General features: G+C 43.3%; 1 long non-coding RNA gene across 1 annotated transcript; it reads right to left on the reverse strand.

The window, feature by feature from the left end:
* Positions 1 to 8177: 8177 nt before the first annotated feature.
* On the reverse strand, positions 8178 to 54623 carry LOC132691788 (uncharacterized). Its single transcript, XR_009615992.3, has 3 exons — positions 54568 to 54623; positions 15180 to 15515; positions 8178 to 8312 (listed from the first exon to the last, which is right to left on the reverse strand). It is a non-coding gene; the product is annotated as an uncharacterized LOC132691788 (long non-coding RNA).
* Between the last annotated feature and the right edge of the window lie 6325 nt (positions 54624 to 60948).

Consider the following 60948-nt stretch of genomic DNA (forward strand, 5'->3'; position numbering starts at 1 on the left):
ATCCTCTTGGGGTTGTACACAACCCATAGAGCCTCTGATGGTGAGAAAGAGGAAGAATGAAGGAACACAACTTTAAACAATTTACTAACAGCTTAAAAGCCGCTAACAGTTTGACTTAAAAACCACACAATCAATGTAGTATGTGTGAATTACATGACAGCAAACACACAAAAATACACAGAGCGTACAGGGGTTCATCTATAAAGTCAGCTTCATTTTGAATTCACTTAATCCCCAGGACAGATTCTAAACTTCGGAGTTTTCTTTTCTTTCTCTGTCTCTTACACACACACACACACACACACACACACACACACACACCTGTATTTGAATCAGATGTCAGTTGATTGTTTATGCCAGAAACTCTTCCTCAACCTACCAAAATTGAGTGTGACATGCTCCAGAGAATCTTAAACTTATTCTGAATTATAAATATTTGCGCCCCCACCCTGCACTGTTAGCTTCTTGAGAAAGGCAGCTAGGCTCCATTCTTCTTTGGTGCTAGTTTTATGCTCTACAATATTTGTAAAACTGATGAATCCACATGCACAGGCAGGGGTTGTGCAGGCACACACACAGGTGAGTGCACACACACACACACACACACACACACACACCTCGGCTTTTACAAATGCACCCTTTAACCTAAGAACTAGACTCTACAGGAATCTTCAGGAGAGCTGCCAGGGTCAGACGTTCTTTCCCAACACCCAAGGGATGCTTTTCCAAAAGCCAGGTTGTAGAGAAAGGAGCTTGTATAGACAAAAGTGGTCCAAACTGCCCAGTCTCATACTTGATACTTGCAGACTGCAGGCTGGAGGCTGGGAGAGGGATACAGACATCACCACATAACATCAAGTTGGTAGCAAACAGACTCAAATTAAGGCATATGTGAATCCTCTCTTCCTCTAGTGTTGACAACATTTTACTTGTGAAAATCTCTCAGGCGGACAAGTAGCCCAGCTTGTCAGGCGCCTCAGCCACACCCACTTCATCTCCCCATTGATTGTCTGCTCAGCCCCAGCTCGAGAACAACTTTAGTCCATCTCTCCCTCCAAGCCAGTCCAGAGCCAAAGCACAGAAACCCTTCTCCCTTTCGCTCTCTCTCTCTCTCTTTCCCAATCTCTCTATCTGTCTCCCTCAAATTTGGATCCATAACCTGCCCTTTGGGATTTTCCCCTCTCACAAAGTTTCTACATTTTCTAGGACTGAAAATAAATGCATAAAAATGTTTAAAATCAGAAGATTTATGATCATGCTCTCCCCCAATATTTTCTGTTGGCCAGAATGAGTAAGGGATTCTTGCTCTTTGCTCCTCTTGGCTTAAAAAGCAGATAGGGAAGCCAGCACTGCTCTTGGGGCATGTCCAGATCCTTCATAGAATCACAAGGCTCCACAGAAGTCAGGTCTTCCCTGTGGTCTCCACTCGATGGTCCCAAGTTCACTGTCTGAAATATTCCCCCCACCCACCTCACCCCAGGCTCCCTTTTGCCCTTCCTTGGCTTTCTGTTTCTTCAGAGCACTTACCTCTGCCTGAATTGTATCATACATTTGTTCATTTGCCTGTTCGTGGTCTGCCTTTTTTGCTAGAATTGAAGCTTCTGCAGGACAACAGCTCACCTCACTTAGTGCTGTAGCTGCAGAGTGTGGTCAAATGCCCACCACAGAAAGAGTCTGATAAATGTTTACTGACTCAGTGAATGAGTAAATGGTGATCTTTTCTGTGCCTCACCCTCTCCAGCTCAGTCTCCTGAGCTCTTTTCCTTGACCTCTGTGCCTGGGTGGCCTGGGTTTTAGTTCCCTTGCTCAACTTTCTGTTCTTGGGTTCGTGCACACCTAACTCTCCTCCACCACCTTACCCCCAGCACCACCCACTTACCCAAGCGATTTCAGGCTCCCACCACATGTTTCATACTTACCTGTACTTTTTCTTCACAGCATCTATCACGGGGTTGCAATGTTACATTGATTTGAGAGATTATTCACTCTGTGAGTGTCCCCTCTGCCGAGTAATTGCCTTTTTCTTACCATTATATTCCTTGTTCTTAGCACGTCTGCCACATAGCAAGTGCTTAATAAATATTTACATTTGATCATTTTTACTACTAAATGAACCAGTTTCCTTCAAACCTTTGAGTTTTGGGGTAAAGGGTACAATTTATAAAAAGGGAAGTCATGTCCCAGATTACCAAGAAGTTTTTTTAAGTCTTTTTGGGCAGACTTCCCTAAATTTTCCTGTTTTCACAAGCCAAACCACTAGGATTGGACCCATTATTTTTAGCTATATACTAACCATAATTTTTTAAAGTGACTACTCATAAGGATGAAGAGATGAATTCAGGGATGGGGATAATGGTGGCACAAAGGGTTTGCCCGAGAAAGAGGTAAAGGTTACTAGTTAATTCTGAGTTTTTGTCTTTCCTATCAGCTACTTCCCTACCCTCCTCCATCCTATTAGGAAAAGCCAAAAAAAAAAAAAACACAATCTGTTATCACAAAACACCTTGGCAATTAAGATTGTGACTATATCTACTTTTATTTACTGCTGTAAGATTAGCAAGACAACTTTTGATCCAATTTCATAGCATCTTGGAACAATTAAACAATTGGTGCAATCTGACCCTCTCATTTTAAAGATACAGGAACTAAGGTCCACAAGCTTTCCAAGTTCACAGAGTGCAGCCTTGTCTCCTAGAACCATACGCCACTCTCTCAGTTGTAAATTTTTTATTTTAACATTAGCTAAAACTTCCAACAATATCGTTTGCTGTCCAGAATACGGTAAGTAATGTAAGGCTCAAGACTGCTGACAAGGACAACATGTTGTGTTAACCACACAGCATGTCTTCGTTTGAGTTTTCCCCCAAACTAGCCTCTGAGACAAGGATTTAAGTGCAAGTAGTTGATTCCAGAAGGGATGGAATGGAAGGGACATCAGGAAACTGGGAGGGCGTGGGGAGGTGAGACAGTGATAGGAAGAAAGCCCATGAAGGTGGGGCAGTTTCTCATCTCACTGGAACACCCTAGATTGGACCCACTGGGAGCCAGGTAGCTGGGTTAATTACTCCTAGCTCCCACCCCTCCTCAAACATACTTGCTCAGGGGGCTGATGACTGAGCAGCATGTCCAAACTGCCAGCCAGGCTGCTAGCTGTGTTTCTTCAGACACAGCACCACGAGCAGAACATGGATAGGGGGAAGGTCTGGGCTGCAGGCAGCCTCTTTATCTCTAAGGTAGATGGAGGGGCATTCACAGACTCTCTCCCTAGCACTGTGTAGGCCATGAAATGCAAAGCTGTGTAAGGCATAATGCCTGATCTCAGGTCCCTGCAACAGGGAAGGACCTTTGCAATCATCTCACCAGAGGTTGGCAAGTATTTCCTGTAAAAGGCCAGATAGTAAATGTTTTGGTTTTGTGGGCAGTACGGTCTCTAGCAGGACTTCTCGGTTCTGCTGCTGTCATTGGAAAGCAGCTGTAGACAATATATTAAAAAATTGAGTGTGGCTGTGTTCCAAGGAAACTCTATTTACAAAAACAGGGTGGTGGGGGGGTTGGATTTGGCCCCAGGCCATAATTTGCTAACCCCTAATCTAAACAAATCTTTTTATTTTAGCATCAAGGAAACTGAGACCCACAAACCTGACAGCTGCTCAGGGTCACAGTTAGGGACTTGCTTTTGAGCAAGCTCAGGTTTTGAGAGAAGAAGCTTTCAGTCTAAAACAACCCAGGACTCTTTCAGGCCTCAAATTGCTTGTGTTTCAACCAACAGAGCCAATCAGAACTTAGTGTCATCGCTGGGGAGGAGTTGAGCTAAATGCACAAAACAAGACCTTTGACAATATGGGACAGTACAGAGAAGCCAATCACACTATGTAAGAAAGGTCTCTGAAAATCTCTGAGGTCTCCCCTAAAATGCAGTGCACATGGTTTCATGCACACATGATTTTGGATATCTTCTGCTTTTGCCTTTAGATCCAGTTTCCACTCATCTCCACCCTGCTCTAAGCCCCTGGAGAATGAACTATATGAACCACAACAGCAAGCTCCCATCCTCTGACTTCCTGTTGGGTTCACCAATGGCAGACACAGGGGGAAAAAGTAAGATCAGGAAATTTACTCTCTTATCTCCCTCCCTGTGGGGTCACCACCAACTGGCTGCCTCCCTCTACCAGCTTCCCACAAGCTGGTTCTGATACTGTTTCCTGCCCTTGTTCCTTCAAGCTTCAGGATGGTTAAGGCATCCCCTGATGCCAGTTCTGGGGTTCTACGTTATCTCTCATCCATTCCCTACTTTATTCCCACACCTTTGTAAGAGACCCTGTATTAAATATCCCTCAAATTACCCTATTTCAACGTGCCACCTGTTTACCATTGGGCTCCTGACTGCCAAGATATAACATGTGTCAAATGAATGTCAAAGGCAGTATGTGCTATGGAACTTCGGAGGGAAAGGAGAATCCTCTCCTAGTTGCTTGAACAGAGAATGCTGAATGGGGCCTTGAAGATGAGCTGAAAGACATGCATGGGGAGGCCATGTCTGGAGGCAGAGGAGTCTGGTGGTATGTGTGTGGCAGTGGTCAGCTTCAAATCCTTCCCTCGGCCTCAGCAAAAGCAGGAAGCCCAGGAAATTAGTCCAGATCCCTTGAAAAGGCAAAAAGAACCTGCACTCCAAATGGGGAAAGAGTCTACCTCACAACCTGCCAGCTTTTGCTGCAGAGCTGCATGAGGAAATTAATCAGAGTTGCTTCATAGAGTGGGAGAGAGCAGGCATGCTCCCAGTGGGCCCCCAGTGCTCACCACAGACTTCTAGTCAATTCCAACATCTGTGGAGCAGTCAGGGAAAGGTTTCAATTCTTCCCAGCAGGGTGTGGGGTCAGATTCAGGGCCTGGTGTCACTGACAAGTCCTGTCCTGCCTTTGGGGCCAGACCCAAGGTCCTAGGCAAAGAGCCAGAGGCTGGAGAAACCTGCAAGAAACAGTGGTTGCCAGGCCCCAGAAAGAAAGTCCTTCTCTCTTGGTGGACTATACTGGGAAGAAAGCTAACATGTTGGACACAAGAGAGCAAGGCATCAAAATCATGACCCCCATCCCTTCTCCCAGTACAAGCACAGAAACACTGAAAAGGAAAATACACACAGACACATAGACGCTTTCAAAAGCCAGGACTCGTCATTCCCAAATGGATTACATGGCCAATTTAGCAGCCTCATCATGGATTACTTAGGCCCTGTTAGAGTCAGAGCTCTATAAATTGGATGCAAAATTCATGCAGATTTCCTATAGTTTATCAAACTGCTAACTCCCTGAAACCAAAACACAGAGCAAGAATGTGCCAAAGAGCTAAGGAGGGAGGAGATGAAAACTTTCTGAAGTTAACAGTGGATTGAGAACACAAGATTTAGCGCACTGCTCACTCAGCCCAGGGGTATTTTGGGGATGATCTGGTTCTTCTACTTGACCTCAGCCTCCAAGGCAGGAGATGTTGCCCCTGGCTGTTTTTTATGGATTCATTATGCTCAAATGTATTTTTTTTTTCTCTGCAGAGATTGGTGTTTTGAATCCATGCTGACTCTTGAGCTCTCTAAATTTACTACCTATGAAAGAGCAGTACTTCCTTAATTTGTAATTCCTCCAAAATGTGCCTAAATTGGGTATTCTGGAAAGTCTCTCTTCTGTCTAATCCCACTCATCAGCTAATTAGACTTGGGTCGTTTTGCTTTAGAATCTCATCCGTCCAATTGACATATGTTTGCAGAGCATCTACCATGTGCCCAGAAGTAGATTCTCTGACTCCCTGCCACTCATTCCTTGGATTGTTTTGATTGTTCTTCCCTGTTTTTCCCCTTGACTTAACCATCTAAGTAGCTTCATTGGTCTGCAAAGGTGACATGAAAGCACCACCCTCCTTTTTTCACGTACAAACCATGGTGCAGAGGTATTTTACTCTCAAGGGACTGCTTCAGAGCCACAGTCTCACAGGGTGGAGGGGAGCATTGTGGTTCACAGACGTGGCCTGTGGTCGCCTAGCCTGGCAGTCTTGGGCACACAGATAAACTACTCTGAGCCTTCAGCTCTTAATCTGTAGAATGGGGAGGATATCACTTCACTCAAAACCTTGTTGGTAGGTTAAAGAAAGACTCTCACATGTGACATGGAGCAGTTCTCCACATACATCCAGATCACTTGTTTGCAGAAACACAGCCATTTTTTCTGAAGAAGACACAAAACTGCATAGGAGGCAGGCTGGGGTTAGGAAGGCAAGAGTCAGGGATTCTTTGTCCTTCTAACACAATGCGGGTCATGAGGAGAAGACAAAATTAACCTACTTCCAAGTGCAGATTGCCCCACCTAGTTGGAATAACAGTATCCTCTCCCCCTGGCCAGTCTTCCTTCAGAGAAACATCATGCTGATGTGCACAGAACAGACGTATTTCCAGAGCCACTGGAAGGATTAGAGCCTTGCACTCGAATATCAGGTTAACGTGCCACATTTAGCTGGTGTTATTTTATGGAATTATGGGAAGATGTGTCAGTTTTTTCAGTGTTTACCCTCCCTCTGGCCTAAGAAATAATTTCCTTCTAGACGTGGATGTGAATGTGGAGGCTGAGGGGTAAATGTGGTGTCCTACTGAGAATAAAACTCTTGTTAAGCTCAAGAGGCTCAAAACCTCTTGAGATTTTGAGATCCTTGAGAAGGATCCCTGGTTGGAAGCTGTGCAGAGGAGCCTGGATGTTTAAAGTCACACTCTAGATCTGGGAGGGTGTTAGGGAGGGGCCCCACAGGGGTAGACTCACAAGGGGGGAAGAGCACCCCACGATGCTGGGGAGAGCATTTGGTCCCTCTTGTGCCCCCATCAGTGGAATCTGCAGTGACCAACTTGGACCCCACACTTGTTCTCCACAAGTTTGCTGGCAAATGGCTTATGCTCTGTGCTCCCCTTGGGGCCATGCTTCTTTTTTAAGGAATCAAAAATTTGAAGCCTTCCAGAATCCCTGTGTGGCAGGTGGTGGCAGTTTGGTCAAGGATTCTACTGTGATCCAGTCTGGAACCCATGCTACTTGTCTGAAATTTAGTACATCCTGACTAAAACCTTAAACCTTCCTTCTGACAGAACTTGAACTAGAGACTGGCACTTGCCAAAGGCTTTTCTGCTCAAAAATAATTTTTGTACAAGGACAGAGCTGTGGTTCTGAGAAGCTCTGAGCAGGTCTGGAATCTTCTCTCTCACAGGCAGGTTCTGTGTAACCAGCCACTCCCCATCCTCAACCCTATCCATCTCTCTGCATCTCTGGGGGACACACTGGCCCCCTCAGACACTCCAACAGAAACCAGGAAAGAGTGGACAGGACCTTTGGGGCAGTGCTATGAATACCCTCTCTCAGAAAGGATCAGGACAGGCACCGAAGCTGTCTTATCCCATATTTAGTGCTGTTTTCACTTGCTCTTGGAAGCTATTTGGATGTCCCTCTGCATTCTTGGAGATCTTCAGAAGTTTTCCAAAGATCCACCTCCTTTTTCTTTATTTCACAAGGTATTCAGAACCCCCAACCTCCTCCCCCACCCCCATGAGCCCCTGTCCTCAGCACTTTCCCTTGCCATCCTCCTCCCCAGACACACTACCCATGCCCTTTGGGCACACTCGGCCCTTTCCCAGATCTGCTGGTGGTGTCCTGGCCCTTTGGAGAGATCCTCACAGCAATTCTCCCTCTGGATTCAGGACTACCTCAGCATCAGGACCATTCTGACAGGTGTGGTGCAAACACTGCTTAGCATTAGGTAAGAAATATTAGAGGTTGAGGGAGTATGTATCCAATCAGTAAGGTTCACTGAACATGAATTCCTTGCACAGTACATTGTGAGGTTCTGTGAAAGAACAGAAAATATGATCTTCAATTCCTGCTTTCAAGAAGCTCAGTCTGATCCTGCTGATTCTCTTTCACTCTGCAGACACTGGGAGCTGTTTCAGGTAGAAGGGCTCTGTGATTTAGGGATTCGGTCTTCACTACCCTTTTATCAAATAAGGACAGAGAGATTTCCACAGGTGACAGCTTATTCAGGGTCCCACTGGGGGAACATGGTAGGCTGTGATGCAAAGTCAGTGTGTCTGACCCAAAGCCCAGTGCCCTTCCCACCCAATCGGACTGGAACACCATTACCAGGATGGGATGTTTAGACCTGAGCTCACATTTGTTGGGACTTGCAAGTTGAGCGGTAATGTAATGAAAGTAGTTGTTCCTGGAAGAGCTTCTGGAATCCATGTATGAGATGGACTGGGAAGAGGAAGAGTAAAGATTGAGTCGCCATCTAAGGAACTGTTAAAAGACTCAATATGATTAGGTGACTTAGTGCTATAAATCCTCTTCCAGGACTGTGATACTGTGATTTATAACAATAATTATATATTTGGTCTTCCTTCTGATACAGGCACAGAGCTCCTAACACCCAAATTTCCTAAGTGCTGAAGGCCATAAAGTGTCTTTTGTTATGTTAATACAGTGACTTTTGGACTGTCCCCAGGTTCCCTTAGGTTGGAGCTGATTGCTGGGGAACCAACCATGTGATTGGAGGGTTGCCTCTTTCAGTCCTACCCCTTGACCTCCTGGGAGGGGAGACAGGCTGGAAGTTGAACGTAGCATCAATGGCCAATGATTTAATCAATCATGCCCCTGTAAAGAAGTCTCCATAAAAACCCAAAGATCTGGGTTTGGAGAGCATATGATTTTGTGAACTTGTGGAGATCTGGGGAGTATAGCACACCCAGAGAGGGCGTGGAAGTTCTCTGCCCTTTCCCTATACCTTGCCCTATGTATCTCTTCCATCTGATTTTCCTATTAAAATGACTGGTAGTCTAGTAAATAGAATATTTCTTCTCTGAGTTCTGTGAGCCACTCTAGCAAATTAATCAAACCGGTGGAGGTCATTAGAACCTCTGGTCAATAGCCAGTTGGTCAGAGCACAGGTGACAACTTGGACTTGGGATTGGCATCTGAAGTGGAGTTGAAGGGAGGAAATTTTGTAGGACTGAACGTTGAACCTGTGGGATCTGACACTATGTCCAGGTAGATAGTGTCAGAATTGAGTTGAATTGTGGAATTCAACTTTTGTAGAAGCAAAAAGAATTGCTTGGTGGTGTGGGGAAACTCCCTTTTTTCTCACACTGGAATCGCTATGAAAACTTTTTAAGGGCAAAGCTAAAATCAGCCTTTTGTCAGAGGATGGAATTGACTTTTCCAGGTGAGCCCACTGAACATCTACTCTCACAGCCCCTAGGGTGAAACTCGATCTCAAGCAGCTCCTTTTGATGCTCTTCTGCCTGCAGACCCAGGTCTGCTGTCCTTATTTTAACAAGGCCACTGAGTTGGAATTTCACATTTACTTCTCCTTGCTATCACCCTGTATTCAGAATGAGAATCCTGAGAGGGGTTTCACAGTCAGCCCACACTGTCCACCACTCCGTGCTCTACTCTTTTGATAGCGGAGTTGTGATCTACTCTGTCAGTAGCCCATGATGCCCCTTGATGGCTCCTGCCTTCCTTTCCACACCCCAAGCTGAGCATACTGCTTCACTTCTAGGAACTCATTGCTCACCCAGTGTTTGTTGAGTGCCTGCTCTGTGCCAGGCACTGTTTGGGGCCCTGAGATACATTGATGGCACCAAACACCCTCTACTTCTGGGTTTACCATCTGTGGGAGAGTGACAGGCTGTACTCACTTCAAGTGAGTAAAAATGAAACTACCAGGGGCACCTGGATAGGTCAGTCAGTTAAGTGTTTGACTCTTGATTTCGTCTCAGGTCATGATTTCTCAGTTTGTGAGACTGAGCCCCACGTTGGACTCTGCACTGACAGTGCAGAGCCTGCCTGAAATTTTCTCTCTCTCTCTCTCTCTCTCTCTCTCTCTCTTTCTACTTCTCTCTCTTTCTCTCTCAAAATAAATAAATAAACTAAAAAAAAAAAAAAGAAGAAACTTCCGCGTAATTTATCACAGGACACTGTGAGGAGAGAACTTTGGCAAGAGGTGGGGAGTACTAGTGAAGGCCTTTTAAACTGGGGGCTGAGGCCTGAATGACAGGGAAGTTTAAGCCTTATGAGAAGCTGGAGGAGGAAACTGCCAGCCAGAGCGGACAGCTCCTGACAGCTCCTGCAAAAGCCCAAAGGCAATAATGACCTTCTGTGTTTGAGTAACATGGAGGCAGACATGTTGAGGCAGACTCAATAGCGTGAGCAGGCCTAATACTCAGCCAGTAGGTTCTACTGCCCAGGTGCTTGTTTTTTGATTAACATCTGTTCTGATTGGCCAATTGTCCATTCTAATTGGATAGGTGTATGAGAACCAGAAAGTGAAAATTTTCAGTATCATCATGTGACGTGACCTGAAGTCAGAGAGGTAAGGGGAGCCTGGGTGACAGTCAGCTTAAGCATCTGACTCTTGATACCGGCTCAGGTCCTATCTCATGGTCCTGAGATTGAGCCCCGAGCCCGGCCTGCACTGAACGTGGAGCCTGCTTGAGATTCTTTCTCTTCCTCCCTCTCTGCCCCTTCCATGCATTCTCTCTCTGTCTCTCTCTCGCTCTCGCTCTCTCTCTTTCTCTCAAAATAAAAAAAAAAGGGAGGGGTGAACAGGGTCTGGATCATGCAGGGTCTTGTGGGCCATGGGAAGGAATTTGGATTTTATTCTAAATTTAGTGGGGACTTCTAAGCAGATGAGTGAAGTAGACTACTCATATTTTTAAAAATAGTGTGAGCTGCTATTTGAAAATTGATTGGGGGACAATATCTCCTGTAGTTCTGATAGATGAAAATATTTTGAGTCATGGCAGTGGGTATGGGGAGATGGGGGCATTTAGGGTATGTCTTAGAGATAGACTTGGTTGTTCTTAATGACGTATGGGAGGTGGGGGGCAAAAGAATGAGAAATTAAGGACCCCCATGTTTTTGGCCTCAGGAACTACATGAACAGTAATTTCATTTGCTGAAATTGGGCAGAATATGGCAAGGGTAGGTCAATGAATGTTTTTAAATAAATAAAAATTATCATTGATTGGCCTCACAAGAAACTCTGTGGTTTGTGGAGCACAGCAAGCAGCCCATACTGTTATACTTTAAGCAGGTTAAAGTTGTATAATCCTAAACAGCAGGATTTCATCAGTCTCTTGGCTCCCGTGCCCACCCCACTGCAGATTTTCACCAGCAGGGTCTAACCTCAAGGATTTTCCATGGTGCACAGACTTGTCCAGATTTGTACTAATGGGGACAGTGTGTCCTAATGGTGGTAGTCAGGAGTGGGAACTGTTCTCTGCTCCCAGCCTGTAGCAATTACAAATGGCAGGGCCACCAGGGACCTAGGGTCTGCAGCTGGTTACAAAAGAACATCTCGGATGAGGTCTCAAAGTTCGGTTCTTTTCCCCTTCACTGTTTTTTTTCCAAAAGGACTAGATGAATTTAGTTCCAGGTCAACCTGTCCTTTTACCCTTTCAGCTTATCAACCTTCTGTTTCTCCCATCCCTTTTATCTCTGCTACAACAATAAGATCCTGCTTTGAGCTGTGCATTCCAATTTGCAAAGTTCCTTTCTGTACATCATCTCATTTGATCTTCCCAACAAGTAAAGATATTATTTCCATTTTACAGATAAAAACCTGAAGCTCAGGGGCTATCACTTGCCAAAGCCATAAAAATAGAACCCATAATTTTCCCTCAGATATCCCTTTCCTCCAATTTACTCCATACCAATAATTGGATCTACCAATTACTCAATGATCTGTGCCAGAAGCCTGGGTGATGCTTTTGACACTGCCTCTTCCCCAGCCTTTATCTCACCAATTGCCAAATCCTGTTATCTTTATCTCCTAAATATTCTTCTCCATCTCCACCATTGGGACTACCATCTAGGTCACATATCTTTTCCTGGAACTGATAAAAGAGTCTCCTATCTGCTCTCCCAACAACACTCTTTTTTTTTAATATTTATTTTATTTTTGAGAGAGAGAGAGAGAGACAGAGAGGTGGGGAGGGGCAACAAGACAGGGAGACACAGAATCCAAAGCAGACTCTGGGCTCTGAGCTATCAGCACAGAGCCTGACGTGGGGTTCAAACTCACAGACTGCAAGATCATGACCGGAGCTGAAGTCGGATGCTTAACCAACTGAGCCACCCAGGCACCCCTCCCAACACCACTCTTTCCCTACCTCTGTCCATCTTTCATACTACGTTGAAAATTGTTGCATAAGTACAAATCTGATCATGTCATTCCCTGATTTAAAACTACTTACAAAATCCCAATTATTAGTAGTAAAAAAAAAAAAAAGAAAGAAAAGAAGAAAATGCTTGACATTGCTCCCAAGCACTTCATGGTTGTGCACTGCCAACCATTTCATCATCAACTGCATCTTCATCCCCTAACTCTTAGTTTCCATCTCTTTCTCCACGTTCCAGCCACATTGACCTTCCTTCAGTTCTTCAAGTGTTCTAATCATTTCCAACCTCAGGACCTTATGCTTGCTGTTTCCTTGCCTGGAATGTTCCTCCATTCAGTCCAACATCACTTTGTTTACTTAATTTCTACTCACGCTTTGGGTGTCAGCTTAAATGTTCCTTCCTCAGAAAAACCTTCCTCAATCCTCCAGATGAGGTCAAGTTGTTCTCTTAAATATTTTCATATTTCTTCATATTTCTCCTTCATGACACATATCACACTTAGAATTCACTTATTATTTATGTAATTGTAAAAGTTACCCATTGCCACAAAAATAGTGCCTGGCAAAACTCAGTGACTTCAAACAGCAATCATATTCTCATGGATTTGCAAATCAGTTAGTTGTGGCAGAATTGTGTGTGTGTGTGTGTGTGTGTGTGTGTGTGTGTGTGTGTTGGGACAAAGAACAATACTAAGGATCTTAGTTCATATATGTTTGAAAATCCAGAGTTTTAGTTCTAGTTCCAGTTCTAGTTCTAGTTCTCTGAGTCTCTTGACTTGAAATCCTAATTTATGTTGTATGTTTTTGCACAAAAAGTATTTACTTTGCCACATTCACCTCTGCTACACCACATGCCATTCACTCCTATCCTTCCAATAGAGTGGCATTGCAATAGAGACTGTGATGGTTAATTTTATGTCAACTTGACTTGGCCATCTGGTGCCCACATACTTAGTCAAACATTATTCTTAGTGGGGGGGTGTTTTTGAGTGAGATTAGCATTTAAATTGGCAGATAGAGTAAAACAGATTGCCTTCTCTGATGTGGAGGCCTCATCCAATCCACTGAAGACCTGAATAGAACAAAGTTGCTGTTCCTCTCCGGAATAAGAGAGAATTCCTTCTGCCTAAGAGCCTTCAAACTGGGAAATCAGCTTTTTTCCTGCCATCAGAAACTGAAACATCAATTTTTCCTGGGTCTTGAGCCAGGTCTCGGACTGGAACTACACCATCAGCTCTCCTGGTTGTCAGGCATCTGGACTCAAGACTGGAATCACATTGTCAACTCTTCTGGGTGTCCAGCTTATAGATTCACCCTATAGATCTTAGGACATGTAGGCCAATTTACTAAAATAAGTCCCTCTCTCTCGCTATCTATAGACACACACACACACACACACACACACACACACACACACACATCTCCTATTGGTTCTGTTTTTCTGGAGATTCCTGACTAATATAATGACCATCTCAGTTTGTGGTGATTCAGAGTTTGGAATATGTGAAGTGTGTAGGATGGATGATGGGTTTTGTTAGTCACATCCTTGGTGAGGGACAGGGACCCAATACAGGTGGGCTGGCCATCATTGCTGCAAGTCTGGCCCTGTCTAGTCTGTTTGTGTTAATATCAGGCCTCACAAAAAGCAGGATGCCTGACACAGGGTTGGGCTAAGCACACTGGAAGTGGGTGAAGTTTATCTGGTGGCCTATCCTTCTGGATCTCCTCTCACCAATTTTTCTCTGCATGTGTATTGCCTGAAACACTTAAGAAGAGAGAGAGAGTTCTGGAAGACAGGAAATCCTTGAAAATCTCAGGAATAATCACTTAAAGTAGATTCTGGTACTGTGGCATGTTCATGGACAAAGGGCATGCTTTGGGAAGCAGGGTCTTCCTCCAGGCCACACAGAAGGCAGGCCTTGTGCTCCAGGTTGGTCATTGTGGATATGGATGACCTTGAGCCACACACGGTTCCCTCAACTTAGCTGTTCGTTTGAATGACCTGGTCCTATATAAAAATATACCAATGGTTTGAAAAAGAAGAAAGAACCTTCCTGAAGCTGCAGCTGTCAGGAAGGTCATGTTTTCTGTACCCTGGCAGGAGATTGATCTGGAACTCTTGAAAAACTCCCAATAATTTAGTCTTAAATTGCTCTGAAGTGGGAGTACCTGGGTGGCTCAGTCCATTAGGTGTCCAACTTTTGATTTCAGTTGGTGAGATTCAGTCCCCCATCAGGCTCTGTGCTGACAACATGGAGCCTGCTTGGGATTCTCTCTCTCCCTCTCTCTCTGCCCCTCCCCATGCTCTCTCAAAACAAATATAAATAAATAAATAAATAAATAAATAAATAAATAAATATTTTTAAAACATTGATCTAAAGTGAAATTCTATATTCCCTACCTTTGGCTTTACTTTCTTCTAGTCAATATTTATTCTACCATTTCCAGGATGAAGATTATTCTCTTTAGTGGAAAAGACATGGTAACTAAAACTAGTTCTGTGCTCTCATAAGGTAGAGTAGAAAAAGGAAGATTATACTAACAATAGTAGAGTTGGGTTCTGGTCCCACTTAACCACCAACTTCTCAGCTCTTTGACCTTCTTAAGGCACATAAACTCACTGCACACCATGCATAAACTGTGCACCAGCAAGGGAAGGGCAGAGCCAGAGAGAGAGAGAGAGAATCCCAAGCAGGCTCTGCACTGTCAGCACAGAGCCCGATGCCAGGCTGAAACTCACCAACCATTTGATCATGACCTGAGCCAAAGTCCAGAGTCAGATGCTTAACCAACTGATTCACCCAGACACCCCAACAGCTGAGGCTTTTATCTGGCAATGCCCAACATCCTCTTCCTTTCATTTCTCCCACAGTTCCCACAAGATAGTGTTCAGCCCTGGTAGAGAGAATTAAGGCCAGTGCAACCATTCCCACATGATCTATCCCATCTTTCAAAAGTTGAAAGAGATTGAGGCAAAACTCACACAGGTTGGATTTTCAGCAGTCTCCCCCATTGCTTCTTCGGTGTAGAGGGAAATTTCAACACTTTAATACTTCATGTGAACACAACCATGGCAAGATCCACATCCACATCCAGCTTTTTGTTGGGATTTCTCTGTGCTAATCGATGAACTCTGTGCACAATTTAGCGTTGTCCAGCCTCATTCAGCAAGGACAGTCAGCCTGGTGCTAATAACGCCCTTGACGGCACTTCTGTAGCATGCTTCCCTTGCCTCTTAAGCCGTTACCCCTCTTCTTCATTCTAGAGCCCCGGTTGCTTATGATTACTGTCATTGTCCAGAGAAGCACAAGAACTTTGCCTGGAGGGAAGAAAGAAAGAACAAAGTGTGCAGTGCTAAAGGAAAGGGAGGAGGGAGTGAATGAGAAAACTGAAAGAGAGCAGAGGTTTGGCTGGAGCTAATGCTCTGGGGGCGGTGACTAACAAACTCCCTGAGCCCGCGAGCAATGGCAACAAAGGAAGAAAGTGCAGCCAGCTGGCTAAGTGGCCCTAGAAATCAAGAAAACTCTGGACTCATTGGTACTCAAGAGTGACCTTTAGGGTAAAGAAAAGAGAAAGGACCTTCCATCAGCCAGGCCTAATGAAAGAGTAACAGCCTCTGTTCAACAGATGGAGGGAAGAAGAGAGTGAAGAACTCTGGACATCAATCTCCAGGGTGTGGATGAAGAAGACAGCCAATCCTAGAGGAGCAGAACTGGTCAGGAACCACACGGAAGTCCATGTGGACAGCTCAGAAATGTTGCCTTTGGGTGGAGAGGGGATTAAACAGACCCAGTAACTCTGAAGCTCTGTAGAGGTAGAAGTGATAAATCTTTGCTCTGCAGAGTTTGGTCGAGTCCATTCATGTTTTCCAGATAAGTGAGTAAGGGAGAGATTGGTGCTAAGACAGTACAGAATGGCCAAGGGGGTCTTCCATTTCTTTGTCTTAGAGGCTCAAAATAAATATTAATAACATTTGAAGTGAGCCTGAAGTTACCCTGGTTTGAGCTTTGTTTAGGCCAAGGACAAATATTTGAACGAGCTTACACCAGAACATTGAACTGGAAATACTTCTGTCTATTTCAGATTTAAAACCACCCTCAGAATTAGGTTCATGTTTAGCGGGAGAAGGAGGTGGTCAGGGGTAGTAACTCTTTTCTTTGGATCTGATGCAGCCTTCACCTCTGCAGAAAAAATAATTGCTTCCCTTACAACACCTCCCATTTAAAATCTAAAATCTGATGAGACTAGAGGCCATCTATAGCTTCCTCTACTACTCAAGAAAAAGAGAGGCAGAAACCCCTATCCCATAGTCAAGGTGTGAGGTTAGACAGAAGTCTTGGAAAACGGCCCAGATGGACTGTGGCATGATGAGAGAGACTTGCAGATAACGCGGGACATTTATAGGCATTCTTTCCAGAGGGGCTGCTTTCCCAGGCTCTGCCCCCTCTGACTTTGAGAGTGAGGTAAGTCCCATTCTCCACTCTAATCAAGTACTATAATCTTCCCATTAGTCTAGCACTTCTCAAAACTCTGGAGAAGCCTGTGACATGATATCTGTGTCTTGGGTGACCAGAAGTACCACCATTTTTCCCAGAAGCTGAATGGACCTAAGGAATAAAAGCAAATCCCTCTGTGAGCTCTCTCATAGCCACACAAATATTTTACATGTGAAATCAGATTAAAAATTTAAAAACATGGCTGCTTTGAAAAAAAATACTTTTCAAAAGGACAGTCTTTCTGTGTTATGCTGGGGAAGGTGCAAATGAAGGTAAGAGGCTGTCCTACATATATGAGTCTTGGTTGGAAGAGGTTAGGGGCCGATTGAAGGCAAAGCAAGCTTCTCTTGGGGTTTGTAAACAATATGAATTTACTCCACAAATCTTGGGTACAGCAACTACTCATTTCTTTATTTCTCTAAATGAACTTACATCTGACTCAGCCTCCTAAATCAGCTTAGCTTCAAATCCTTTTGGGTCATTAAAAAAACAAAAACCAGGATTTATATGATCCAAGAAACAGGAAATACCTCCTGCCTTCAGTACCTGCTGGTCATCAGGTTGATGCTCAGAGTCCAAGCCAGTGCGGTCCCTTCCAAGACTGCTCCAGTCCCCCTCCCCCAAGCCAAGAAGGAAGCCCCAGGAACCCTTCATAGCTCTGAAGTACATGAACTTCCTGTTCACCCCAGACATCTCCACATTCATTCTGTCCAAGGTCCTGCCACCACCTGCCACTGTGTATAGGCAGAGCACGGGTCTTCACTCCCAAGGATCCCAACACCCCTCCTTCTTCCACTCTAGGCATCTTTTCTTGGTTTAGGCCACCCCTCCCTTCAACCTGAGAGATCCCACTTGGGATAAGCCAACTCCTCCCCTGCACAAGCCCATGCTTGTTTCTCCCCTGGGGCAAGAGAAGTCCAGCTCTCTGGAGCACAGAGTCCTGACTGTCCTCAAAGGAGGTGGGAAATACCACTCATTCTTTCAGAAGGCTCCTCTAGGCTGGGAAACAACAGGGAATGAATTCCTCAGTCAGGCTGTACAGCCATGCACTGTATAAGGGAACTGCCTACTCCTGCCCCAGCAGTGATTTCCTGGCCTCCTTGTGCCTATAATTTGGGGAGGGAAGGAAGCCTGGGGTCTCAGCTCTATTCTCCTCATGTTCATTACACAAAGTCACTGACCCAAAGAAGCAGGGAAGGCTGGATGCAGTCAGGGCCCTTCACCCAAGCCCTGGGAGAATGCCTTTGCTGGGAGGAGGTGCCTTTTCCTAATTCACACAAAAGCACTGTGTAGGCATACAGGGAGCAGCCCTGGACCCATAAGTCTGTGTGGCCCTCAGGTGTCAGGGGCTGACTGCCCTGGACAATGTAGAAGAACTGCCCAGGGCTCTGTGAGATTTAGACTTAGCACAGGAATTTCACCAGGAAAGAAGAAATGGGAAGAGACCTGCCCAGCCCAGTAGTCTGACAGGATGGGAGAGAGCCAACATGCTTGAAGGATGTCATCCACCCCAGCCATCTCTGTGGTGGGTCAGGCCAGGCCAAAAGAGAACACTTCTCCCTTGGATTGTCTCTTCCTGGAAAGCTTTTCTCCAGCTGGGCCAGCGTGCTCAGCATGCTTGGAAAACCCTGAAATAAGAACTGAGAAACCTGGGTTGTTATCTCCTTCAACCAACTTTGGAAGACAATTTTTCTTCTCCAATCCTCAGTTTCCCCATCTCTAAAGTACCAAGTCACACATAGAGTAGTTGGACAATCACATGAAACAAGATGGATAAAATCGATATGAAAAATACAAAGAAGTACACAAACACAAAATAACAGAGTGGCGCTGTTATGTTTAAGGGTCCCGTCCTCTTCTTGCACTCTGATCTTTGCTCCTGTAATAGGTCCGACACAAAGAGAGAGTGAAGGCATCCATAAGGAAGCTATAGGAACTATTTGTTGATGCGAAACAAAAAGTCCCTCATTTCAGCTTGACAGGAGAATATAAATGAGTTCCTCCACTCTCTCAAAACTCCCAACCCCAGTTTCCAGGAGCTTCAGACAATTTGTCTATTTGGGCTGAGTCTTGTGGTGATCCTTTCCCCATCTGTCTGGAGCCACCCAGGGACAGCAGCCCATGGGGGCTGACCCTCCAGAAGCCTTCATCCTTCCCAGTCACATCTGGGCCATGTGCCCAGCTTGGGGGAGAAAAGGATCTGGGAGGAGGGGTGTTAGCACAGGGACCTGGAGGCAAGAAGGAAGGACAGCCAACCATTGGTGCCCCCTCCAGAGAAGACTTGGACTCTAAAAATAGTTTCATGATGTCAACCCCAGAACAAAGGCTTCTTTGGCTTCAGGAGTAAAAAATTTCACTTTGGAATTCGACTGAAGGCTTTGTTACAAATACTTCATATGACAGAACCTATTAATATCTCTACCTAATTGCTCCCAGTTTTGTAATCTCTGTGGCAGAAATTCCAGCCAGGTCAATTAGGGGGAGTGGATTTGCTCTATCGGGGGCCCCCCAGGTTCCTGTAAATCAAGTCATGTTGGCATTTTACCCAGCTCAGCAGCCTGTTGCTGTAACATGGTCTAAAGTCTCCTTTACCAGCCCAACCTATTGGCTTCTCATGTTGGGGAAGACAACAGGGAATTAGGGAGGGAGACAGAAAGAAATGCACTTCATGTTAAAATGAGGCAGAATCTCAGACAGCAAACATGTTTTAGTGAATTTGCTTCTGGCTGGATGCAAGGAGTTGCTAAAAGCTCTGGTCCTATGCTTTATAAAATGTATCAATCAAAATCTGCCCCCTGGCTTTTCTTAGTGAAGCTCCAGGCCTCAGGTGGGATTGTCAGCCTCTCTCTTCTCCCACAGGAAAACCCAAGATCATCATGAGCAGAAATGATGGAAATTGAGAATTCAGAAAATGGTGGCAGGAGCATTTGACCCATAGCTCTGGCCCAACAGTACACTTCCAGAGAGAAAATTCCTTTGAATTTATATCTGTAAGGGCCTCCGCAAATATAAAAGCTTTATTAAAATGAATATGAATCATTTCCTCCATGTACCACAGGTTAGGGCTAGGTGACTGAGGATCATCTAACACCTGTTGCCCCAGTAGTCATCTGAAACAGCTAATATCAGTGAATGTAAATGATATTAAAGTTTAAGAATATTCCCAGAGTTGAGGGGGAAACAGACTACCCCCACCCATACATAGATTCAATGGCAAGTTACACACGAGCAGAGCAGAATGCATGCTCAACCTGGCCAAGCACTGTTCTTTAAATGGAGATGGAAATTCTCTTTCAAGATCTTATTCTTCTGTTGGTTTTTGTGTATTTGCTTGCTGACTTAGTTTCTTCTCTAATTAATTATTTTTAATGCATTAACTGACTCATTCATCAAGAAGTTTTCGAGGGACTCTTCGATTCCAGCTTCTATACTAAGTGCTAAGAATTCAATGAAGAGCAAAACTGGCAAGAATTCCTATCCCTCTGGTACTTACAGTCCAATTGGTTGGGGGCTGGAGAGAGAGCAGAGATCTTCAGAGGATGTGATGAGGTGCTGCGTTGTATGTGATGGCTTTTTGCTGGGGTTTGACTTTTGTTGTTGCTGTTGATATTGTTGCTGCTGCTGTTGTTATTGCTGTTGCTGCTGCTGTTGTTGTTTGGAAGATGAGCATCTGAAAATGGTGGTTTGGGATATAGTTCTTTAAACTATAAGTTTTACTTGTTTCAATGACATCTCAGACTGTAACTAAAAGCTCCTCTTGGCTGAAACCACTCTAATGATCTATTCCAAATTGTTTGGAAACGTCAGGAAGATGAGTGCATAAGCTGCTGTCACCAATGTTAAGTCAGAGCTCACAAATAACCGGCCAATGACCTCTGATGTTGCACACCCATGTGCTATGGTGCTGTCTTCTTTGCCAGACTCTGCAATGGTCCCTGTGGATCGTTAGTCTGGTGATTGCCCCGAATAGATGTCTCTTCTTTTGAATAATGACATTTTCCTGGGGATTGAGCTGTATGTACTCTGGCACCTCACACCAAGAACTTAGGTCTAGAATGAAAGCCAATTAGAGGTGGGGTGGGGGTGGGGTTCTGCATGAGCCCCTTCTAAATGCATTAGTTGCTAAAGTGCAATGAAGCTCCTTATAATCAGGTATGGAAACTGAAGCCTAGTTGAACACTATCTATGGTGTTTTCTACCCAACCTGGGGAGCAGCTGCTTCAGAAACAGTCCTGACCTATGTGGACTTGCTTCTTGGGGCTACAACTAAGAAACCATCATTTAATTGGCCTTCCCAATTTAACCTGCCATTAACATCAGTCTTCCTTCTCTTCACCCGTCAGAAGCCTTTCCTTTGGGCCTCCCAATTGTCCATCCTCTTTGAGTCTCAGAGCCCAACTTCCAGGTAAGATGCTAGGTCTGGAAAAAGTGGCAGTGTAAGGGAGGGAGGCATGTTGGAACAGTGATTGTTGGGAAATCACTCAGGAATGTGGGGCAGCAGGGGACTGGGCCATCTCCTAAGTTTCTAGCCCAAGGCAACATTTACCCTTCCATCGTCTAGAAACTTGGAGGTGGTTTTCTATTTACCTTCTGGAGAAAATAAGTTCCAAGCCTAGAATTGGCAGGGTTCCTAAAAGCTGTTAATATTCTTCCTTCACCATTTCATAAATTTTCCTCTAATGCATCCCCTTACTAAAGCCAAACAGATGAATTTTATATTCCTCTCTCCTTCTCCTTCCTCTTTTTCTTCCTTTCTTCTCTTCTCTTTCTTCTCCTTTCTTCTCACCTCACTCTCCCCCCAGTAGGGGGAATGTGAAGGGCACATGGGCCTCAGACTTTCTGTTTATGCAAAGGAATTATTCTCAAGGCAACAATTTTCCCAACAACAATGTAATTATGAAATATTACCCAAACACATTGGGTATTATTGAATGTGCCATTTCTGGATCCTGGCCAAGGGCTTTGGCAGAAACAGGACTCAAAGGAGGAAAAGAGGGAGAAAAATTATGAACGTGTCTCCCCTTCAGTCCTGCTGTTGAATTAAACCACATGTAAGTTTTTCTAGAAGAGTACGCAGAAAGGAACAGCTCCAAAGCACATGTTTCAGAGGAGAGGTCTTGTCTCGGGGATTTTGAAAATTAGTGGCTGAAACAATATAACATGAAGTTCAGGAGCATGTGGAAGTTATTAAGTGCTATTGCCATGTACGGTAAGGGTTGTTAATCAGCACCTTACTACTGGCTACTTAGAGATAGGATTTGAGTAAACACGGAATTGTGCTCAATAACTATACCAGAGATTGTGAGGACCGTGGTCGACAGGGGTAACATTCATCTTCAGAAAAGAGTTGGGGTTAATGACGTGACAAATCCCTCAGTAAAATAAACCCTAGAGGGAGAGCAGAGCTGAAACCACATCGACAAGGTTGTAATTGTATATGCCTGGGGCTCAGAGGAGTCTCTGGCATTTCTTCCTGCCTCTAGTATCATGACATCACAAAGAAGCACCCGAAAAACTAGGGTGTGTTCAGCCCTCTTGTATTTCAGTCATTCATTCATTTGTTCATTTATAAATGTATTCATAAATTTATTTATAAATTTTTTAACGTTTATTTATTTTTGAGAAAGAGACAGAGAGAGACAGAGTGTGAGCAGGGGAGGGGCAGAGAGAGAGGGAGACACAGAATTGGAAGCAGGCTCCAGGCTCTGAGCTGTCAGCCCAGAGCCCGATGTGGGGCTCGAACCCACAAACTGTGAGATCATGGCCTGAACTAAAGTTGGACGCTTCACTGACTGAGCCACCCAGGTGCCTCATTCATAAATTTATTTAAATGATAGCTATTGAGTAACTACTATGAACACATACTATAGATTTTATAAAGATCTGGTCCCTACTCTGAAAAGAATTATTACTTAGTGAAAACAGAAAACTTATAACTACAACAAGCTAAATTAACAACACAAAACAAAACAAAAATGAATAAATATATATGTGTGTGTGTGTGTGTGTGTGTGTGTGTGTGTGTGTATAATGTATGTAAGTACATAATAATTCCATCCAGAAACTTCCAGGGACTTTAGAGGAGGAAGGCAAGAGCACTGTCATCCAGGTAAAATGAAAGGCATGGAATATTATTTGGGCTACTGATGGGCGGAAGAGAGGAGTCATTCCACAGCAGATAAACCAGTTTCATAGTGGTGGTGAAACCCTTCCTTTTTTGCTCCATTCATACGTAAAAGCCATGTAAGAGCTCTGCCATCAAGGACAGGACTGGCCGGATGACCTTGACATTGATGAGAGCTGCCAGAAAGAATGGCCAGAGAAAGTGTTAATCAGTCAGTTAAGTGTCCGACTTTGGCTTAGGTCATGATCTCATGGCTCGTGAGTTAGAGCCCCGCATCAGGCTCTGTGCTGTCAGCTCACAGCTCAGAACCTGGAGCCTGCTTCGAATTCTGTGTCTCCCTCTCTTTCTGCCCCTCCCCAGCTCGCTCTGTCTCTCTCTCTTTCTCTCTCTCTCAAAAATAAATAAAAGTGTTAGGGGTGCCTGGGTGGCTCAGTTGGTTAAGCGTCTGACTTCGGCTCAGGTCATGATCTCACTGTGAGTTCAAGCCCCGTGTCTTTGTCTGTGCTGACAGCTCAGAGCCTGGAGCCTGTTTCAGATTCTGTGTCTCCCTCTTTCTCTGACCCTCCCCCATTCATGCTCTGTCTCTCTCTGCCTCAAAAATAGACGTTAAAAAAAGTTTTTTAAATAAATAAATAAAAGTGCTAAAAAAATTAAAAAAAAAAAAAAAGAATGGCCAGAGATGGTTAAATTAAAATAAGGCCATTATGGATACCCTAATCTACTTTGGGTGGCGTCTTTATAAGAAGACATCAGAACACACAGAGACACACCAGAGGAGCACACACACAGAGATGACCATGTAAACAAGCAGCAAGAAGGAGGCCTTCTGTAGGCAAAGAGAAAGACCTCAGGAGAAACAAAATCTGCTGACACTTTGATCTTGGACTTCTGGTCTTCAGAACTGTGAGAAAATAAATTTCTGCTACATAAGCCACCTAGTCTACAGTATTCTTATGGCAACCCTAGCAGACCAAAACATATGACTTATCATTTCATCTGTTAATGTAAATAACATGAATAGATTTTAAAATGTTAATCCATGAGTGTATTCCTAGGATAGACTAAAGTTATTTAGAATATATTTTTAATAGATTTTACTTAGGATTTTTACACCTATATTCCCAAGTGAGATTGGTCACAATTTCCTTACTTATATGTTTATTATTTTGTTTTGTTGTTAAAGATAAAGGGATATTTACAAAATGAATTGAAGATCATTCTGCTTTTAGTAGCATTTAGTAGAATTTAGTAGAATAGCATTTAGTAGAATTCACCTAATCCTGTGGAGGGAAAGAATAGATTTTTTTTAAACACTGACTCAACTTTTATAAAGATTATAGGTGTATTCAGTTTCTATATTTCTTTTTGAGACAGTTTTATTAAATATATTTTCTGGGGATTTTTAAGTTTTGTCTAGGATCATTATACAAGAATCAATTGCATTCACAAATAGCAGAAATGTAATGTTGGAAGACTTTTAAAATATACCATAATAACATCACAAAATATTAAGTGCCTAGAAATAAATCTAACAAAATATATGTAAGATTTTAAATGACAGATGATAGATAGACAGATAGATAGATGACAGAGAGAGAGAAAGAAGGGGGGGGCAAGCTAGAAGCACTTTCAGGATGGTGGCAATAAGAACCTCTGAAATCTAGTCCATTGGAGAAAAAAAATCATAATTAACCTATTCAGAACTCTGGAAATCAACTAAACTTTGCACTAAATCAGAGGATCCTTTAATTCAAGAAAAACAATTGAATCTCAAGAACAATTTCCTGTTCCATGTCATTTTAAATTGCTCTAATCCTATCCATGTCTTCCAGCCCTCCTGTAGCTTTAAAGGCAATAGTCTCACAAGTATGCTGACTGTGAAAACCAGAAGCCTAGAAGTCACCAGAACTAATTTGGAGCTCCTCAAAAGCCCCATCCTCAGAGAATTGTCATCATTTGATATGTCTGGCAGTTTACTGAAAAGCTCTTTTTTCAGAAATTGTCTTTATTTGACTGCATCAGAGCTCTCTGTGTGCGAATAGCCTTATCCAGGACATTTGTCAAAAACAGTCAGTGACAATTGTTCAAAATTGCAGCTGCTTAAGGCAGTGTTACCAGTCGTGAGTAATAATAAGCAAATGAAAAAATTTTAAATAAATATTGAATAATTAGATGTCTACAGAGGGCTTTGAAAAGATCCAACAAATTCCTAGAGTTTAGAAAGCCACATGCATATATAGGACTGTACATAAGCCCAGGAAAGGCTGGAGAACGCCCTAATCTCTCACCTCTGGTTGACTTTGAAGTTCTGTGAAAGCAGGAAGAAAAAGCTAAGGCAAAGTTGTAAACTGCCCATGGGAGCATTGAAATTTGTCCCAAATACACACATAGAGTCCCACAACAAAGGTTGGAGACTAATTGATTTATGGCATTTAAGGAAATCTCTGTCCAATCATTAAATTCTCACTAAACTAACCCAGCCAAGAATTCAGTGGCCACATATGATAGAGGGTAAAAGGTTTACAGAATTAGTCCAGGCAAGTCACTAAACAAACAGAAACAACAAATATTAACAATAACCAAATGATAACCAAGCGTTGGAAGGGGAGTGAACTTGAATTCCAAAGTTACTACATTACTTTATTTAAAATACCCAGTTTTCAACAACAAAACACAAGATATGTAAATAAACAGAAAAGTATAGGCCATAAACAGGAGAGGCAGTCAATAGAAATTGTCCTTGATGCGCCCCAAACATGAGACTTAATAGACAAAGACTTTAAATCAGCTACTATAAATATGTTTAAAAAACTTCAAAAACCACATTTAAAGTAAAAAGAAAGTATGAGAATACTCTCATCAAATAGAAATTACCAATAAACAATTAGAAAATGTTTAAAAAACCAAATAGAAATTCCGGAGTTGAAAAGTAAAACAACTGAATAACAAAAATGGAAAAATTCATTAGAGGGACTCAGAGCAGATCTGAACTGGCAGATGAAAGAATCAGTAAACCTGAAGATAGATTAAGATTATCCAGTCTAAGGAAGAGGAGAAGAAGAAGAAGAAGAAGAAGAAGAAGAAGAAGAAGAAGGGGAGGGAGAGGGGGAGGGAGAGGGGGAGGGAGAGGGAGAGGGGGAGGGAGAGGGAGAGGGAGAGGGGGAGGGAGAGAGGGAGGGAGAGGGAGAGGGGGAGGGAGAGGGAGAGGGGGAGGGAGAGGGAGAGGGGGAGGGAGAGGGAGAGGGGAAGGGAGAGGGAGAGGGGAAGGGAGAGGGAGAAAGAGAAGAAGGAGAAGGAGAAGAAGGGGAAGGGGAAGGGGAAGAAGGAGAAGAAGGGGAAGAAAGAGAAGGAGAATGAGGAGGAGGAGGAAGAGGAGGAGGAAAAGGAGAAGAAGAAGATGATGATGATGATGGAGGAGAAGAAAAATGAACAGAATCTTACAAGCCTGTGGGACCCTCTCAAGTGTACCAACCTACATATTATGGGAATGCCATGAAAGAGACAATGATAGAAAAAAATAATTGAAGAAATAATAGTTTAAAATTTGCCAAATTCAATGAAAAGTATAAAACTGTGTACCCAAGAAGTTTGACAAACTCCAAATGGGATAAATTGTAAGACATCTATACATAGACACATCATAGTCAAATGATTGAAAGATGAACACAAAAAGAAAAGCTTGAAAACAGCAAGAAAAAACCTATTTGCCATATGTAAGGAATTACAAATAAGATTAATAGCTGACTTCTCCTCAGAAGCCATGTAGATTAGAGGCAGTAGGATAAAATATTCAAAGTGCTGAAAGAAGAATGCCAACCAAGAAATCCATATCCAGTAAAAGTATCCTTGAGAAGTTAAGATATTCTCAGATAAACAAAAACTGAGAGATTTTGCCACTAGCAGACCTGCCCTACAAGTATACTTATAGGACACCTTCAGGCTGAAATGAAAGGATATTAGACAATAACTCAAATCCACTTAAAGAAATAAAGAGCATTGGTAAAGGTAACTACATAGGCAAATAAACGTATTTCTTGCAATACTTTTCTTCTCATGGCAAATCTAAATGAAACTAGAAAAAAAAAGCAAACTATATCCAAAGCAAGCAGATGGAAGGAAATAATAAAGATAAGAGCAGAAATAAATACAGAATAGAAAAATAATAGAGAAAAATCAATAAAACCAAAGTTGGTTCTTTGAGAAGACCAACAAAATCAACTAATCTTTAGACTAACCAAGATCTTAAAAAAATAGAAAAAGACTCTAATTAGTAAAATGAGGGGGGAAAGAGGGGACACAACTACCAAATGAACAAATAAAAAGAACGATAAAGGTATATTATGAACAATTGTATACCATCAAATTACATAATCTATATGAAATAGACATAGTCCTAGGAAGACATAAACCACCAAAACTGACTCAAAAGGAATAGAAAATCTGAATCTGAACAAAATGATAGCAAGAAAGGAGATTGAACTACTAATCAAAAACTCCCCACAAAGAAAATCCTAGACCCAGGGGGCTCCATTGGTGAATCCATCAAATATTTAAATAGACCAATTTTTTTTATGTTTATTGACCTTGTATTGGGTACAGTTTCTTAGATATGACACCAATAGCACAAGTGACAAAAGAAAAAATAGATAAATTAGGCTTTACAAAAGTAAATATATTTGTGCTTCAAAGAAAACTTGAACTAGTAAACCAGCATTCATAGCAGCATTATTCATAACAATAAAAATAGTAACAACGTAAGTGTCCATCAATTGATGAATTGATAAACAAAATGTGGTATATTCATACAATGGAATATTATTCGTCCATAAAAAAGAATGAAGGACTAATACATCATGGATGAACCTTAAAAACATTATTCTAAAGTAAAAGATGCCAGACACGAAAGGCCACATAGTGAAAAACTCCATTGATATAACATGTCCAGAATAAGCAAATCTATACAGACAGCAAATAAATCGGAAGTTGCCGGGGGCTGGAAACAGGGTAGGGAGAGGGAGAGTTGGGGAGTGACCACTTATGTGTATGGGATTTCTTTTGGGGGTGATGTGAATGTTCTAGAATTAGTAGTGATGGCCGCACAGCTCTGGGAACATAAACTACTGAATTGCACACGTTAAAAGGATGAGTTACATGGTATGTGAATTATATGTCTAATGTTTTAAAAAACAAGAAAAACATTAAAGACATGGGTATATGAAGAGAAACATAATGACCATGGCTTATAAAATCAGTATGTGAAACATAATAATTTCGCCCAAATTATTTTATAGAGTCAATAAAATACCAGCCTAAATCTTAATGTTTTTTTAAAAATTTTTAATGTCTATTTCTTTTTTATAAAGAGAGATAGAGAAAGAGAGCGACAGTGTGCAAGCAGGGGAGGAGCAGAGAGAGGGAGACACAGAATCTGAGGCAGGCTCAGGCTCTGAGCTGTCAGCACAAAGCCCGATGTGGGGCTTGAACCCGTGAACTGTGAGATCATGACCTGAGCTAATTGAGCCACCCAGGCACTCCTCAATGTTGTTGTTTTTTTAATGGACTTAAAAATCTAATTCTAAATATTATATGGAAGAACTTGCAGTCAAGAATAGTCAAGGGTATTTTAAAGAATGAAGTGAAGATGGAGGATTGCTCTACAGCTGTGAAAACTTATTTTCAACTATATAGCCCTCAGAAGCTAGGAAAAGATAAATAAAGTGGGTCAAATTCCTGAAGAGAGAATCTGAGAAAAGGAAAGCCAAATAATCAATCAATATATGAAAAATTCCCAACCACACCAGTAATCCAGAAAATAAAAATTCAAACCACAGTGAAACACCATTATATACTTACAAAACTGCAAAGATTAATATCTGACCATATGGTATGAATTGGCAGTAATATGGAATGAGGGAATTCATACCCTGCTTTCAGGAGCTTAATTTGCACAGCCACTTTACAGCTTGATTTACCACTCTACAGTCAAGTTGAAGATGTGCATACTCTGCAACCCAGCTATTACATTTCTATGAATATAGCAGAAGAATTGCAAAATATTTTTAACAGCACTATTTGTAATAGGGAAAACTGGATATAGTCTACATTTGCATCAATAGGGAGATTCCTGTCTTGTTTGCTTAGACTAGTGTCAGACACATGGTATTGCTCAATAAATATTTGTTGAATCAATAAATCAATGCAAAAGTTAGGCAAGCTTGCAGAAAGACATTCCCAAAGACATTCCATTTATCAGAAATCTAAGTTGGGAAAAGAACTTTTGGTAGAACTTTCAGCACTGTCTCTCAGGCTAGTCTAGTCTGGGATTCACCTCCTCAAGGTCCAGGAGTTTGTGATTTATCTCAACAAATCAAAGTGAAAGGAAAGTGAAGGGAAAGGAAAAGAGTGAAAGGAAAGAGTCTTTCACTCCTCATTTTTCTGCTTCATTTTACCTCTGCCAAAAAGAGCCTTTGCAGCCTCCTGGAAAAAGAATGTTGTCCCAAAACAGTAGCCCTTATCACCTATGGGGAAAAATATTTTTCAACAAAACATATCCTCACCAAACTAAACATGTTTTATAAAATTTAACATAATTATATATACTCTTTTTTATGGAAGTATACTTAACATACAGTGTTATATTAGTTTCAAGTGTACAACGTAATGACTCAACAATTGTATTCATTACTCAGTGCTCACCATGATAAGTGCAGTCACTATCTGTCACCAACAATGCTACTACAATCTTACTGACTATATTCCCCATGCTGTACTTTTAATCTCCCTAACTTATTTATTGTATAACTGGAAGTTTGTACCTCTTAATCCCCTTTACTGATTTCACCCTCCCGCTATCCACTTCCCCTCTGGCAACCACTAATTTTCTCTGTATTTAAGAGTCTGGTTTTTTGTTTGCTTGCCTCTGCTTCTGTGGCTGTTTGTTTTGTTTCTTAGGCTCTGCATATGAGTGAAATCATATGGTATTTGTCTTTCTCTGACTTCTTAATTATGCCATCAGGTGTCAGTACTACTGATGCCATATTTGTCAACAAGTCTGAATGAATCATGTGAGATGCTGATAGTTGGAGCCTTGGGGCTCTGCAGATTCCAAGTCCAATCAGAAAACTTCAGTGGGAATATCAATGCTAGAAGACCTCCCTGACCCATTCCTTCAGGATGATTAACTGTAATTAGCTGCATAAAATCTCTGATCCCAGTGTCTCAAACTGGGTGTAGAGAGAAGCTATCTGATGAAATTCAAACCATTTATAAATGATCACCATGAGCTATCTTCCTACAAAGGATTCTTTCTGTGTGAAATCACATTGATAGAAAGCTTGGCTCTGTTATAAGCAGGTTATCCAGGAATTCTTCATATGAAGGAATTGGCTAGAAGCTCTGTTTGGTGGTCTAGATCTAATCTTGAGATTGCGAATAAGGAGAGGAATGGAGTATGTGCCAGGCTAGTCAAGGGAAGTGAGCAAGAAGTCTGGGACAATCAATCATCCATATTTCTTGCTCAGGGATCATATCTGGGATAGAATATTTGGGTTTTTTCCTGCCTCTCTCCAGATAGCTCCTGATTGTGGCTGACTATAGCTTCTGCTGCATCAATCATAAATCTAAGCCAGTTAATTGCAAATCGCTGGTGACCAGACATTATGATTTCTGACTCGATGTATCTCTGAATTGTCTCCATTGTTTCTCAAAGTCTTTAATCAAATAGTCTTACTACAACTACAAAGGTATTACAGATATTCAATGAATTGTTGAAGGGGACTAGCCAAGAAAACTTGTCTTGTTTCTCATTTCAGATTTAACAACCAGGGTCATTCTTCTTGAACTACTAAAAAGGAAACATCTTGAATCTTGCCTATTATTTTCAGTCAGATGTAGATGAGACCTTACTTATAACACAATTAAGAATGCATACAGAATGCTTCTTAATGATGCTCTTTTTTGCACCTACTTTATTAGCACTTTTTCCCACTAACATTGGCACTGTAGGAACCATGGAATTTGAATCAGACAGACCAATGCAGCACTACCAGAATAAAAGCTATCTACAGAGTATCTGAGCTCCCACTATTTTTTAAGTACTTTAAATTTTTTTCAAAGTCTTATTTTCAAGCAATCTCCACACCCAACGTGGGGCTTGAATTCACAGTCCCATGATCAGTTGTCCCATGCTCCACCAACTGAGCCAGCCAGGTGCCCCATTTACTTCAGATAATTTATCTCTAATCCACACATCAGTACAACATAGGTTCTCCATCCCCATTTCCTCAGGAAAGGAAATGAGCTCAGAAAGATTAATTTACCCATGGTCATACAACTACTAAGTAGAATTACAATCCAAATCCAAGTCTGTCTTTCTCTAAAACTCATTGCATTAAGCATAGCATTTTTCAAAATGGCAGTTATAGTATCTCTTTTTTAAAAATACATTGTGCTCTTTTTTTAAGTTTGTTTATTTAGAGAAAGAGAGAGAGAGAGAAAGAGAGAGAGGGAGGGAGGGGCAGAAAGAGAGGGAGAGAGAGAGAATCCCAGGCAGGCTCCCCACCATCAACACAGAGCCTGATGCAGGACTTGAAGTCATGAACCATAAGATCATTACCTGAGCTGAAGTCAGACGCTTAACCAACTGAACCACCCAGGTGCCTCTCATAGTCTCCTTTTGAAGAAACTACTCAACCCACTCCACCCATGTGGGGAGTAAACCTTAGATGCTTTCTTGTATGTGTTGCCCTGCTGTGAACAGGTTTTTGGTGTCTTTGGACAAGCTGATTGGAGCAAGGGTGAGCTCTTGCCCCCTAGGTTGACCAGACTGGCCAGTCTATAGGTTGAACAAGGGTCTATGAGCAAAGATCATTGCCCAGGAAGGATAATGATGATTCTTTTGACCCAATAAAATTCTCTTTCTCTTGGACTTCAACAGGAGATACATAGAAAGAGAGTCAATAGCTAGGTTTGGAGGAGGAGGAAGGGCACTTAAAAACACAGAAAGAAGACAGGCCATGGGGGCCAAGAGAATGCAGAGTAAGCCAAAGATCTGAGACAACAGAATAAAACACATGTGGAGAATAGAGGATGAGATAATCAGAGTTGGTAGTCACCTGCATGCTAAAAGCAGAGACTAAGACACATGAGTCACTATAATAATTGTAAGGGACCAACAAATGTCAAGGTGGAAGGAGGGGATGGGTGAAAATAACTTAGCAACTACAGCTGCATTTTTCCAGTTCCCAAACTAAGCTCCTGTGTCTTTGAGACCAGCTATGCAGCTCTGTGTAGGGATACTGTGACATTCCTGCCTCCCTTATTGCATACATATCCTTGCTCTAAGTCTCCATTCCTTGAAGTCACTGAGAAATCAAAGGAGGTAAATACATGTGCGTGCCCTCTTTGCCTTACATCTTGCTCTTCTCCATGTTGAGCAACTGGAAAGTTGTCTCCTGCTCTTGCTGTATCCTGGCCAGGGGAGCAGTACCTCTCCTAAGCTGGCTGAGTCCTGAGCCCTCATTGGCACCTCTCCTCTCTCAGAGGAGACCTCTGGTCATAACCTTTGAAAGGCAGACCCATAGAATGTTCACATAATACATAGCCAGCCTTAACACAGTGCTGAAAGGTTTAACTAATGGAAAAGGGATAAGGTGGCTCCACTTTATGCTTTTTGTTTCTTTCTGGGACTGTGGGCATCTGTTCCCCTGGGGTTACTGAAGTTGTGTGCTTCAGGAATACATGTTCAGCGCATTTTTCCTGAATGTATTGCTATACTCGAAGGTCTGGTTGCTCACTAAGTGTTCCTTAATACTCTGATGTAGCCAAAATTAAGGAGAGGATTTCCTAATCAGGAATAAGGTTGAGAGAAGGGTCCAAAACTCCACTTGAGACCCAGGGGAAAAAAAGAGAGTTTATTAAAGAATATGCACATGCTCCTCCTAACAGCTTTGGGATCTGCCTCAGAAAGAGATGAAGAATCCTCATTTGCCCTGACTTGAGTCAGAAAAGTCTGCCAGCAGCATGCTCTGGCACAAAGGACCAGGCACGTGGTTCAAACTTTCTTTGAACATCAAAGAGCCCATGGTCTTCTGGGTGACCTTGGAAAAAGGAAAGGGAAACAGGGAAGCTTAGACCCCATGTTGATAGTATAAAGATCAAAAGGGACCCAATGGGACATAATGCTTCCCTTTATCTCCTGACTCCAAGAGTGTTCAAACTGCCCGCCATGCCCTGAAGCTGGGGAATTAGGAAGGAATTGAAGTGTCTTTCTTCATTTAGGGAGACAGAATAATGCAGAAATTATACCTCATCCTAAGAAAAGCCTCCTGAGGGATTTTCACTTTCCCTGGTCTGGGCACAGCTTTTTCTTCTGAGAAGTTTCACTTTATAATCACATCTGCTTGCCCCCTTCTCCAGTACCCCTGTCTCCCTTCTCCAGTACCCCTGTTGCTTTGATTCTCTTGGGACTTAGTCCCCAGCACAGTGCATGGCCTAGAGATGGCACTAATGAGTATTTACAGAACAAAAGAGTAATACAGGAATGAATGAGTGTCAAATGTCTTGTTAGAGGGGCAATTTAGTAACAATCATTCTGCTTTCAGCATTTCACCCTTTTGCCCAACGTCAGTGAATATATGCCATATACCAACTGTGTGCTTGTGCTTATGAGGAGGCAAGAAAAGCTTTAGACACAGAACCTGTACTCAGGAGCCCTCAGTTTACCTAAAGAGACAACATATGGACCCAATCACAGAAACGTGTGTGGATTCTCAAACTACCACTGAGGGAGCACTAGTTAAAACTGTGTTTCCCAAGGCCCACTTCTCAGGGTTCCTGATTCAGATAGGACCCCAAAATTTAAAATTTGAGCCAGCTCTTCATATAACTCAGAGATTGCTATAAAGGAGTCCACTCTTAGAGAAGTACTTACTTATAGGGAAAAACAGATTAATTAAGCAGGCATTGAAGACCTTGCCTGGTCTTTTCAGTGAAATACCCCATTAGTCTTAAAAACTTCTGCAGCCTCCCTTCTGCCCCCACTCCATATCTCACTGGTGACTCAGAGCTCTAGGACTCATGCATGGCCCACTTAGGTCTCAGGGGAGGTATTTCTGGTAAACTGACAGAGAAGGCTCAGTGAAGCTCATTGCACGGAAGCTAAGTATGATCCTGGGAGAATAAAACCCATCTCTTTCCTCACACCCCAGCTTTAGTTCTTGCTGGATGTCCTAAGGGAAGAAGGAACCAGGTACAATGGCCTGGGTTGTCAGAAATGAGGTGTGCTGTGAGGATGGGCTCTGGAAGGTGGACCTCTACCCCACTGTTCTCTTCTGAGTCTCATGGAGAGTAGGGAGTCTGTCAATACCAACTCGAAGAACCTTTCCACAAAACCTGTATAATCATTAGGGAACAAGCAGCATGCCCTCAGAATGCTCAACACTGAAAGAGACATCCTACTCCCACCCTGCCCAGGTCATAGCACAACAGCCTGTGGTGGCAGAAGCACCATGAGGCGGGGTGTGGAGAAACCATGCAGGGGAAGTACACTCATTCTTGAGCACTTTCGAGACAGCCCTGAGAACCCCCCAAAACACATGGGGGCAGGTGCTATGAGATTGCAGAGTCTTCAGTGGAGCTAATGCCATTAAATTTGCCATTATGTTATCCCCAAATGAACAAATTCCCAAATATCTCTCAAATCTACCTACACTTCTTTATCTTTTCATGACTACTCAAATGATGTCACATTTGCTCTTCCTTTCATTTCTTCACTCTCTATTCTACTCATGGTACTGCAGTCATAATTATTTTTTTAAATTGTAAATCTGATACTTTACTTCCCTTCTTAAAACCATTCAGTAGTTCCCCCATTGCCTACAGGATAAAGCCCAGACTCCTACAGATCCTTCAGAGCTTGACTCAAGAATGAGGTCCACCAAGAAACTGATTCTGACTTCCTTAGGTAGAATGGACAACTTCCACATTGGCCTCTGCTATATTTTGTACCTTATTTAATTAAAGTATCACATTTTATGGAGTTTATTTATTTACCTGATTCTCTTAGATTGGAATCTCCTTGAAGACAGAGATTGTATCTCTTATTCATCTCTTCTACTAGTGCCTAGCATAGGGCTGGGTGAACACTATGAATTTAATCAATGCTTGATTCATTCATTTGTTAATACCCTCATATGAACCCTATTGAGAACTACTTTTTCCTTGTACCTTAATATGTTCTCATCCTCACCATTGAATCTTTGCTTCTGTCCTTCCTATTGCCTGAAATAGCCTCTTATTCTTTCTTATTCCTTTTACAATTTCTTTAAACATTTTCTGTAACCAAGAATTGCAATACATCAAATCCTTAACAGAATAATTCTGCAATTTGTTGTTTCTGTTGACTCTTGCTCACAGTGGCTTATTTCCTTATGTGGTTTGTAGTTTGGGTTTATGAACTCATGTTTGGTAAGATGCTCTAAGACACTACCAATCAAGAACCACTTTCAGTTAATTTTGTAGTTTGAAGTTTCTTGAATAATGCAGGTAGTATAAATGTAAACCCAATACTATATGAGTAGACCTACTTATAGTAACAAATTCATAGTGGAGATACTGTTCTTTTTTCCCCCAGAGCCCAACCTGATGAAACAAGTTTCCCTGTCTGTTTTTCTTTGCCAGGGACCACATTCTCTTAATCCATATTTCCCTGGGGATCCTATTGATGTGTGAGTGTTGTCTCAGTTCTATCTTCTCACCTTGTATGGGCTTGAGATCATAAGATTCACAAAAGGAATTAAACTCCAAAATTCTAGATTAGAGATAGGCAAAGTATGGCCCATGGCCTAGTTCCAGCTTACTGCAAGTGAAATCCTCCTACACCCCTTTGTTTATGTATTGTCTATAGCCGCATTCATTCTACAAAGGCAGAGTTGAGTAGTTGCAACAGAGACCACATGGTCTTATAAAGCCAAGAATATTTACTGTCTGGCCCTTTACAGAAAATGTTTGCTAATCCCTGATCTAGACAACCAAGACTGCCAAAGGCATCAGCAACTTTCTGTTTTTAGCCTCTAGGAATTACTGTCACCTTTTCTCAAACTCAGTGATACACTTCAAAAGAATTTTGCATCCAGCAAGGTTAGCTATATTGTATGGGAGATTTTCTAGGACATCTAGTTTACCATGTTGCCATAAGCCAATGTTAGCCTCTTCTTTCTTATTAGCCTTTCAAAATCCTAATCACTTTTTGAGGTCCAAAACAGAAACTTTCTCCTTCAAGGAAGGCTTCCCCAGAGATTTCAATTCTTGATATTAATGTATCTCTAAGCTTCTAATGTGCTTGTCATCTATAACATATGGCTCAGTAATTTATTGTAGGAGTGTCTCTGTTTGTGTGTATGTGTTTATTTATCCTCCAGTTGCACTGAATAGAAAATTATTTTCATTTCTGAGGTCGCCAGCATCTTAAGAACAATGCTTACCATTTAGATCAAGACCTACTATTTTGGGTATAGAAAACTGAAACAATCTTGAGATGCTACAGAGCTCTAAATCTGGTAGATTAGAAAAGAAATTTGGCAGTAGAGCATATAGCAGGGGGTAGTAACAACTGTTCAGGTCTTGGGTTTACAAAACTGAGTTCAGGGGCACCTGGGTAGTTCAGTCGGTTGAGCATCCAGTTTTGGCTCAGGTCACAAGCTCACAGTTCGTGAGTTAGAGCTCCATGTCGGGTTCTGTGCAGACAGCTCAGGACCTGGAGCCTGCTTCAGATTCTGTGTCTCCCTCTCTCTCTGCCCCTCCCCTGCTCACTCTCTGTCTCTCAAAAATAAATAAAACATTTAAAAAAAGTTTTTTTAAACTGTGTTCAAATCTCGGCTCTGTCACTTACTAGCTATATGATCTCAGGAGATTGTTTCACCTTTCTAAGTTCTGGTTGCTTCACCAATGAAACAGAGTATCATTCCTGCCTTGGATAATTGAGAGACTTAGAGATAAAGTACATAGTATCTATTACAAATAGGTAATCAGTAGGCCATTATCACATTGTTATAGATAAAACTTGTTTATTGATGATCTTGAGGCCACATTTGAAGATGGCTTTGACTATTCCAATACTCTATGTGTCCAGGAAGGAATGTGACCTGCATTTGTATACAAATTTGAGAAACTTAGCCAAGGAGCATAGGAAATACAAAAAGTGAGGAATTGGAAAGGAGGCATTCCTAGACCTTACCAAAAAAGGCAGATTTTCAACATTTTTAGTCTGACCACAGAAATTCTGCAGGGCTAGAATATAAATAGACTAAAGATTCTAACCAGTCTAATCAACAAAATTTATTTACTGAGATATAACTACAATAACTATCAACAAATGATACTACTACTATAGATAATATATCTTGGTTTTGTGTTTGGCATTGGCCTCCTGAAGTTCTTTTAGTATCTTGTTCCACCATGCCTAGCAGGCCTGAGTTCTGCCAGCTAGTTTTATTCTTCAGAGAAAAACAAATTTGTTTGTTGCTTTTTCCCTTTCTCTTAGCATTTGTAACAGAGGAATGGAGCCCCAGGCAGGAACTGAAGAGGGAGATAGAATGGTATGAAGTTGCACTACCTACCTTGGCTGGCTTAGACCTATACCTTATGAACTGGTTTGGGGCTTCTAGAAGCCTACTCTAGGAGCTCTGGGTAATGGTTTGGACTGGGGATGGCAGTGGAAGAGATCAGAGATTTATATATGGACGCAGCCACAGAAGAGGCAAAGGCAGTTTGCTGGTGAGGAAATTGGTCCTTCCAGGCATTGGGCCTTGATTCCCTTGTCAGTACTGACCAGTTGCTGCTGACCTGACCTCTCCAAGGCCTTGCCTTGTGGCTGACACAGCCCCTACCTCACCACACTGCTCTTGCCCTTTCAGGGACTCCTGAGTCCCTTCATGCAGTGTCCTCTTTTACAGGGTAAAAGGGATTCTCACCCTTGTGCTCTGTCGACGCCTCTCTTCCCAGTTGCAACCATTTTACTGGTCCACCACTTCTGGCTTATGCAATCATGGATTTTAAAACCTACTTGTTTGTATTTCTCACAGTGCCAAACACAGGTGTTCTGTAAGCTTTTCTGACTCTTGCAAATCAGTATTTATCACGTTGCTCTGCATCTGAATAGAAAAGTCTCCCCACTTGTGAACATTTAACTTGTATAGGACTCTTTTTCAGGAATATAATTGTGTACATTTTGATTAAGTAAAGTAGCTAAACTAGGCCAATGGTATGTTTCACTGTTATTTAAAATGATCTGTAACAAACAACAAATGATGAAAGATTTGCAATTCAGATTTCTCTAATATACAAAAAGCATTGCAAAATTAAGAGACCAAACACCACCACCAATAACAAAACAGGCAAAGGGCATGAATAGACAATTCATAGGAAAGAAAATAAAAATGGATCTTAAACACAGGAAAGTGTGTTCAACCTCATTCACAATAAGACAAAAGCAACTTAAAACTGTATCCTTTACTGTTTTTCTGCCTTTCAGATAGGCACAAGATACAAAATTTTGGTGCCATACCTGTTGCCAACTTTGTGAGCAAGGGTGTAGAGAAATAGGTAAGCTCATGAGCTGCTATTTGGAGTATAACTTGGTACAACTTCTCCAAAGTGTAATTTGGCAATATGTATCAAAATTACAACTGGATACACCTGTGACATAGCAACTTCATTTGCAAGCAATTGTCAAACACATGTATTTGTGAGTATAAACTCACATATACGTGAGATGTTATATACCCAAGATTATTCATTCTAGCACTGCTTATAATAGCAAAGTACTGGGGGAAACCTGGATGTTCATCAATAGGGAACATTGTTCAAATGAATCGTGGTACATCTATATACTGGACTACTATGTAGCTATTAAACAAGACATTGGGATGGGTAGTTTTTAGAGCAGCTTTTAAGCTGCTAGTGATATCATGTTAAAGTGGAAAAAAAAAAGCAAAGTTCAGGATGATATATGACATACAATGTTGTCATCTGCACCAACAAAAGTGGGAGAGGAAAATACATACTTATACTTCTGTATGTATGAAATGTCTCTAAGGACACATGGGAAAGGTAACACTGATTGCCTCTAGAGAGCAACAATGATGTCTGGGGAAGAGGGATTGGATGCAGACTGCATACTATTTCATACCATTTGGATTTTGATCATCAAAATAAATACATTTTAATCAAGTGCCTTCATTGTTGGTGACCAGTGATGCTTCTAGTGTGCCCAAAGCACAAATCCCTTTGCAAGTAAGATGGCACCCAAAGTTTTGCCAGCTCCATAGTGACTCCCCAAGCAGTAGTGGGAACTCAAGCCCAAATATACTCTTGGCATTTCTAGGAGCTCTACACTGCCACTTCTCAGGTGGCCTTAAACCAGTCTGCTTTGTCCTTCTGCTCCCACTCACCCTCTCATCTGCCCATGCTTCCCCCAAGAAGGCCTCTTATAGTAGATCACCTCACCCCTGCCCATTGCTTCTGCCAAGGCAACTCCAGATGCTCCCAATATTTCCATTCCCTGGAATGCTGGCTCCTGGAAAGGCAGAAAAGCCAGGAACCCTGCTAGGAGCTGAAGCATCTTGGCCTGACTGTAGAGTCCTGTGGTCCCTCAAATATTTCTATCAGCAGTGAGTACTAACCTCCAGTCCCCTGTCTGTTAAGATCAAATTGATGGCACAAGGCTGCAAGGAAACAGATTCCATAACATCCATCCACCCTCCACTGTTTTTGAGGGGACAGATGGTGGAGGGGGTTCCTTGCTTCTTCATAAATTCTTTCCCTTCAGAAGCAAAACAAATACAGGTATTGGTAGGTAAAGGGGAACAGATATTATTCGTAATACTTGCAGTCAACCAAGAAGTTTTGCTAATTACTACCCTTACAAACACAATTTTGGGCAACTCCTTTTTTGCAAGGATTAGCACATTAAATTCTTCCTTGGCGTTTTCCACTGCACTGATTCTGACCCTTGCTAGCCCAAATCCATGTGAGCTATGGACCTGTACCTTGGTTCCAACCTACACTTTGAGTCTGGATTCGCCTTCCTAAAACCCTTGGATCAGACCACATCTGCAGAATTGAGTGTCCTGAGACAGTCATACTTTTCAAAGAACCCTTGAAGTTACAGCCTGTTCAAAGGAGACCTCCTAGGAAATGTATAACACATTCAATAAGGTGTTGTGTACAAGCTACGTGGAAGTCACTGGGTTAAGTAATATGTGGAAGAGAGGCATCCTGGTCCTCAAGGAGCCTGCAGTAGCGAGTATAAAGCTTATATTCTCAGTAGAGAATATAAAACTTTCACACAAAATGGCTGCCATATAAGGCTCAGCAAGCCATGTGACTTAATCTATGTGCAGACAACATACTATAGAAGTTCACAGGAAGGAGAGTTTTCATACAGCTGGATGAAGCAATAAAATATAAATTGGGTCATGAGGAAAGGGTTAGCATTTGGACCCATGAAGAAGGAAGAGAAGAGTCTGAATCAATGCAGAGAGTACCTGGAACATGTGGTAGTCTGGCTCCCCTGGAGCACAGAGCCAGGAGCATGGTGGGGAATGAGCCTGGGGTAACGCTCAGGTGGCTGCAGTAAGTATAATTACTACCATTTGCATGGCCTTTCATAATTGCTAGAGCTCTTTCCTGTGAATTGTCATTTGACTTTTACAATGACCCTATGACTTAGATATTTTCATGTAAAGAAACTCAGGCTCAATAAGACTTTGACGTAACTCACACAAGGTTACTCAGTGGCAAAAACTGCTTTTAAGCTAGGAATCTACAGAGCACTTTGCATGAGAAGGCACTAAAAATACCATAAATATGTGTTAGTTGGCCCCTTGTTGCCTGAGGCTAATTTAAAAAGATTGTTCTCTTCCATAGTGTTTTAACATTCCCCTTGAGTAAATTATTTTCCAATATTAGTTTGCATTATGAGTCATTTCTTTCCGTTTTTTTTTAATGTGAAATGAGTCATTTGTTAAGGTTAAATTTCTTCAGGTAAGCTCCAGGGTAAACTTAAATGTTGACCCTCTGAAAATAATCCAAATTCTGAATTACTGGTGGGTGAATTACTGTTCCTATAAATCAGGTCCCTGGGCCAGTGTTTCCAGTCTTAGAATTTTCACAGTTGCTTTCTAACTGGCTTTGTGAAGTTCTCAGACTAGTTGGTATGATGAACAGGGAGACCCTTTATCTTCTTCTCCTTTTTTGGTATTTTGGTATAGCTGTTTTGGTTTGGTTTTAATGGGAATTAAAATAATGAAAGTGACTCTGATACATCTTGAAGAGAGAATGAACGGATTTCTCCATTACTTCTATTCTGAAATTTCTTCCCATCTGCTCCATGTAACTCAGCTGACTCAATAGCGATGGCTTCCTGTGAGATGCCTGTTGTTAAGTAATAGTTTGCTCTTATTGTTTTTTTGCTCTGATTTCTGTACTCCTATTTGCAGCCAGATCTCTAGTTTTGTTTTGTTTTGTTTTTATTTTGTTTTCATTTGCCTCACTTTGTTTGGGGGTCCCGGATGGTTGCTGAGTAAATCACTGCTGTGGAGAGTGTGCTCAGTTCTCAAGGAGGAAACCTAACTTCGCACTGGCACTGCCCTACCCCATGTCATGGGTGCTCTGCAGTTGCTGGCTACATGAAAGCAGTGATCTTTGCACATGTGAACCGAGAACTTTCTAGAGCTCCAGTAATCTAGGGCTTTCTTCATTTTGTTACATAGAGAGAGGCCCTTTGGGGTATCAATGCTTACCAATTCGTCCCCATTCTCCTCACAGGCCCTAGTTGAAAAATGCACAGTTGGTTTTTGCTATTCGCAGTAGTTATGTTCTATAAAGCCTCTGCCAACACAGAATGAATGAGTGTGGAACCATTGCTCCTAGAGAAAATTCAGGGTTAGTCACATTCTCATCAACCTATTAATACATAACCTCATTTGATGCCTTTTTCAATTTAAAGACACCTTTAAAAAAATATTTATTGTTGATTCATTAGTGTAACTCAAGGCCAACAGCAAGATAATTCACTCCTGAATGAAGCTTATCGATCATGTATCTTCTCTGGAGGCACATCACAGCCTTCTTGTGCTTAAGAATACTGGACAGCACTTTGGCCTCACCCTTGCAGGCCATTTTAAATACCAAAAGCACTAACAAAAAGCACAAAAATGCAAAAAATGTGGCACTAAATCGATCACCAAAAGGACACTTGTTTGAAACGGTATGAAACAAGGTGACAGTGGATCATCAGCTGGGAGCACACTCATTAGAAGACCGAAATGTTCATTGGCATGTCCATGAATGACTGCAAAAGTACCATGAGTGCTGATTTGGGGATTACAGATAAATTTTAGGAAGTAGATGAATTCACAAACACAGAATCCACAAATAATGGGGATTAACTGAATATTGAAAACGTGTGTGCATTGGAGGAGTGTGCTTACGAAAAGAACAAAGGATCCTGCCTAAGGAGGGGCAATGTTGGGGCTTCTGTAGAGCCAGATCAAGGCCACTGCTGTCTATATGGTGGCTTTGTGTGAATTAGATAGTGGTGCCCTATCTGGGCAACTTCAACCCTATGGCATGCAGCTTGAGGAACAGACAGAGCAGTGAAGAAAAGAAACTCCTTCCTCCAGAGTATTTATTTTTGCACAAACACACAGGGCTTGGCTGATGGAGCAGACAAGATTCCTGTCTCTTCTCACCCCTTGAGCTATGCGAACTGTAGAGCCAAATGTGGTGGCCTTATAGAAGAATGTGGTGTGGATGGGTAAACCTTGTCTGGAAGCAAAAATTAATCCTTCAAACAGACCCTGTTAAGGATCCTCCAAGGGGACCTCTATGTCACTATGTCCACTCTCTGACTCAATCAAAGGCTCCAGGCCTTAGACTTCTTTAAAAGCCCCTGTATTTGTTTCTTAGATCTGTTGTAAGAAATTACCACAAATTGGGTGGCTTAAAACAACAGAAATTGGTTCTCACACAGTTCTGGGGGCTAGAAGTCTAAAGTCAAGAGCCAACACGGACGTGTTCCCTCCATAGGCTCCAGGGAGGAATCCTTTCTTATCTCTTCCAGTTCAGCATTCCGTGGCATTCCCTGACTTGTAGCTCCAGTCGCTGCCTCCATCCTCATGGCTTTCCTCCCTGTGTCTCTCTGTGACCTCTCTTCTTATAAGGGCACCAGTCATTGGATCTAGGGCCCACTCTCATCCTGTATGCACTCATCTTAACTGATCATATCTGCAAAACTTTATATGCAAATAAAGTCACATTCTAAGGTTTCAGGGGGACATAAATTTTAGGGAACAACATTCAATCTGCTACTGACTCCATAAGTGAAGTCTGGGGAACATAAAAACGGAGACTTTGACAATTATCTGTTGTCCTTTGTCCAGACCTCTAGAATACCTTCCAGGTTCTCCACTGCTACACTCCCTCCAGTTACAGAGTCTCTTTGATCTTATGTCCTCTTTGGGCTTAAGGGCTTTGAATCAATGGTAGTAAATGAAAAGAAAGAGAAAGAAAATCAAGTAGCAGCCACAAAAAAACACTAAAAATATTTCACCTTGAAAGCTGATGTAAATATGCACAACCTCCTCAACAATATCTTAAAGTGTCCTGTGACCCAAGGGCAAATTCCAGGGGTCACCAATGGTCTGGGCTTTAGAATCGCAACCAGAATAAAACAGAAGTTTAGACATTAATGACCCTTTGGCTACAATATTTCCTATGGACTCAGGAGAACTGGTACTGCAAGGCATGCCTTCAAAATACACCGTGTACTCTGACAAATTCTGTAAGTGCCCTTCAGTCCACTCTGAACATCAGAATCTTGACTATGATGATGAAAAAGTCAAGTCAGGTCAGTAGATATTTACCTACAGTCTATCTGCCAATACCTAAAGCCTAAGTCCTTGTAATGTTAACAAAATAATCTCTTGAGAATGACCAACTCCACTGCCTTGTATAACAATTAACAAATACAGTTTACACCACAGTTTTTTTACTGCTCAGCATCCTTTCTCCCTCCCCCACCCATCCATGTGTCACCTGCACGTGGGGTTAACTCCACATCTGCCTCCAGGTAGATGTGTGAACTGACACATGGCCAGTTAGAGCACAGAATTCTTCTGGTCACAGCAATTAAATGAGAGATGCCTGTCAGAAACAATCAGTGGCAATGAAATGCAATGAGACAGTTTATGGCACTCTGGGGAAAGGACATGAGTTTATCCTGCTGGGTTCGTGGAGCTGCTGGCAGCCATATTGTCAGTGGAGAATTACTTGGCAGTGAAGCCAAGATGAAGAACAGCAGAGATGAGAGAAAAGTTTAGACTGAGACGTACTGGCATCATTAGAGCCCTGCATCTAACCACACCCAAAGCTGGGAGAGAATATTATACTCTTAGTTCCATAAAACAGTAAACTCCCTTTTTTGCTAATTTCAGTTGGGTTTTTTGTCACTTGCAGTATCTCAACTGATATGACATGATACAACTAACCATGAAGGTCACATGTATAACTTATCTAGTAGATTCTGACAGCAGGTCTCATTTCCTCCTCACTAGGACAAAAGAAATCATTCTGAACCAGTATGGTGGAGGTCCCCATGATCACCCAGTTGGGTCCTTTTCTCTGGGTCTCACATTGCTCTAATCCTACCATGTCTGGTCTTCTGAGTGGTGTTGATTCTTGATCATCAACTCAGTTTTTGCTCATATGTCAGGGTCTCTAGATTCAACTCCCACCACAACACAGACGGACAGAGAAAATGTAGTGTTTCTAGTTTGCCAATAGCTAATCTGATATTTCCCCTCTGGAGTCTCCACCTACTGATTAACAAGAAAAATATTAACTACATCCAGTTTAAACTTACTCTAATCCAGTCATGTTAAAAGCTTTTTCAGGAAACAGACAGACTCATTTGGCTAAAAATTCTGTTACTAAGATAAAATTTCCCTCCTCCTGCTTCTCCTTACAAAATGTTCTCTGGGTGCATGAAAAGAGGGGCACTTGCGCATCCTATGTCAGCAAGAATGGAGCAGAGACCTCGGGTTTGGTATTCTCAACCTCCTCCAGTGTCTGGATGCTATCCTTTGTCTACCAGTAGAAGGCTGCAGTGTAGATCTCTCTCAGGCTGGTCTTGCTTATCTTTAGCAGAATTAAGTATCTACCTCAGACTGCCTTGGCCCCACTACTGGATACAGATGCTGATGCTTTGCCTACCCACCATCTGGTTCAGCGCCCTAGAAGTCCAACACCAGCCTTACAGTGGGCCACCTCTGTCTGTCATGGTGTATGCCATGGAAAACCCCTTGGCTGCCAGCCCAGTGTCCACACCACACATGACCAAAGGCAGCCTGAGGAGGTCAGCCCACAGGGGCTCCCAAGGCTACCCTATGTAAGCCACAGGTTGACCTTAGCATGGCTGTGCATAGGTTGATGTGTTGCAGACTCTGTTCAGTATGGCCTCCATCCTGCTGGACTCCCCTGCCCCTCACCAGCCCAGGACTGGAGAGGATGGTTCCGCAAACATAGGTCCAGGTGCTTCCCAGTTCTCACTCTTTTTTCTCTTCTGTCCACATTCTTCAGGCAGAACACACACCCTGCCTGTGCTTCCGAAAATACATGGTCTGGTTTGTATTTTGCTTTTCCTACTTCACACCCACTTTCCCTCTGCAGCTAAGCCTGGCTTTCTTCTATGCTGTGGAGAAATTTCCAAGCTGAGTTGTCCATGCTCAGTTGCTGAAATGTTAAAGGGGGCAGGGTGGGGTGGGTAAAGAGATACAGAAATTTGTTTCTCAGGACAACAGTCTGGCTTGCACAGCCATTTTATTGTTGAAGGATCAAATTCTGGACGTCAATGGCTGAATGTTAAGTTGTTCTTCCTCTTCACATTTCTTGAATAACTCTTCTCATTTCCTCTGTGGCTTCCCACCCCCAAACAGAAGAATGTCTGGGCAGATGAGAGCTGCCCTGTCCAAGAGAGATTCAGGCAGTGGTGGGAATGCTCTACATCTGTGCTCTTCAGGACAGTAGCCACTGGCCAGATGTGGCTGTGGAGCACTTCAAATGCGGCTAGTGGGCCTGAGGAATGGACTTGTCATTTGTCTAATTTCAGTTAGTTTAAACTCAAATTGCCACACATGGCTAGTGACTAGCACAGAACTAGAGTAAAGGTCTCACACTAGGTAAAATAAAATGATAAAATCTGGTGCCCCCCCCCCACCCCGTGCCCCTAGAAAATGGTTATGTAATCTTACAATCTTCATTCCAGTACAAGTGTTCTGTGTGCTGACTTACTTCACACCCAGAACTTTTTGTCTTTGCCCAAAGACATGGTAACTGATGTCTGGTTTTGCAGCCTTGCATGTCTCCCCATCTTCTAAAATGTCCTGCAAGAGGTGTACCCTGTTCCAGAGAAACACATCCTTACCCAAGACCCTTGACTTTCTCATAGAGAAATCTTCCTTGTTTTTTTTTTTTTTTCCAGATTTTTCCCTTAGTGTCAGCTAAGATGTGGCCAACCTCTCAGGCATCTTTAGGAGGAGAGTCAGTGAACAGCAGGAAACAAACAGCTCCATAAAAGCCTCTTCTCCCTGGCTCCAGGAGGTCGTAGGCATGAGTAACCTCCCGGTTCAGCTTATTTTCTTTGGGAAGTGTCTGTCATGTTGGCATCTTCCAGGAGCCCGCCTGCCTGCACCTGGCTGGTTGTTGGAGACTCCTGTGTACAATAATGCACACTGCATCACAAGATAATCCAGGGTAACTGGGAAGGCCTGGGAAGGCAGGAGGAGGGGCCTTATACCCCAACTCTGAGCTATCAAACAATGAGGTCATCGTGCTGTGCCCTTGGACTCGCCCAGGGGAAAGGGAAAGGAAGAGGAAGAGAAAAGCACCCCCCAGTGCAGTCTGGAGTGTGGCTCACAGAAGTGGTCACTGCCAATAGCGCTCCGGTTTGAGGAGGAATAACTGGCAATGACAATGAGAAAAACTGACATCTGTACAGCTTTCCAGCACTTTCTCATGCAGTATCTCACGTCAGTCCTTTAAAGCAAACAGCTTAATAAAGCTTAATAAAGCTTAATAAGCTTAATAAAGCTTAATAAAGATGTGTTTCCACATCTTTGATTGTGGAAAGAGGAAGCCGAGCCTCTGCAGAGGCCAGTGTCCTGTTTGAAGTCACATGTCAGGAACTGATGGGGCAGGGCGACTATCTCCAGAGCCCAGGATGGCACAGGGCTGGGTACAGGAACAGCCACAAAGGTAAGGCTGCCAGGCATAATATGTTGGAGAGATGAGGAAAGTAGTCACCAGGAAAAACTCTGGAGAGGACATAAGGCATGTTTGAAGTCTAAGATGGTGGTGAACTTCACAATACTTAAAGTGATCAACAACTCTGGCTTGCACTTGTCTGCCACCAGCCATTGGGTAGAAGCATGAAACCCCTATGTCAGGCAACACTTATCAGTTTGTCAAGTTATTGCTTAATGAGGTTAAAAAAACAAAAACAAAAACAAAAAACCCACACACTTCACTGGACCTTCACAGCAACTCTGTGTAGAGGGAGCTAAGTCAAGGATACCATTATATTCCCAACATGGCTGAGAAAGCCATAGCTCAGAGCCATTCACAAGCTTGCTTCCTATCACCCAGCTGGGAGTTGGGCATGGAACTGGCTCTATGTCCTGCCAGCTAGTTACCTCCATCACTTTGCTTCATGCTTCTCTCCTTTCCAGCCATTGCGGCAGGGAGAGGTAGGTTCCCGTCTGATCAGTCCTCAAGTCCCATCTGATCAGTCCTCAAGTCTGATCAGTCTTCAAGTCCTCATCAGTCCCATCTGATCAGCACCTCAGTCCTCAAGATGCTGCCCCTTGTGAGCCTGTGGGAAGAGACCCTGCGTGCCCACCTACCAGGAGCCTGCACCCCCCTCCTCCCAGGGGCCGCAGCCAGCCTGCGCTGTGAGCCCGTGTTGTGTCAGCAAGAAGCCTGTCCTGTGCCAGGCCCACCCGCCCATCTGCCGGGACATGTCTCCATTAGTCATCACATTCTCTTCCCTTGGGACTGCTCTGCAGAGCTTCCACAAACACAGATTGCCAGGACAGGCAACTGTGCAGCCAACCATGGGACCAGGAGCCTCCCCTGGAAGCTGTTTGCAGGAAGGAGCCCTGTGCACGATAGATAAGTCATCCCCTGAAGAGCCTCACATTCCAAGACACACCCTCCCTGCTCCCCTGAGTGCCCCAAGGCCTGGGGGAACTGGAAGGTGGGCAGCTTGGCCCCTTCCCCAATCCTATCAAGGCTGCTTCCTGAGGGAAGAGCAAGCCTGAGCAGCTCTGGGCCTGCCAGCTGGCTGCATCCCTCTGGAAAGTGGCTGTAGCCTGGGATGTGCTTTCTCAGGTTGAGACATTCTGGGAAGAGGCTCAGAGTTCCTGGGAACATCCTGAGAACAGCCTGTGTTGGCTTTCCCGATGCATAGATGCTTCAGACCTCTTTGAAGTCACTCAATGGGGGAGAGGGTGGAGCTTCCTGCAGCCACACCACCCAGGTCCTGCTTGCTCCCAAGCTCCCAGGCTTGCTCCCAGTTTTTCTCATTGTCATTGCCAGTTATTCCTCCTCAAACCGGAGCGCTATTGGCAGTGACCACTTCTGCTTGCTCCCAGAGCAGCTCCCTGCTTTCAAGAGGCCTGTAGGGAGGGGAAGGGATGGGTGGGGTATGGAGGCAGGAATTTCTGCATCTGCCATGCCCTACCTGCGTGACCATGGGCAAGCCAGTCCAGTCTCTTCTCTGCCTCATCTCTTCCACCCAGGGAGAACTAAGAGTTTACTTGACAGCTTTCATTCATTCATCCTTTCATCGAGCACCACTGTATGCTAGGCACTCTGCTAGGAGCTGGGAGCATGCTGAGGAGAAATGCACAAGGGCACTGATCTCGGAGAGCCTACAATCTAGTTCTTAAAGGCAAGAACCCGGTTAGCTGTGCCTGGCCCCCACCCACAGTCTGCTCTCCGTAAATGTGTGTTGACTCTGCCTAATTAACCCATGCCCTTTTGCTCACGGCTGCTGGGAGAAGCTGATGAGATGGTGCAGGATAGGCACTTTGTAAACTATAAAGAGATTATACAAATGTCAGGGATAATTTGATTGTGGCCGTGACCAGCACAAGGGTCTGCCAGGAAGCAGAGGTGGGCCCAGTGTGGGCAGGGAGAAACCCAAGACTGAAAGGAGACAGCGTTCGCTGAGAACAAGTCCCGAAGGTGGCGAGACCATGTATAGGCACACACCCGCTGAGGAGTCCTGGGGCCTGTGGCAACATTTATGAGGCTTGACAGGCAATTCCCCAGGCTCTGCAGGGGAGTTGGGGTCTTCCAGAAAGTAACCATACTAACCAGGTGCCTGGAGGATAGTTTGTTCAGCCAGTAATCATCTTTCCAACTTTAAAAAGCAAAATTCTTTACAACTCTTATAAGGAAAAGCAACTATTTTTCCTCCAGGTCTCAGTCTCCCTCTTCCTAAACTTTGGAATCCCTTACCTTCTCAGACACAGGATTACCTGGGACCTGGCAGTCATTTCTATGTACTCAAAGTCCCTGTCAGCTCTCCTGCCACTGGCCTGAGGCCACAGAGTTAAAACTTCTTCAACATTTCTGAACTCCACTTTTGTAAAAGCTCTGAAGTTTTGCTAACCTCCCCTGAAAACCTCTCCATATACAGGATTTGCATTTTTCCAAGCTGCTTTCCTCCATTTCAGTGAATCAACTGTCTGAGAACCTATGTACGTACCCACCTTGTCTACTTCAGACAAAAATTAGTGACAAATTTTGGATGGATGGATGGATGGATGGACAGACTGAGTTTTGGCCATAGCCACCTCCTTGTTCTACAGAGCCATTCATTTCTAATAATGATATCATCACCCTGAAAATGCTAATGATAACTAAAAGGTCAACAAAAGTGAATGAGTGCTTCAGGCTGCCTAAGAAAGTATTTTGTAAAACACACACACACACACACACACATGATTAGACCTACATGACAGTTCTCTTCCCAATAAAGCTATTTGAAGAACAGCTAAGATTTGGGTTTGCACTTATGGATCAGAACCCAATACCTCTGGGGTCAGTTTTCCATTCTTCCAGGGATCCCGGTGCTTTGAGGCTTTCCCCTCTCCAGGCAAGGGGTCTTGAGGTCAGAGCTTTCAGCTCACCCAGATGTGTGTGGTCCCTAGCATCTGGACTACACTCGGCAGAGGCTTCACCAGCATGTGTTGAATTTGGCTAAGTCGATTGGGATTGAATGGGCAGCATCCACAGAGCAGGATGGAGACCTTTCCTAGCTGCACGAGGGCACAATCTCCAGCTGCAGCGTCGATTCATTTAATAATAGTCAGGGAGGTTGCTCATGTCCACAGCACTGAGCCAGGACTGTACAGTCAAGAGGTTTCTTGTCCTCAAAGACTTGCATGGTCATGGCATCAGGTCTCACTTACTCCCACCTGCTCCCTCCCTATCATAAGCCATCCTCACTCGAAAGAATTGAAAAGCAGAGATTTTTTGTTCAAACTGCCCTACAGAAGCCTCAATTGCCCCTCACCTCCATCAGATCAGCATTGCTGTCCTTGGGGCAACCCAGAAAGCACTCATGGGGCCATGGTTCTCAAGGCTGGCTGAACTTCAGAATGCCTATAGAGCTGTGTTCACCATGGAACATTCTGATTTAATAGGTCAGGGCTGGGGCCAGGCATCTGCCCCAGAATTTCTGTTTTCAACTTTACCTTCCATTAGAATCAATTGTGTGTTCATATCTATGTGTGTTTGTGCATGGGGAGGATGGTGGATTTAAGATATTTTTGCCAGGGCTCAGAAGGTGGAATCCCCACCTCCTTCCTGGCACTGATTGAGATGTAAACATTCAGAAAGGGGAAAGCAGTTTGGTGGGAAGGAAAGAACCCTGGGTTGAAAGTGAAGAGATCAGGTTTCAAAGTCCAACTCCTCCTTCACTAGCTTCGTGACCCTCAATGTGTTACTCCACCTCCTAAGCCCCAGTTCCTTAGGGTCCAGGTCCAGGGGGTATATAGGAAGAGATCTAAGATCTGTCTTTGATACAACAAACAGTAAAAGAAAAGAGAATTGCTAACCGTCCCATGATCTGCTTTAAGGCCACCAAAGGAGAAATTCAGATACCATTCTACAAGGAACAGAAAAGGTTAGAGGCCTCCTAACCCAAGAAGACAAGAAGTGGCTCTCACTTCTAGAATCTTCCACAGTCCTAGAGTCTCAGTCACTCCAGAGCTCAACAACAGTGTTGTAAGGCTCTGACACTTTGAAGCACCTTCTTTTGCTCTAAAATGATACATCTTGGCTTCACCAGGTTCCCTGTGGCATGCTGAAGTCAGAAGACATAATGGATTGTGCTGCTGGTCTGCCTCTCCATTGTTTGGAATAGGAAATCCTCATCAGTTCTCAAGTGAGCCTCACAAGTCAGAATTGAGAACTACTGAAATGGAACCACTTTCTGTTTTTGCTTTGCAAAGCCTGCATCTAGCCAATGACAGTCACCATTCAAGCTCAGTGGCAGCTCCTCCAGGCTGATAAGGAGATGCGTTGATGGTTTTCTGGGAAGCTACAGCCTGATGGGGTTTTCCTATCAGCTTAGGAGACAGCCCCATCAATCCATTGCTCAGCCTCCACAGCTATAATTGGGAGCAGATGGTTTTGCTCACTGACAGACTGAATGGAAGCAAGACAGGCCCATTGCTCTTGTCCTTCATCAATTTGCTCTCAGACTGAGAATAGGAGTTTGACAGGGAGGCTCTAAGCCCGGGATAGTCAACTCCCAGAGAAGCCTCAGCCTCACCAGGATGAGATGAAAGATCTCCACAAGCTCAAACTGGGGAGCAAGGGTCTTGAGGGAAAAGCTAACTGGTGTGGAGGCCCTGTTCCTAATACTGGCTGAGGTCTTTGGGACTGAAGTAACCAAACTGCCTACAGCCATCTCATGCAACATCATCTCAAATACATGTTTGCTCTGGTGAACACGGCCAATGGCAACTTATGGGTGTGCCATTGGACACTGACACCCTGGAGAGGGACAGCAGTAGGGCAGCAGCCCCTCATTAGCCGAGATCTACTCCTGGGGTTCACTGAGGTTCTTCCTACCTGGGTTCCCCACCTCCACAGTGGTCAGGAAAGGCCTTTGCAGACCACATGAAATGGCAGAGTTTCTCAGTCATTTAGAAGTAGCCAGCCATTAACAATGAGGAGCAACAAGAGGGAATGTGGCCTGTTTCACCCACTGTGCAGTGGTCATTGTTAGAGATTTGGCTGTGCTTCCAGGAAAGACAGCCACCACTGTCCCTGTGGGTAGCTCTACTATGGCCTAGAGAGAATGGAACTCAGGTTGGGGAAGGGCAGAGGTGTGGGCCTAAGACAATTGGCTAATTGTCCCCATTAGGGTCTCTTGAGAGGACTTCCTGAGCTCTCCCTAAGTGGGAGAAGCCTGGGTGAAAAAGGAGGGGGATCCATCTGCAGCACTCTTCTTGTTTCGTAAGCCTGTCCCACTCAGAAGCCTTCTATGCTCTCCAACAGAGTGTATTATGGATTAAAACCTCTCAAATCTAGCCCCACTTGACAATCCCAATGTCTCTGCCACCACTCGGCATGGACACAATGTCAACTAACATGTTTCCTCACTCCCACTCTGGCTCACTTCTCAATCCAGGCCCAAGTTCACATGCTTCCCACCCTTTGGCCCTCACCTCAGTCACTGCACATGTGAACACTGCTCCTTTGGCCCCCATGCCCATCCAAACTAACCCATCCTCCAAGCCACATATGAAGACCCATCTCTTCCAAGAAGGGTTTCCTAACCACTCCAGCTGACAATGGTCTAACTCTGCTCTGAAATACTCTAGTTCTTGCTGTTTAATATCCTTACTGGAGGAACTTGAAGTCCTGATGTAGCTGGTGATTCAGTTTTATGACTTCCCCTAGACTGTAAGCTTGGAAGTGGAGAAATCCCTTGCATTTTTCAAAAAAAATTTTTTTGTGAATGAATGGATGCCATACTTAAGTGCCAACAAGCTTAGGTTACCATATACCTCTTAGCAGCTTTCCCATTTAGAATTGCTGTACTGAGTAGAATGTCCCTGGGGCTGGCATGGTGAGGACAGTCTTGCTTGAGATCCCTTGTTTTGGCCATACAGGTATCACCTTCAGCCTTGCCTCAGTTCTTCAACACAGAACTGCCCAGCTTGCTTCTGGATCTACACCTAATGTGTGTCACTACACAACTCTAGAGCGTGCCGTTCACCTAGGCTACAATGTGGCTTAGCCCTGTAGAGTTGCTCAGTGCATAACCTGTGCAACTGCATTTGGCAGTACTGTCCAACTTCCTGTTGCCAAGGTGGCCAGAAGTCCATCTTTTTATAGCTGTATATTTATGGCCACTAGGAAGAAAAAAGAGATCACACAGAACATCAGCTGAGCTTAGAGTTTGGTTGAGCATTCAGCCTGTGGCCTGAGAAAGAGCCAGCTTCTTCTCCTGGGCACTCTGTAGTTCATGTGCCAGGAATTGCGCTAAACCACCACCTGGAGTCTGGTCATGTCCTTCACTCCCTGCTCAAGATGAAGAAACTCTGGGCCAGGCTTTGGGCCAAACCAAGCGCCTGGGGCCATCTGGGATGAACCAACATGCTGCTGACTGAGATTCTGACAATTGTCACCAACTATTTGAAACTTTTCCCAAAAATCTTAGGAACTCCTGAATTCCAAGTGAGTTTCCGACTCCACAGTCCCTCTTCATTTCTCTGCCCCGGAGAGCACCCTGACCTCATGGGCTGCCCACACAGTTGTGGGGAGCCCATCGCTGAGAGACTGAGCCTTTAGTCATTCTATTAAGAGTTTCCAGACAGTGCGTAACCAAGGGCAATTTTGCAGCAAGCAGGAAATTATCAGTAGAAGTGGAAGTGACAGGGTGTTTAGCAAACATTAAACCAAGGAAGCTTAAAAGGTCTTTGAGCATCGTTAAATAAACATTTAGGATGACTGAGAGGGCAGAATATGAAATGGAAGGAAAGTATAAACACTTTCTGTGGGTGGAGGAGGCTTTCTCTCTCTTCCATCTTGATCAGAAGGCTAGGAGAGTGCTAGGAGTGGCCTGGATGATGCATTTAAAATTCCAAGCAAAATTATCCTTTGCAAGATGAAGTACCAATCAGCAAACACGCAGAGGAAAGAAACTGGTTCTCTAAGCTTGTCTTGATAGTCAGATTTGACTCAGATATTCATGCCCTAAGATGCTAGGCAGCAGATAGTCCCCAGAGTCCACCTGGCTCAGGACCTCACTCTCCAAGACACTGTGACTGGAATAAGCAGCAGGAAACCCAGCATCGGGATCAAACAGTCCCCAACTGAGAGCAAAACACCTTATTTAAGCATCAAACCAACCCCCATAACTCAGGTATTCTTACAGAAGGGGAAACAGACTGAGATTCAGGTCTCAGAACTAGAGTTGGGAACCCCAATCCTGAGTATTCCAGAGCCCAGAAAGTACCATAACAGACTCATGCCAAGCTCTTCCCAGGGGTACCTCAAGGAAGAATGAAGACAGGGAGAGAAAGGGGGCATTGGGAGATGAAGCCCAAAGGGACAGGAGCAACCACTAGAGTGACAAGAACACTAATGATAAAGATCAGGAACCTCACCAGCTTCAGGAAACAAGCATCTCCTGGCGCCCTTTTGCTTCTGTGTAGGTTCTCAGTGGCTAAGTTGCACGGGTTCATTTCTCACATGGCTTCAGTCAATCCAGGGAAAGGGCAGTGGGGAGCAAGCCTGAGTCAGAGGAAGGGCGGCCAGCCTACCAGTTGCAGGGGTGAGATTTAGCAATATCACTATTAACCAAAAATTTGGAAGCCTTTCTTAATTTTCTGCCATGAGGCTTAAGCTGGATAATAATCTCGGTGCTTCATTTTATTCCTGATTTTGTACAGACATAGAAGACATAAGCATAAGGTTAGTGAGTGTGTCTGCTTAGGACAACACCTACACACACACACACACACACACACACACACACACACACACTAACTTCTCCCCAAATAAATGGGATGGCTGAACACCAGAAACTACCATGAACCAACCTCCTCACAAGGGACCCGCTTCCACACTCACCTCCCCACAAGAGACCTGCTTCCCCACTTTCAACTGCACCTTCCAGCCCTAGTAACTGGAGTACTTAAGAATGTAACATAGCAAAACAAAGCAAGTAAATGAGAATAATTCCGTGAGGGCAAGTAAAACACAAAACAAAATGCACCTACCAGAGCCTTCCCCAGAGCCTCAACAAAATCTTGGCCATTGTCTATGTTAAGGACTCATTCCATATCCCCAGATCCTTTACCACCTCCATCCCCAAAGTTGGCCCAGAGCCCCTCATTAAGCAACTGGGAAGAAGTAGCTACCCATCTCGAAATTACCCCTCCATGTGACTTGCAAAGTCAGTAGGCATGTTGGTCTTCGCTACCTCTCAACCATGTCTCCCCACTACCCGGTTTCTTCAGCATCCCGAGACCCTGGACCACTGGGTGGAGAATCTGTTCCCTCCTTTCTCCTCTGCCTTCTTAAACTTCCATCCTCCCTCAAGGCATGGCCCCACCTTCGTCTTCATGAAGACTCCCTTGTCCACTACAAGCCACAGGGACACCCCTTCTCTGAAACCCTCTAGCCTCTCCAGGCCTGAAGCTTGGCTGCCTCACTTGTACTGAGGAAATGAGTCCTGACTCCTTGCTGAGACCCTAAATCCTTGGAATCAGAGACCGCAGCTGCCATTTCTCTGACACTTGGCACAAGTGTGTATTAGTCGGCCAGGCAAGGAGCGTCTGTCCTTTCTGTGAGAAAGTCAGGCCAGCAGCAATCACAGCAGCTGGGGTGGCAACCTGATTCTTGCTGGAGGAGCCCCACCAAGACCTAAATGGATATACCCCAGGGACCCTGGGAGTTACAGCAAAAACTTGGCGCCTGTCCAGAGCAGCTATAGCGTCAACTTTTACCTCAGAGATCAAACTTTGACCTGATTTCTGTTGTGTTGAACTAAGTCCCAGAGGCACCAAGAAAGGAGAAATAATTTTTTAAAAAATTGCCTTCACTGTTACAAACTGAATCAGTTATGAACTTCCACAAACAAGGTTCAACGCTCTCCAGATTAAAGCTTTTTTTTATTATTTTTTAAAAATGTTTATTTATTTTTGAGAGAGAGAGAGAATGGGGGAGGGTCAGAGAAAGAAGGAGACAGAGCATCTGAAGCGGGCTCTAGGCTGAGAGCAGAGAGACCAGTATTGGGCTCGAACTCACAAACCATGAGATTGTGACCTGAACTAAAGTCGGGGACGCTTAACTGACTGAGCCACCCAGGTGCCCCAAAGCTATTTTTATAGTAGAGAACACTGGCCCAAAGAACATTTACCACTTCTGTGATTCAAACAGCTGGCATGGCCTAGCCACAGCCTCAGACATGTGCATTTGCTTACATGGGCTCGGATTTTTAACTCTCTTTTTGTTTTAATATAATGACACATTTTATGTGTGAGGCACTCTCCATATGCACGTTTTTCAAAATACCATCTTAGTGCCCATGTTGGGAACTGAGTCCCCAAAAGGATCTAGGAGAAGGAGAGGTGGGAGAATAGCGCCGTTAGCAGTCAGGCCCAGTGTGTGTAAACATGAGGCTACTGTCTCCCAGCTGGGGTCTGCAGGAGAGAGCCCAGGCTTTACAACAGGAAGTGGGCTTATGTTTCATTTAGGCTACTTGGATCTGTGTGCCCTTGGGCAAGTTACGGACTCTCTCAGAGCCTTTATTTCCATATCTGTCAAAAGCGCTCATGTTAGCCTCCTAGGGCTGCCATGACACAATACCACAAACGGGGAGGCTGCAAACAACAGAAATGTGTTCTGTCATAGTTCTGGAGGCCGGAAGTCCAAAATCAACCTGTCAGCAGAGCTCCAAGGAAGAATCCTTCTCTGCCTCTTTTCAGCTTCTGTTTACTGTTCGTGATCCTTGGTGTTCCTTAGCCTCTAGCTCTGCTGCTCCAGTGTCTGCCTCCACTGTCACATGCACTTTTCCCCATGTCTGGTGTTCTGTGTCTCTGTATCTGAACGTGCCTCTCCTTTATTATATAAAGACATCAGCCGTTGGATCTAAGACCCACCCTAATCTTGTATGGCATCATCTTAATTTGATCACATCTACAAAGACCTAATTTCCAAATAAGGTCACATCCATAGGTATCAGGGGTAAGGACTTGGACATATACCTTTTTGAGGACACAATTCAATCATCTACAAGGGGATAATAATTTATGCCTCCCTGAATTGTTTGGGGGGAAAGACAAAATCAGTGTGTGCAATGACTGGCCTATATGTACACAATAATTGAGGACTCACTGAGTCACGGTAAACTTGCCTTTGCAAGGATCAGTCCTAACAAGCCCAAGAAGGTGGGGTTAGCCCCACAGCTGGAGTCCCAGGAAGTGGTGTGCAAGGAGACACATGAAGAGCTGCCTAATGGACCCTCTGGTTTAGAGCAGGTACCTACCAGCTACTAGAATTACAGACAACAGAGCCTGATTCCCAGGGCAAAGATTGACCAGGCAGTTAGATCCTCAGCATACTAGTTAGACCATACACAGGAATTAAAGCAACAATCTAGTCATACACACTGACCAAACACAGCAGCTTGGGAGAGAAGAAACCCACAGGGTACAGAAGTACCTTAAGGATAGAAAGACCACTGCTGGAAGGGACAAAGAATGGGTCATGAGATGTGCCTGCTGTGGTCAAGACTTGCTCTGGAGTGGAGTGGGCCTGTTGTTTGAGGAAAATCCAGAAGTGAGAGAGAGATCCCATGGACACAAGTAACCCAGACCTGTATCATTTCTCTCTTTGAAGTGGTGAGCTATGGTTGGTGCCAGCCAGCTCAGGGGATCCTGCTTCACCCTCTTAGTCTCCCTCTGTGCTCCTCTTGTAAATCCTACCCACTGTGCTGAACCCAGGGTTCAGCATCCCACTCCCTTAGAAACTTACCCTGCCCACTAAGCATCCTTAGTCACCTTACACTTTAACCATACCATTTACTCCTACAGAACCATTTACCATGGTTCTACAGGTTAGTCCCTCCCCAAATGGACCATGAGTTCCTTGAAAGCATATATAATACCTTATTCTGAGTATTCCTGTGAGCTCAAGCACAATACTCAGGATGTTGTAAGTATTCAAAAAACCCTTGTTTATTAATTTCTTATTTTTCACCCCTCCTCCTTTAGAGAATTTTATACATTTCAGTGGAAGATAAAAAATGCATTTCCAGGGGAGAAAAATGCGGCTTAAGACACATATATTAAGTTTTGCTGTTTTTTGGGAATGGATCCTTTAAATATTATATAGTAGGTTCCTATAACTAAGTGTAGCATACAATTCTGTGATTAGTTTGGAAGCCTCCTATCTGATTGGGGCAAAGTCTTTCATCACCCTCAACTACAAATACTCTCTGAGAATTTATTATATACTAGAAACTATTTAATTATAGGAGATGTCAAGCGGAATAGGTCCTTGCCTTTAAAAAACCAGAGTGCATATTGAATTTGTTATAAAACAACATTACCCAACTTAAAACATTCTGCACCATGCTGACCTATTTGGAAGGGGTCAGCCACACACACACACAAAAAGCTGAGTCCATCTGCTTGAAAATGCATTAACCAGTGAGAAAAAGTTTTCTGAATGCAAAACAGGACACAGTGATTACATATATAAATTTTGATCTGGAATTTGGAGGCCATTTTATTTTAGTGACTGATTTGGGAGATTGATTTAGTTGCTTTGCATGATAGCAATGCAAAATAATGGGGTAGATAATAGCAGAAGAGGGAGAAGTCCAAAAGACTTAGCCATTTCACCTCTCCCCTTCCTGCACACCTGCAGTGCGAGTACATCATCAGCATTTCCATTACAGAAAATGACTACTTCATGGAAAAGAGCCAAGAATTTCCTTGAAGAGAAACCACTGTAACAAGATCAACAATGCAGTATTCCTCCTCTGGATCCAATTGAATATGGACACAGTTTTGTTGTACAGAGTCCAGAAGGACCTATAAATTATAAGCACCTACATATACCATCTCCTGAATTAATGTCAACATAAGATTTAAGTGTATTTTTAAGGTCTTCAACTGATATTTGTGTGTCGTTATAACTGCATAAGCCCTTTCACCATGCAAAATTTATTATTATTAGAATAATTATCTCCAGGAATTGTGCTGAGTGTCAAGAATAGAATAATAGCTCATAACTGGAGGAATGGATGTCAAAAACCCACAAATCATTCTATACTTTCCCACTGTAAATATGTATTCAGAAAAGTGATATCCCCCCCTCCTAAATATGCATATTTTCAAAGAATTTCTCAGGAGACCCAACCACTCAAGGTGCTCCTGGGTTTCTGTCAAAGCATGATTGGTTTCCAAGTAGCTGAAGTGATAAGTAATTAACATGATTGGTTCCCAGTTCTGCACAATTCTGTCCACATTGCCAAGGAGATAATTGAAAACAGCATCATGGTTCTTAGCCCTTAACAAGAAGATTCTCTGAAGGTAAAAATGATCCTGAACCCTTGACTCAGGACTCTCACACCACCTTGTTTCTTTTGGAGATGACTTGGACAAGTCAACCCTCTCTTGGCTTCAGTTTCTGTGAGAACCTAATGAGGAAATATGTATGTATGTGAAAGCACTTTTCAAAGTTGAAAAAAATACCATGGATTTTTGTGTGAACACCCAGAATCCAACACAAAGTCCTGCAGATCCCTTGGGATTGGAAGACATAAGCAAGAGCAGGCCTGTGACCATCCGTAGACTCTGAACCCAGAGCTGTCACTCACACCAGGGGAGGGTCTTACTGCTCAATACCCAGATGACCACATCAGTGCATGGAAGGGCAATATGTTTTCATTCTCAGATACTCAGCTAGAAAGTTCCTTGTCTCCCAAGGTGTCAGCATTTCAAAGGCCAGTGGAGTCTTGAGAAGAGCACGTCCCAAGCTTTGTGACTGTGGTGGGTTTGTGTGGTGTCAACTTTGTGAAACTGGAAGGAAAGCAGAAGCCGCATTCCTTTGACACTCAGAAGGTCAGGGCAGCATACCAGTTGCTGCCTGTCATAGCTCATGCACATCATCACTTACTGGAAGCTCACCTAATTGACATGGGGAAGCAGCCATGCCCTCAGCAACTCCAGATCCTGCCAGATCTTCCTCTTCAACAACTTCAACTCACAGGCCAGGTATATTCTAGCTCTGTGACAAAGGGCACTAGTTTCTCCTGCATAACACCCATCATCAAAGTTACAGGCTTAAATGGTGAGAGACCAGCGTGGATTCTGGTCCATCTTCATGGGTTCTAGGTCATTTGTCTAGGTTCCAGTTTGTCTTTGCTTCCCCTACTTCATGACAATCTTTCCAGACAGAGTGCTTCACTGGTTTCAGGATCTAATATCAGCTTCAGAAGCAACAGACTCTCATGGAGCTTCCACAATAGACGAAGGTCAAATTCCCATAATAAATCCTTGTTGTGTACAACTTCTAGTGGTTCTGCTTCTCTGATTGAACCTTGTCTGATACAGAATTTGGTACTTGAAATTTCCAGAGGAACAGGCCTTAAGAATGGGTTCTCTGAATTGGGCCTGGTTTTTCTGGAATTGTCTTTCTGCTCTGACTATATTAAAAGGCATTAATCACCCTGTTTACAGTGGTAAAAGAGACACTGATAGTTTATGGTATTGGGTGGCAAAATAATTACCTGAATTATCACCTGCAGATACTTGTGATCAAGTGCCTATAAAAGGTAAGACATTTAGCAACAAAATATTTGTGGTCACTAAAAATTTTAGTAAAATAAAAAACATAGTGGAACTGGTTAACTGTTTACACATGCACCAGAGAACTTTGAGGAAGAAAATGATGAAATTAAGGCTTTAAATTTCCCATCATATGAGGGACTCAACATTTTCCATTATGACCCTAAATAAGCCTATCTCCTGTAG

Source organism: Panthera onca, chromosome B1 (genome assembly GCF_046562875.1).
Source record: "Panthera onca isolate mPanOnc1 chromosome B1, mPanOnc1 haplotype 2, whole genome shotgun sequence".
Lineage (NCBI taxonomy): Eukaryota > Metazoa > Chordata > Mammalia > Carnivora > Felidae > Panthera > Panthera onca.